Source organism: Nannobrachium achirus, assembly GCF_963921795.1.
Source record: "Nannobrachium achirus genome assembly, chromosome: 6".
NCBI classification, from domain to species: domain Eukaryota; kingdom Metazoa; phylum Chordata; class Actinopteri; order Myctophiformes; family Myctophidae; genus Nannobrachium; species Nannobrachium achirus.
The window spans coordinates 52,565,659-52,637,747 of NC_137815.1; the positions used below are offsets into that span (position 1 = coordinate 52,565,659).

General features: G+C 42.6%; 2 protein-coding genes across 3 annotated transcripts; both read left to right on the forward strand.

Moving 5' to 3' along the window:
- Positions 1-9,452: 9,452 nt before the first annotated feature.
- Positions 9,453-32,573, forward strand: iqsec1b (IQ motif and Sec7 domain ArfGEF 1b; the record flags this gene model as incomplete). The annotated part of the gene is made up of 15 exons (XM_080728283.1): positions 9,453-9,575; positions 12,122-12,637; positions 12,990-13,492; positions 13,823-14,206; positions 15,600-15,761; positions 17,350-17,472; positions 19,951-20,117; positions 20,478-20,617; positions 21,507-21,536; positions 23,518-23,643; positions 24,151-24,250; positions 24,578-24,739; positions 25,563-25,757; positions 29,042-29,091; positions 32,067-32,573. The coding sequence occupies exons 2-15, from the start codon at positions 12,128-12,130 to the stop codon at positions 32,571-32,573; spliced, it is 3,159 nt and encodes a 1,052-aa protein (XP_080584409.1). The 5' UTR covers positions 9,453-9,575; positions 12,122-12,127.
- A 9,320-nt stretch (positions 32,574-41,893) lies between these two features.
- acad9 (acyl-CoA dehydrogenase family, member 9) lies at positions 41,894-57,658 on the forward strand. Of its 2 annotated transcripts, none has more exons than XM_080727747.1 (18): positions 41,894-42,115; positions 43,554-43,647; positions 45,066-45,167; positions 46,118-46,224; positions 46,756-46,856; positions 47,282-47,360; positions 47,605-47,779; positions 49,276-49,349; positions 49,478-49,553; positions 49,660-49,730; positions 50,204-50,323; positions 51,631-51,759; positions 52,588-52,667; positions 53,038-53,167; positions 53,821-53,898; positions 54,339-54,467; positions 55,398-55,474; positions 57,296-57,658. In XM_080727747.1, exons 1-18 carry the CDS (start codon positions 41,954-41,956, stop codon positions 57,324-57,326), a joined length of 1,815 nt encoding a protein of 604 aa, XP_080583873.1. In that variant the 5' UTR covers positions 41,894-41,953; the 3' UTR covers positions 57,327-57,658. The 2 variants fall into 2 exon arrangements, with proteins under 2 accessions (XP_080583873.1, XP_080583872.1); XM_080727746.1 differs by having other exon boundaries at positions 55,398-55,470.
- The last annotated feature ends 14,431 nt before the right edge of the window (positions 57,659-72,089 follow it).

Genomic DNA, 72,089 nt, shown 5'->3' on the forward strand with positions numbered 1-72,089 from the left:
TTATCATGTGTCTTCTGCAGTACAAGCGCTGGGTGGGTGTTTCGCAGAAAACAGAAAACCGGAAGTGCCAATCAGCATCTGTCTGTCAATCACAGGGCCCTGAGCGCAGACGCTGATTGAAAGGATTGAGAAGCACTCTGAATTAGAGTGACGTGCTGTACTGTGTACAGATCTGCTCTCATCTTCCAGTGCATTCTGTGCATTAGATTTATTGTGTACAGCTGCTGTTCCTGCGCTCTGCAAACTAAAGTGCCGGCATGATTTTACGCGAATAGGCCTGTCCAAATACTATAATTTCATCAGTCATTGCGACAGCAAACACGCTCGCCATTCTGTGCTGACGTGAGACATATGAGAGAGAGACCATGTATGACAAGTGTGCTGTATCAGCAGATGATGTTTAGTTTTCTTGTGTTTTAGCTATATACTGTAGTGATGTGTTGTGTGTTTTAGCTGTATAGTGTTGTTACATGAGTTTTATGAGTCTTACTTCCTGTAGTCTCATTTAGCTCATTACACAATCTCTGAATGCTATAGAGCATGCTCACTTAATGCATTGTGTGTGTGTGTGTGTGTGTGTGTGTGTGTGTGTGTGTGTGTGTGTGTGTGTGTGTGTGTGTGTGTGTGTGTGTGTGTGTGTGTGTGTGTGTGTGTGTGTGTGTGTGTGTGTGTGTGTGTGTGTGTGTGTGTGTGTGTGTGTGTGTGTGTGTGTGTGTGTGTGTGTGTGAGATCAGATCCAGAGCAGATTAAAGTGGTTGTTGGATAGATTCCAAAGTACAGCCATTGAGACAAATGTACCCATGCAGGCTCTGCATGGACTTACTGATCCTAGATGTGTTTCTATACACACTGTACACTGACTGTCCACAGCCCTCCTCTCAGACACAGAGTGAGTAGACAGAAATTTGGCATGCATCTGAACATAAAACAGGCAGTATGATGCCATCAGGGCCTGCCCATATGCATTTAGTTGACTTTAGTCTTGATATTTTGTCAACTGTCATTTCATGACTAAAATGTGACAGTCACAATTAACACTGCTATATAGTGAGTTGTGAATAAGTGGATGGATGTACATGTGTATCAGTTTATTTAAAGCAGAGCTCAGCTGGTGATCTGCAGCTGTTTGTTTATTTACAGAATGCTCAGAGGTTAAAATTACACACTCTCCTATCTCTGTTGTTTCTTTATAGACTGCTCTACAGCAGGGGTCTTCAACAGGGAGTCCGGGATCCCAAGGGGGTCTTCCGGGTTACTACAGGGACCCCCCAAAAGAATCTTCATTAGTTATGCACGAAAAACATTCCTCTGGCTAAAAATGGACCCAGAAAACTATGGTTTAGTGATGAGTCATCACTTTTCTGGGGTCGGCTCAGTTTTGTGGGCTTTCTCCTGTAGGTATAGTAAGTAATCTTAAAAAAAAGGCATCATAAAAAACCTTGAACCATTACTATTGCAATTTCTTTAAGGGTCAAACCTCAGATTGACTGGCCTAAATATTTGTCAAAAATAGCCCGATCTACAAGCTCACGCCGCAACTCATTGTGAGCCTGTAGATCCCTGTTGTAGGTTCCTATGTAGTTGGAAAAAGCTCTTTACGAAGATCTTTCAGAATCATAAATGAGCTCTATATCTCCGTTGCCTCGCAGATGTCAGAGCATATCCAGAGTGAGAGATATGCTGCTGACATTGAGCTTTAGCTACTTCAAAACCCTAATTTGGAGTCCCTCAGGGTTTTCACTCTATAATTTAAATATCTTCGCAGAACAATAACCAGATCTACAGTAAGAACTGACAACGCACCCCTGAAATTCAAAAGGTTGAGAATCACTGTTTAACATGAACAATACACTTTTGCTTGAGTACCAACCCACGTCAGTGCAGTGCAGTGTCCAGGGGTTTCCCCAGCCGGTCACTATTAATACACGGTGGTCTTCCTGTTGTGAAGCCCCTCACTCGCATTCCTAAAACATCCTCAAGGCTGACCGCGTCCCTTCCCTGATGCTATCTCCAGTGACACACAGGAGGAAGTCGTCCCCCACCAGCTGTCCCACTATAGCCCCTTTTCGACTGCAGCTTTAGCACCACACCACACCACACCTCACTACACCACACCGCACCACATAAAAATATCTACATTTTCCATTACACAAAAGTACCCCTATCGGTAAGAAACATATAACAAATTATAATACAATATAAATTTGCATTACAACTATCCTATATTATAATACACTATACAGTATTAATGCATTACTATGATAATTATAATATATAATATAATAGATTATAATAGTATAGTGGTTATAACACAATAAAATCTATTATCATGTATTACAACTATATCCTGGTGGTCTAAATGAAAAGTCAGTGAGTGATCAGTCATTATGAAGTGTTTGGCCCTGTTTGGCCTATAGCTCAGAAGTACTTTAGATTGGATACTTTTTGAGCGGTGGTCACGCCGCTCCTATACGTGGCCGTGTGTGTAGACGTACGTGTATGTATGTATGTATGTATGTGGGTGGGTGCGTCCGTATGTAGCCTCAAGCCTGTGGTGTAGTACCTTTTTTGACCACACATGTTAAGGGAGGGGCGCTGTTTTCAGGCCAGGCCTGAAAACAGGGGGGGTTGGTGGGTAAACCACCGCTCAGTTCACACGGGTGTGATTTTTAGTACCACGTTTAGTACCACTTTCACACCACTCTACCCAGGTCCTTGTAGTGGAAAACCTGGCACAAGTGGGCAGTGTGGTGTGGAGTGGTGTGGTGTGGTGTTGGGCCAGTGGAAAAGGGGCTTTTGTAGTTGCTGTGGACAGGCTGGAAGGTGATGCGCACACACTGTAGGGCAGCCATGTTGGAGCCACCACATAGACGGAAGGTGACGATGGCTGTGATTTTGAGGTGAAACATGTGGCGTTTGCACTCTGGCACAAACCGGTCTGTACTATAAGAGCTGGAGGTCATACAGTAGCGTATACTGGTAAGGTGCATGTGAGTGTGAGTGCGTGGGTGTCCAACTATATGTATCTGTGAGAGTGTACAAATGTAACCAAATGGACTGTATTTGACTGTGTATTGTTGCATAGTGAGTATTTTACAGTGCAAGTTGACTGTCAGATTTCAGAAAAATAATCTGTGTAAAGTAGCTTGTAAATATTGCTAGTTGTGGTTTTGAGGGCTTGTTTCTAAAGTTGTAGTGCAGTTGCTTGTTTGAGCTTGTTTCCTAATGTTTGTATCAGTGGTTCTCGGGCATTTACATGTCAGAGACCTCCAAAATGTATTAGAATTTGTCCTATTTAAAAAGTATTCAAAATATTTCCTTTTTTGTTTTTTCAAGATTATTTGATCATTGAATATCTACAAGCTCACAATGCGTCACAAAAACATGACTCGTTGTGAGCTTGTAGATCGGCTATTTTCAAATAGTCAACGCATTATCAACTGATTCCGATGCTATTATTAACTCATTTTGCAGGGGAGTCAGCTGTGTGTGTGATCATAGTGAGTATCTCTGTCAAGGCCCAGGGGTCTTCAACAGGGCGTCCGGGACCCCTAGGGGAGCACTAAATATTAGATGGGATAGTTTATTTTTATATAATATTTCTTTACATTAATTAACTAATTGAACCCTAGAATTGCTATTATGAGGTGAACTTTAGCTGACAATAGCCAATCTACAAGTTTGTAAAATTAATCTGCAAGCTTACTAAGTAATGACAGTTAACGTGGTTAAATATCTGAAAATACACATTAACATGAATCCAAAGTACATTGGTGACAGTGCTGTCAAACAAGTCTATGAAGCTATCTATGAAAAAGTTTAATCATCAACACTCTTTTATACAATATGTAGTGGGGGTCGATGCTTGCTTCATCTACCTCTCAGCTAAGGGATCTTTGGTCTGAAAACCTGAAGAAGAACCCTGCCATAGTCACTTCTTTTGGGATTGTTTTTATAGAACCTGGATGCTTGTTTCTCTTGCGTAATCTGGCAACATTGATCAGTGGCGTCAGCTAATGTGTGTCAGTGCAGTTTAATTATATTGCTGTTGCTGTGTCTTCATTCACTCATAACTCAGACTCTTATGTAAGCAGCTCTGGCTCCTTGTAAAAGGCTCGGCAAGTTGTAAAACATCGGCCGTGAATACAGAACAAGCAAAACGACTGGAGGCTAGGCATGTGCGTGCGTGTATGTATGTGTGTGCCTGCAGTGATGGAAGAAGTGCTCAGGTTTTACTTAAGTAAAAGTATCAATACTGCAATGTAGAAAATCTGTTGACTGTTGGGGTGTGGTCACACCAAACTGACATTTAACCTATGAGGAGTGGTTTGTTGCCATTTTCTGTTCCGTTCCCATTGAAAAGCATTGGCAGAAAACCTCCCGCATAGGTAACATTAAAATGGATCTTAAATTCCAGTCATGTTACTGAATCCCATTTTAAGGGATAGCATGATCAAGGTAAATAATTTATAACTAGGACGGTGCCCAAGCCTCATTATGTGGCATGTTTTGTTTATTGTCCTCACGTATGCCGTTGAGTGTAGGGTTTGGTATCCTAGGACTTCATTGAGGAATGGGACAGTTGAGAGGGAATAAGCGTATTCCCTCTCAACTGTCCCATTAGTTCCAAATGGACCCTTACAGGTCTGTAACTCGGGTCCATTAGGTTCCATTTGTGCACTCTCTACCCCGGAGGTTAATTGGTGCAGTGGGCTGGAGCCATGTGAGGTCTAGCCAACCCCAACCCGAATCGCTGCCCTCCACACCCTCCTGTCTAGCATCAGGGTCTTGAGCCCTTGTTAGCTCCACTGTCATGCTGCAGTGTGTCTACGTACGTAGGTGGTGCACCTGTGTACCTTTAGCTGTGCCCTGGGTTGGGTTGACTCCCACTGAGTCCCACAGTGTCAGTTTGTTCAGTGCCTGACGCAGTGCCCTGCCAGCCTCATCATTCTCTCCCAGACCTTGTGTGTTTCTGATGTGGCTCCCATGTGACACCTAGGGTCCCTTTTCCACTGGGGTTGAGCTGGTTAGGTTTTCCTTGCCTAATTGTGATCCAGTATAGAGTGTTTCCACTGAAAATGAATTGGTTCAGAACCATAAAAGTTGGTTGGGAACTGGAACCAACAAATACCTGTTTTTTTTTCTTGCCCTGAACTGGGAACCAAAGTGGGCGTGTCACTATTCCACAGGTTGGAAGATGTAGATGTGATATAAACAATGGCAAAAGCAAGTGAAAAATCATCAAGAAAAGAAAAGGAAAACTGTAAATGCCATTGGCGAATTTCCCCATTAAATGGACACTTTGACTGGTCATATTCAACAAATATCTGGCCCGGCCTGGAATTGAACCTTGGGCAACTGACTCCTGCCGCTAATTACAATACACAACTGGTGGAAATGCAAGCTGGATTGCGGCTTGTTCCGTGAAAGCACCAAGGTTCCAAGGATCTAGAACGGAACCAGTTCTAGAAAAAAGTAATTTTGGGGTAAAAGGGGTCCTAGTGCAATTCGTTGGATTCTTATCCAGGGCCCTTTCCTTCTGAGCTGTGAGCACTGAGCAGGCACATGCATTAATCCGGGCCTAAAGTTCCCTTTCACTGGTGCACTGCAGTGTATTGTCCCTGAACCAGACACTTAACCTCCAAATGCTCCCCCCTGCGCTCACTGCTGCCTCAAATGCACAGAAATAATTTTACCCTTGAGGATCTCTACAAATGCCCTATTTTCTGCTGGCAGAATCTGCTTTGTTTGTGTTTGGATATGTGCTAAAAGATTGAATAGGCTAGGTTTCACTAAACAATGAGAGTTTACATGTGCTAATTAAAGATTGGATATGTTACATCAATGAGAGTGTATGTGTGCTAAAAGATTGGATATGTTTCAGTAAAATTAGACTTTACACACGTATGCTTAAAGATTGGATTGAAGTTTGATATGCATTTGCTCACGGAAGGTTCGTTTTGATACAACTTTAATCTCACAGACCCCAAATCAAACCTCTGAATGACATCATCATCGTAGTATGTAGCTGAACCTCTGAATGATATCATATTGTAGTCTGTAGCCATCTCAACTGAACAAATGTATGTTGTAGAGTAGTATACATTGCTGTTATACATTGTGGTAGTGTATATACAGTAAGTACATTGTTGTAGAGTAGTATCAAAGATTGTTAATTTAGGAAAATACATCCCAATTGGAGCCACTAGAGGCGACAAGGTACCAATGGTCTCCTAAGTGGGTGGCTAGGCGCTGTCTGACGGTAAATCTAGCGAAAGTCAAATGTTACTGGTGGTAGATCCCGCAAGAGTATGTTGCTAGGACAGAGAAAGGTCGATAATAAAGTTGAGTTTCTCCTGATTTGTCCCATTGGATGCCCACGAAAGCCATTTTAGTTTGAAAATCTTGGGAATAGTGTGTGGCTTGTGACAATCGGGTCCAATATTTAGCTCAGTGACAATGGGCCTAAAGAATGGTTCAGGATCTGTGTTCCCATTCATTCAATTGGAATTAATAGACCCCAACCTGCTTCCGGTCTCCGCAGATAGGGGAAGTAAACCGTAAACGGTGATGGCATGTCTTGCTATTTCCGTCTTGGGTAGTATGCATTGTTGTGGAGAGACTGTTCAGGCAGGGATGTCAGCATGCGTATGCTTCACTGCTCATGGCAGAGCATCTGCTGCGCTGCCCCCTGAAGGCAGGGAGGCCATCATTAATGGACATCTGATTACCTCTGTCTGTCTGTCTGTCTGTCTGTCTGTCTGTCTGTCTGTCTGTCTGTCTGTCTGTCTGTCTGTCTGTCTGTCTGTCTGTCTGTCTGTCTGTCTGTCTGTCTGTCTGCCAGCCTGCCTGCCTGCCTGCCTGCCTGCCTGCCTGCCTGCCTGCCTGCCTGCCTGCCTGCCTGCCTGCCTGCCTGGCTGTCTGCCTGCCTGCATCTGTCTGGCTTAACGGAGAGGACGGGCAGGGGGACAGGCTGTCTGTCTGCCTGCGTCCATGTGACTGCGCAGATGGGACAGGCAGGCATACAGGCTGTCACGACAGTGCGACCTTGGCCTGTGACAGCGTCTAGACTTGTGAGAAACAACTTCACAGAAACTTTCTTTGCATTCTGATTTGTCTCTGGGTTATCAAATCTTTTTGGCTCAGGGCACCCCTGTAAATAAAGTTTCATCCACAGCACCCCTGAATTATTAGCACCTTACATTTAGATTCATGTTATATTATGGTCCATGTAAATCTTTCCTCCTAAGATACAGTATTTCACAAGGAAAACATCAGAGAATATGCGTTTCCATTAGGACAGGATTTGAGCAGAAAGGAAGTTTGCCATTGCAACCTACGGTAGGTAGGTAGGTAGGTAGGTAGGTAGGTAGGTAGGTAGGTTGGTTGGTTGGTTGGTTGGTAGGGAGGTAGGTAGGTAGGTAGGTAGGGGTAGGTAGGTAGGTAGGTAGGTAGGTAGGTAGGTACGGTGGGTAGGTAGGTAGGTAGGTAGATAGGTAGGTAGGTACGTACGTACGTACGTACTTTATTCATCCCAGAGGGGAAATTAAGATGTTACTGCATCTCTCATAGAGACATCAATAAAAACATCTAAAATAGGCATCTAAGCACAGTCAACCTACAATATAAAAAAATCACAGACAAAACATTACTAAAAGAGTCCGATAGCTTGCAACCCACATCACTAAATCAGCATGGTCAAGTCAACCAGATGAGGAATTGTACAGCCTTATTGCTGCAGGCAGAAAAGATCTCCTATAGCGCTCCTTCTTGCAACTTGGATGTAACAGTCTGTTGCTAAGGGAGCTTTTCTTTCTTGTCACAGTGTCATGTAGGGGGTGATAGGGTTTGTCCATGATGGCCCGGTACCGGTTGACTGTAAATGGCCAGGTTTTCATCCTGCTATTAGCCACAGACTAGTTTGTTACAGAGATACAGCAGACATATTTACTGCTTTGAGGACCTCCAGAAGGAGCACTTAAACCTTATCTTCATTATAGCCTAATTGGTCCTCACTAATGCTCATTGGCACCGTTTCTGTCTACTCACTCTGTGTCTCAGAGGAGGGATGTGGACATTTCAGAACCATGCCTACCGGTGACATTAAATTAAGATTTCAAACTAACTTTATTTTTATTTTGTTTTTAATGCAAGAACAATGTATTCTATTTCAACATGCTAACTTTACAGGAAGTGAAAGGCTGTAGTTTCTGTTAGCTTGGAATCCCTGTTGATGATGTCATTGGTAGGCAGGATATTGTCCAATGTCCACAGCCCACCAATTAGATGCAGATTGTCCTTAAGCTTTAAACGTCTCCTTTAAGTGACATCTGTAGCCTGATTTAATACTTTGTTGCACGACCCGCAACCCACAAGTTGTCCAATGCGATGTGAGAGTGTGGTCTAGCCGACTCCTGAATCGCTGCCCTCCACATCCTCCTGTCTAGCATCAGGGTCTTGAGCTCTGCAGTGTTGTTAGCTCTGCTGTCGGGCCGCAGTGTGTCTACACACCTGGCTGTGCACTGGGTTGGCTCCCACAGTGTAAGTTTGCTTGTCACCAGTTCCGGGTGCCTGACACAGTGCCCTGCCAGCCTCATCCTTCTCTCTCTGACCTTGACTGTGACTCGTGGTCCAAATCTCAATGCAGCATTCATATCTGTAAATCAGGGCTGTCTGCAGAGATGGGGAAACCAGAGTTGCTGGTTGTTTGTTTACACACAGTATATCATCTCTGTCCGGTGGAAAACTATATCCCAACTGTTACTTTTCACAATTCTAGTCAATGGTTCTCAAAATTGGGGTCCCCAAATTATTTTGTGGGGTCTCCAGATGATTAGCTTAATGTAAAAAGAATGTCTCACTCAACGGTAAACAAACCTACATATAAGTGACAATTTAAGGACTTTCAAGACCGTTTTAATACCAAACTGGCCACACTGTCAAATATTATGTAAGCAAGAGGCGAACATTGTGAAAATAACCGATCTACATGCTCACTGCGAGGCGTTGTGAGCATGTACAGTAGATCTGCTATTTTCACAATATTTATCTGTGGAACCGAGTCACATAAAATGTAATACCTACTATTCCAAGTGCTTGTAAGGGTGGGGTTCCCCAGTTCAAATATGTTTATTTTGGGGGTCACGGCATAAGAAGGTTTGAGAACCCCTGGTGTAGACTAACCCCAGGCTCTGTATGGTCTTGCTATCTTCCTCAGTGTGGAAGGTGATGGTCCCGGCAGTGATGTGCACGGGGGCTCTTCGCTGGAGAGCAGCTACAGCAGCAGCCACAGGGGGGCTCCAGTGAGCCAGGCTCACGGTGGTGGCGCGGGGCGGGGCCCAGCAGACCACCCGGACCACAGCCAGCTGTACGGCCCTCACCACGCCGCGGCGCTGCCCGGCGGACCCCAGCAGCAGCAGCACAGAGAGCCCAGAGAGCCCAGAGAGCGGCCCCGCAGGCCCAAGCTGCAACACTCCCACTCCGCCCTCCGCAAGCAGTCCGAGGAGGAGGCTCTGAAGCGCTCCCGCTCGCTGTCTGAGAGCTATGAGCTGTCTGCCGACCTCCAGGACAAACAGGTACTGCTATATCTGTACTATACTATACTCCACTGGTTCCCAAACAGTGGGTCGGGACCCATTTGTGGGTCGCGGACACATTTTTATGTGTCCCTTATTTATTCTTTTATTATTATTTCAAATTATAGTATTATTATTTCAAAACATTTTCAAAAAACATTTTCCAAAAAGCTAAGATTTTCACAAATAAAAAAAATGATAATATTTTAAATTAAATAAAAATCTAAGAAATTCCTTAAATTAGAAAACAAATGTTTAAGAAGTAGTGAAAATAGCCAATCTGCAAGCTCACAACGCGGCGTGAAGCAACGTGTTGTGTGAGCCACCACTGGTTCCAAAAAACTCGCCTACCATTGAAATCATTAGAAGGCAGGTCTTGTAATTTTCATTAATGCAAGAACAACGGCTTCTATTTAGGCTATAGCATGTTAACTTTCCAGGAATAGAAAGCCTGCAGTTTATGTTAGCTCCTCATCAATTACGTCACTGGTAGGCAGTTTTTTGAACTGTCTACAGCCCTTCTCTGTGTGTGTGATGTCGGTGCCGGAGAATGCACTCGTTCCTTCTGCTGAGTTGACAAAAAAGAAAAAAACTAGACCAGGTCACCTGGTCGTGCCAGACCCGCAATGAAAACTAGTATGGCACTGAACTAACACATGAACACACAGGATTTTATAGTCTCAGCAACAAAGCGTAGTGAGCTTGTAGATCGGCTGTTTTCACTAGTATGGCACTGAACTAACACATGAACACACAGGATTGTATAGGCTGAGCAGCTGGAAATGTTTGTGAGCTTGTAGATGGGCTGAGGAATTTATAGTGTCAGCAGCTCGTCAGCCAACTCAACTCAGCTGGTCCTGTACAGGTGACGGCACTCAAGGCAATCAGCCCAGCAAGGGAAGGGAGGGGCAGATGAGCAGGCACACTGAGGAAAAGAGGGACAGGCACACTGAGGAAAAGAGGGACCGACAGACCGACCGACAGACCGACCGACAAAGCCTTATGTAGGCCGACCCCCTGGGTCTGGCAAAAATGGTACCATCATATGATGAGCATTATTAGTGAGGACCAATTATATGAAGATACTGTAGGTTGAAAATGAGTGATGTGCTCCTTTAACTACAGTATAACAATCCTGCTCCTGTATGTACAGTACTGTATGACAGTGTTTCGCTTTTGACATGTCACGCTTTCTGTCTCATCTAATGTGTGCACGCTGGAGTGATATCAAGCACACACACAGTTTCCCCTCAGTCGCTACAAACCCAGTTACCAATATTACTTCCTCCATTTGATTGTAGAGGCTTATTCATGCTGACACCACCGTGTCACTTAGTAAGACTCCCTAATCGGGAGATAAGCAACCGTCACGTCGCATACACAAACTTTAGAAGACAGTCATAGCCAATCAGGAGGGAATATGGGAAATGGGCCAGATCCATGCTGATGACATGACTTTAGAGATACTGTGTAACGCTTTGCGTGATTTTAGGGCAAAATCTGTAGGATCTGTGTCCAAAAAAGTGTTTTGCAAAAATCTGCCTGATGGTGGCACTAGAAGAGGGCCATGTGAGAAATCTGGAGGCTGGAGGTTGTGATTTGCCATTCAAGGAGCGTGTATGCAAAGTTTGGCATCGATAGGGCCAACGGTACCAGAGATAGAGTAGGGGAAAAAGTGTGACGTGACAGACGGACGGACAGACAGACACCCGGTGGAGCTCTTCATAGTAACTTGCGACATGACGGTCGCAATCACCTCCTAATGCAACTGTTATTGACTTATTGACTAGACCCTATTCTGTCCAGGATGCTGTATACATGCAAAGATAAGCAAAGATGCATTTTAATTCTTTGAATGGTTGTAAACGTCAAAGTGTAGATGCATGCCAGGACTGGCCACAACTTTTATTTCACTCGTAAAAAGAGGCAGATTTTTAGGCATTACAAAGTGGGCATTTTCTCTAGAAATGGGGAGCTTTAGAATAATGCTCTTTAAGACAGTCGAAGCATTATAAATTCGACATGACGTTTTGAAAAGATAAAGTACCTCTAATCTAAACCAGATGGCACCGGTTGACTGTAAAATGGTGATTGACTATAATGCGTTGCTTCATGTCTATGGATGGCTTATTACATTCTGGATTGATTGATTAACCTTAGAGGGTAAATTAATTTAAATAACAGCAATGATTCAGCAGTAAAGCAGCAGCGTGCATCTAAAACACAGTTTCCCAACCTTTTATTCCTCAGTTTTTTTCATATTTATCTGACAAGAGTTGACACTTGAGTTGACCTGTCTTAGTTGTACTTGATCTCCACTAGTCTCTCCCTGACATTTTAGCCTAGTTTTTATTTGCTGATGAAATTGTCATTATATTTAGTCATCATAGCTTAGTTATTATGTTGTTTTCATTTTGTTTTTATCAGTGAAAATAAGATTTTTTTCCCCAGTCTTAGTCGACAAAATTAACACTGATTCACACACGCATACCGCACACTTCCATTCATGTTAACGTTGACGTTAACATTGTCCCTCTATAACGCAGGTGGAGATGCTGGAACGCAAATACGGCGGGCGTTTCATAACCCGGCATGCGGCACGTACCATCCAGACGGCCTTCCGCCAGTACCAGATGAACAAGAACTTTGAGCGCCTGCGGAGCTCCATGTCGGAGAACCGCATGTCCCGACGCATCGTGCTGTCCAACATGAGGATGCAGTTCTCCTTCGAGGGGCCCGAGAAAGTCCACAGCTCCTACTTCGAGGGGAAGCAGGTGTCGCTGACCGATAACGGCGGCAAGCTGGGCGGGGCAGCGGACAACATGGCCGTGGTCCCTGCCGCCAAATCCCCCAGCAGCGGCGGCGCGGCTCAGGGCGACTTCACGGACGCCATCACGGAGCTGGAGGACGCCTTCTCCAGGCAGGTGAAGTCTCTGGCGGAGTCCATCGACGACGCCCTGAACTGTCGCAGCCTGCACGGCGAGGACGGCCAGCCCGAGCACACCGCCACCACCACCACCAGAAGGCGCCAGGACGCTGAAAGGGACATGGTCAGCTACCAAGTAGGGGCACACAATTTATATCTAAATATTGCTTATGACAGGGGCCTTCTACTTTTTTTCAGGCCAAGGATTTTATCTGCAAATCGATAAAAACCCTATCCTCATTCAAAACCACCCTCAAAGAGCAACAGGATGTACGGTAGATAAGTCTTCTAGCTTGCCCCCAGAGAGTCCCACCCCACCTACCCACCCATACTGTTTACCTTTTATTGCTCCTGGTATTGACGATGATTTGTAATGTATTGTATGTCTTGTATGTCCCGGTGATGAATTGAACACATAACACATTCTTTTGTGTGTGTTTGCGTAATTGTACTTGCTCAATTAATCAATCGACCCCTGCATCCACCAGGTCAAATCCCAGCATGACAAGATGGAGGAGATGAGGGCCTCCTACAGCGACGTCACCCTCTACATCGACGAGGAGGAGCTCTCTCCTCCCCTGCCGCTGTCCCACCAGTCCCTGGACCGGCCGTCCAGCACGCTCTCCCACCGCTCCCTGGACCGGCCGTCCAGCACCGAGTCTGACGTGCGGCCGCGCTCGCTCAACTCCCAGCACGACTACTGGTCGGCGGCGCACAGGGACGACAAGGGCGGCGGTGGCGAAACGGACACCAGCTGCCGCAGCACGCCCTCTCTGGAGCGCCAGCAGAAGCAGCGTCTGCGTGTGGAGCACCTCCCCCTGCTGACCATCGAGCCGCCCAGCGACAGCTCGGTGGAGCTGAGCGACCGCTCGGACCGCAGCTCTGCGTCCAAGAGACAGAGTGCCTCCTACGACAGGGGCCACGGCGGCCACCACCAGAGCAGCCCCAAGCACGTCAGCCACGCCCTGCCGCCCCGGGGTCCGACTTCCAGGTATAGGACCACCACATGATAGGGTTAAAACCATCATAACTCGTAATGCATGCATGTCTATTGAAGCGGGAGGTCTCTCCACTATTAAAACCATCCTAACTCATAATGCATGTACGTCTATTGAAGCGGAAGGTCTCTCCACTATTGAAATCATATCACGTCGCCTTGTTGTGATTGGCTATTTCAGCAATTTCATTTCACTGTAACTGTTCAACAGATTAATTAATATAAATGAACCGACGCGATGCCGACATATAATGCAAAACAAAACAATCGCGATTGCTCTCAACTTAACGCTATCGGGTGACGATGTAATATGGTTTGTTCCAGGCCTCCGTCCAGGGAAGAGGACCCCGGGGCCCCCGGCAGGGGGGGCCACAGCACCCACCAGCACCCCCACCCCCACCACCAGCGGCCACGGCAGCTGGAGGCCGGCGGCCACCTGGCGCTCAACGGCACGGCGGCGGCCAACCGGCAGAGCAAGTCGGAGTCGGACTTCTCGGACGGGGACAACGACAGCGTCAACAGCACGTCCAACTCCAACGACACCATCAACTGCAGCTCGGAGTCGTCGTCGCGTGACTCGCTGCGCGAGCACGCACTCAGCAAGCAGACCTACCACAAGGAGACGCGCAACAGCTGGGACTCGCCGGCCTTCAGCCACGACATCATCCGCAAGAGGCACTACCGCATCGGACTCAACCTCTTCAACAAGTACGCATAGTTGCATATACATATACGCTAGACCGCGGCTGTTCTCAAACCCCTGGGGGTCTTGCGGGACTCTCAGAGTTAAAACAGAGGAATAGGTTGGGCCTGGCAACTTCAGGGTGGGCACAGGGGGGGGTGGAATTTTTTTATTTTTATTATTAGGTTTTTGGGGGGTTAAAATGGGTGCGGGCGGCAGCAGCAATGAACAATAATTAATAGGCTAATACAATGCATTGAGTTCTCAGCTGCACATCCCAACAACACATTTCCAAATATAAACTAACACTTCCCCTCCAAACACACAGTAGCCTACTGTTGCTAGTGTAAAAGATGCATCATCATTATCAGTTATCATTACATTTTCCATTTTTACTAGTAAATCATTTTACCAAAAATAAAATGAAATACAATCAAGTATTGAAATGTTCCCAATCATCATTATAAGTTATCATTATTTTCCATTTTTTCTTTTTTGTTGCCAAAATCGATGGGTGGGCCAGCTTTCTACATGGCTGCGCCCCTGAAATTAACCCTAAGAATTTTACAGTGTAGGGGTTCCAGAGTTTTTAAATGATGGTCCGTGGTCTAGTCTAATGCCTATAAAAGTGAGGGTCCCTCCTCCTCCTATTCCACCATCTCTCTCTCCCTCCCTCCTTTACCCAAATCCTGACCCTCAGCTGAGCTGACCCACATTTGGCCAGCAGCCGAGGAGGTGCGGTGGGATTAACACAGATTTGCATCAAGTGTTTTGAGTCCTTACTCCATCACTCCCTCACTCCTTTTTAAATCAAATCAACAAAAATAACATATTAAGTACTCCCTTGTATTGAGATTTCTTAACCATTCTACCTCTTGTTTTTCTTTTTTTCCAATTGTCCTTTACATTTTTTTAATTTTAATTTTGCACTGTGCCTTGGGTCTTTTCACATAATATATTCTGATTCTTTTTAAACAGACCTAACTTTTTGAAAGAGCACTCGGTTGTCTTTCTGGTCGACTTTAAGCTCTGATGGGGCCCATCTGTCTTCTTTTGTTCACACTAGAGTTCATTTTGAGGGCTGGCACAGCGGGCCATCATTTTTTGCCGGGATCACTTGAAAATGTCAAAAACATTTGCGGCCCATCCATCTGACCACTTAGTGGTTAAGTGATCAATACACAGGTTAAGAGAACGGACTAGAAGTGAGCCGTGGTTTGAATACAATTCACTTTTTTTCGCGTCTTCTTCGCATAATACATGAACAATTGCTGAGTCGTGATCTGCGTTCTCTTCAGGGTCTGAAAGGCAGGGAAAATGTTTTGTGTAAAGTAGTAATTACTCTGTGTTGTTGAAATGTGCTATACAAATGTTCTCTCTCTCTCTCTCTCTCTCTCTCTCTCTTTCATATATATCCAGGAAACCAGAGAAAGGCGTCCAGTATCTGATCGAGCGGAACTTCGTTCCGGACACGCCTGTGGGCGTGGCTCACTTCCTGCTGCAGAGGAAGGGTCTGAGCAGGCAGATGATTGGAGAGTTCCTGGGCAACCGGCAGAAGCAGTTCAACAGAGACGTACTGGAGTGAGTTCATAATAATAATAACAATAATATCCTACTATATAATAAGTGAACCTCTATCTGTCAGTCAGTCAGTCAAATCTGTCTGTTCCGCATGGTTCACCTCACAGAGCAATTGATCTGAACTTGCACATGGGCATTGAACATTAGCATACGCACACAACCACAATGACTGTTTTTCACTTTCCCAAAATATAAGCTGGTTTCATTTGCGTTTCTGTGTGAACACCAGAGATTCAAAGTTCGGCCTATGGTATCTGTCACCATGGTTACAACCAGCAAGCTATGGGATGATCGTCTCGCTGCTGGCTACACACTGCCAGTCTGCCAGAGAGAACGCACAGGCTGCAAACTTATAAAGGACTTTAATTTAGGGCCCATCGCATAACTCTGTTTATAGACAAGTCACTACATCTTTGTAGCGACGGAAAGCGAATGAATGAATGTTACAAAGCAACACTTCATGAGATCCAGCAGGGATTGACCGTCTTGTTATGCGATCTAAACTGCAGCAAGCACCCTGCGCTGCCTTGCTGGAGCCATGCTGTGAGTCAGTGACTCCACTGGAAGCACACCTGGCTCTACCGTAGAGAGAGGAGAGGAGGGCTCCATGTGTGACTGACTGTGTAAAGAGCTTTATTATGTCTCCATGTGGTTTAAATCCCTGAACACGTGAGAGAGCTCATCTGCACTGCAGTAACCTCACACCAACTACACACAGCCTCTGTAAACCTATTGGTTGAGCTATAGCAAAACCTGCCTGGGATTGGTTGAGCCGTAAGCAAGCCTGTCTGGGATTGGTCGAGCCAAAACCAAGCCTGTCTGGGATTGTTTGAGCTAAAACCAAGCTAAAACCAAACCAAAGGCTGCTAACATGTGGCTTGGGCACATAATTGGGCCGGGTTCAGGGGAGGAAAAAACAGAGTGATTTGTCAGCAGGGAGTGTTGGGGCGGGAGGAGTAGAGCGAAGTCTTCACGTCCTCCCATTGGGGGCTCCTCACTGGAAGGTGAGCCAGTAGGAAGCAACAGCAGTGACAACACACAGGAATGTGTGTGTCGACTGGGGAGGTATCAATTGGCATAACAACTAAATTGGGGAGATTAAAGGACCACTTCACCTCTGGGACAACCAGATCTTATTTTATTGTTGTTTGGGACACACAATCCATTTTGCATCATATGATGCACCAGATGATGCAATATCATGCTACACAGCATCATATGATGCTCAGGATTGTGTTGATCGTGTCCCAAACAACAATAAAATAAGATCTGGTTGTCCCAGAGGTCCTTTAAAGGGTAAAAAGCAAAAAAGGGGGCTTGACTTTGACTATGAAAGTAGACTAATAGTGTGCGTGTGCGTGCCCGAAGCACCGAAACTGACTTTGTTTGTAACTGCCACAGTTAATGTAGATGATGCAAACAGTGCTTGGAAAGCTCTGTCTAATAATGTGTGTGTGTGTGTGTGTGTGTGTGTGTGTGTGTGTGTGTGTGTGTGTGTGTGTGTGTGTGTGTGTGTGTGTGTGTGTGTGTGTGTGTGTGTGTGTGTGTGTGTGTGTGTGTGTGTGTGTGTGTGTGTGTGTGTGTTCAGCTGTGTAGTAGATGAGATGGACTTCTCAGCCATGGAGCTGGACGAGGCTCTCAGGAAGTTCCAGGCTCACATCAGGGTGCAAGGAGAGGCTCAGAAGGTGGAGAGACTCATCGAGGCCTACAGGTGACCATCAATATACTGTACTGTAATGTATATAGATATAATATACTACAGGTGACCATCAATATACTGTAATGTTTTGTGCCAGGGACCTCCCACAAGAGAAGATTTGTGTTAAAAAATGTAAAAAAAAAATAGCAGATGTACAAGCTCACAGTGCGGCACAAAGTGATCCGGGGGTAAAGCGCATGTAGCACCTTATACACACGTACTACACAGGTTATTTATGATGTTATTAATACTTAGAGATAGGACCCATGCACACTGTACCAAAAAGACAAAAGCACTTCACATTGTGCAACGATGTGCAACTGTTACTGTATTAGCGCTAGATTCGTACAGTGTTTCTATTTTCTACTGAATCTTTTCAGTAGATTTCCTTTCATGGCTCCATAAATAAACCCTGGCTGTGTGCATGGAAAGGTTATTACCGTATTTTCCCTAAAGGTGTTTTATGTCCTTATAAACACCACCAGTCTCCAGTCTTTAGAGGTAAGATGAAGAGGCAAAGTCACGTCCTGATCCAAAACAAAAAAAGTACTGGAGAAATGATGTCCCCTTCAGGGCCTGGGACAGTGTTTGTGTCAGTTTTTAAATGTCTCCTCTCCACACCTAAAAGCACTTCAGTGCACTGGTGGTGGACAGTACATCTGCTTTGAGTACTGTTGGTACTTAAGTACATTTTTGGAGGAGGCCCCATTTGTTTGTTTTAGTTTATTGCAAGCTGATGACTTTAACTCACACTACATTTCAAATATATTATACTTTTGACTCCACTACTTTTCTAGGATATATAAAATATAATATTAACCAGTAAGACGCCTAAGGGCGAGGTCACTGGCATCACAGGGATTATATTGGCATTCACAGATACAGTATGGTCTTAATATTGATGACATCAGGGATCTCCATATATGGGCATAAAAGGGATTTGATTCCCCTGGCATCACAGGGATCTCCATATCTCCATTATATGGGCATAAAAGGGATTTGATTCCCCTGGCATCACAGGGATCTCCATATATGGCAATAAAAGGGATTTGGTTCCCATAACATCACAGTGGTGACAGAGCATGATGTCAGCTGGGACTGTATTTGTGTCCCTTATTTTTAATGAACCAAGAAAAAGCACTTCAGTGTATAGAAATGTACTTTGATGAGCATTAGTTGAACGTTCTAGCTTCATCAAAGAGATAACAACACCAGCCTGTAGACTCTTCTAACAACTTCGACCGGGGTCCCCCTGGGCTCTGTACTAGGACTGTGTTATTTTATTCACTCTTTATGTTGAAAGAGTTGGCCTCTCTGACTCTGTATAAATCCATGCCGTACGCTGCATTTCCAGTAAAGGCTTGATTATACTTAGTTGAGCATGGTGTGGCACACCAAAACGCGCTCTATGCACAGCAGCCATGTTGGAAAGAAATTGGGCCTCTTCCTGCTTCCTTCACAGGTGTGAATGATTCTAATGAAGGCTCTGTTTCATTTAGTGGTTGTAAGAGTGTAGATAGATACCTTTATTATCCCAAGGGGGAAAATCAGTTGCCCAGAGGCAGCACAGCAGTATAAGGTTATTTACAAAGTTACAGAGAAGTATGAAAAAGATACAAATAAAAAACAAGAACAGAGTACAGTAAGTATAGTAAGAGCAAGGTACATCAAGAAAGGGAACGAATAATATATATATAAATAAAGTGTCCTAAAGCACAACAATCAATATAATAAAGTGCCCAAATCAAAGTGACCATAACAGTCAATTCTAGTTAGTGCAACAAGTATCTCAACATCATGTCAAACACAAGCAGAAATACTAGAAAAACTACTAACACAACCTAGTAGTGAAGTATCCAAAGGTCAGAGCGATAAAAACAACTAGCAAAAGAAAAAAAAAACAAGAAAGGGTGACGCAGCAAGACGCACAAGAGCACCCTCCCTGGAAGGTCCTTAGAGGTCAGAGTCAGTGCAGATGGATGGACCCATAGTTACACACCCGTAAGGGTCCATTTGGAAACCTCTCAAGGAACCATGATGGCTCCTGGACCCCAATTTGTGACCCACTGGTGTTTCTTGTGATTCGGCCCTGGCATCTTGGCCCAGACCGGCCCACCGGCCCAAACGAACATCTATAAGTCCACAACACGTTGTGGGCTTGTATCAGCTGTTAAATGTTTGGGTGGGACTCATGGGCCACAGTAGCCTGTGATTGGGCTACTAGGCCAGTATTCAGATGATAGACAAGCCAGTGGGCCAATCATGTGATGTCTCTCTGCTCTGTGGGCCGGTGCTACTGAAGGATTGGACCTCTCCACTTAGAAATGTCTACCCCTGCCCCTCTAATATCCTCTGCACGTCCATGACCTACCCTCTGTGTCTCAAGTTATCTGAGGTTCTGAAACCAGCACCTGGCTCGAGAAGGTCTTGCTTAATAGTCTCCAATATGAACTGTTTGTGTGCGTATCTCCATTCTCCCCCTATGTGCAGCCAGCGGTACTGCATCTGCAACCCCGGGGTGGTGCGGCAGTTCAGGAACCCGGACACCATCTTCATCCTGGCGTTCGCCATCATCCTCCTCAACACGGACATGTACAGCCCCAACGTCAAGCTGGAGAGGAAGATGAAGCTGGACGACTTCGTCAAGAACCTGAGAGGTTCGTCTAGCTTCACCTGAGTGTGTTCTCGTCACTAAACCAATAGGCCTACCACACTTTTTGAGTGCTGTCCTTGTTATTAAATTAAACCAATACTTTGTCAAGAACCTGAGAGGTAGACAAGTGTTTTCCTTGCTACTGAACCAGTAGCATGTACTGTAGGCCCTCTGTCGGCAGGCAAAGAAAACAGTCCCTGAATACTTTACACATATCGTGATATATATTTTTTAAATTGATTTCTTAGTTTGTTAACCACTTGCACACTTAGCCGACTGGAGTCCCACAGGGCTATTTACAATAGAGCCACACAAAGCGAGTGCGAACATTATTGTAACAAGTCTGTCTCTGTCCTGTCCTCAGGTGTGGACGACGGGGAGGACATTCCCAGGGAGATGTTAACCGGAATATACGAGCGGATTCGGAGGCGGGAGCTGAAGACCAACGAGGACCACGTGTCCCAAGTGCAGAAAGTAGAGAAACTCATCGTGGGAAAGAAACCGGTGAGCTGACCTTTGACCCTTGTAGTGAAACAATGGTGGACGAAGGGGGGAAGGGCCATTTGACCTTTGGTGTTGTAAATCTTTTGAGGGCATAAATCCATACTGTATACTTTAAGGTTTTTTTTGTTTGTGTAAATTAATGCCCTACTTTATCATATACAGCGTCACACAAAACATAAAAATTAGCAGAGCTTGTCAAACTGCTACTTTTTTCGATGATCTTTATTTTGAATCCCGAAAAGTAACTGGGATACCCAACAGAGAGGGTATTTTTTGGAGAGGCAAACGTTGTGTAGAACCAGAGACAGTCCTTTAACATGACGGAGCGTCCTTGCAGCATGAGGCAAGTCAATCCATCATGAGCACAGTCCTTCATGCATTAACACTGTGACCTGGCTGACATGATGAGTCCTGATGATAAATGACTTGATCTGAGCAGCAACCTGGACAACATCATTACATGTTCTGTCAGACAGGGGGTCCCCAAACCTCTCCACGTCAAGTCCTTTTACAATAGGGACCACCTATTGCGAAATGACTTAAAGAGTTAATAAATGCATGCATTTGAATACAAATTTCCGTTGTGACATTGATTCCATTCATCTCACTAGCTCTACCTCAGAGCTATTCAGAGATGAGTCAGCACAGCGTCTAGTCTAGAGGAGATAAACTGTTTCATCCTCCACTAGATGAATGCAAATATTAGACTTTGCTGAGTGGATAAAAAAAACCTAACATTCTGCACGAAGGACACAACAGAGACCATCACACTCCAGTCTTATTTACTGTTTACTGCAGAGTGTGCAATTTTTGCTTCCTTTTGGTTTTTAAAACAAATGTGCTGTATTCTGTTCTGAAGTGACTCTAATGTTTTTCTCTTGTACCTTAGATCGGCTCTCTGCACCACGGCCTGGGATGTGTAAGTAGCATTAATGATTGCTTGATTAATTATATCCAGTCTAAATAACTACAGAGATCTATATTTCCAGTGTTAAATCCTAGAAGTAGGTTTGTGGTGGCTGGTGGGCATAGGGGTCACTTGGCCTTTGGTGTTGTTTGGTGTCACATGCCAGGTCAGAGGTCAGCAATGATTTGAAGTCACTGTGGCCGCATGAAGATCAAATCAAAATTAGCTGTCAACACTGCTTCACACCACTGCTATAGACCAGTGGTTCTCAACCTGTGGGTTATTTTGGGGGGTCTCCAGATGATGAACTTAATGTGCAACGTTGTTTTCTCACTCAACAGTAAACAAACCAACATAAAGTTTAAGTGTATAGAGGGTTTCTGCATGTTTCTAAAGTGTCAATTTAAGGACTTTTAACTCATACAGTGCCCCGGACCACAAGTGGCCGCTAGAGTGCCAGAAAAATCTCTATAGGCTTTCGCTCTAGCTTCCGTCGACACTGTCCGAAGTGCCTTGGGATTTCACTCCAGCCAATGCTATGGGTGACGAGAGGAGGAAGTTAGCTTACACTTAGCCATTCACTGCTAACCCCTTTAGAAGCCCGATCTAAAGCTATTTCAGTCGCAAAAAAACTTTCTCTTTGGAATGGGAACACAATTCAGAGAAAATCCTCTCTAAAGATGTGACTTATTATTGGAGTGGGCGGCGCGATGCGGCCGTTTGCGCGAATACGGCCCGTGGATGGCCGAGTGTCGGCCCCCGGCCATGGATGGAAATTTAGACCGGGGCTTTGTTGAGGCCTCCGATTAAATAATTAATTTTATTAAATATCCCGGACTAGATCGGGATAGGCACCCTGGAATACGTCGCGCCGCCGACAGTATAGATTGAGTTTTTTTTGGGGGGCTCTAAACTTTATTTTAAACCATTTTCAATGGAATAAATCGTTGGACCATCTAGCGTCCATCTAGCATCTACCACCCACGTTGCTCCAAGCAGCTCAGGGTAAGTAAAATAGCAAATAAAATATTGTATTGGATTGAAAATATCCCGAACTTGTTCGGGATAGGCACGATTAGGGTTAATACCTCTAAAATGATAAATATTGGACAAATTGTCAAATAGAAATTGTGAAAATAGAACCGTTTTATACAAAATGTAATGCCTCAACTCTTAGTGCTCGTCAGGGGGCACTAAGGGGGGTCCCCACTTAAAATATGATTATTTTGGGGGTTGTGGCCTGAAAAGGTTGAGAACCACTGCTATAGACCGACTGCACTCCTATTATAAGTATAGTGGTGGTGCTCAGACAAAGCACACTACTGTAGTTGCTACAGCATCCGCATGGAGCTCATATTGAATTTTTACTAAGGTTGCAGCTATTTCTGTACCCATGCCCTGAGAGCCTCCCTGTGCTCTCATGGTGACATCACTTGAATGTCAAACAGAGGAGCGTAGACAGTCTGCCAACCTTCACTGACACTGCAGTCCATAAAAGGACATTTTGCTTTTCTTTGTCTCCACCGTCCGAATATTGAATTGATTCATGTGGATGAAAATGACCAAGCACAATCTTTTCCCAGCTTATTACCTTTCTTTATTTGGATAATATTCAGCTGCAAGTGACTTGTTGTTATAATAATAACTTACTGTGTGAATCATCTAGGTCAGTGATGTTATGATACCTTACTGTATGAATCATCTAAGACAGTTATAATAACAAATGAATGAATGAAGTGGTTCTGAAACCTTTTAGCTTGAGAAAAACAACAGTGTCTCTCTCTTTTTTGTAAATGTATGATCTTTCTATCTACCTGTAATCTAAAAATGGAAAGAAATATGTAATAATTGGCCACTTAAAATTTTGAAAAATCAAGAATAAATGGCAAGGCTTTGTTTGAGATATTAAATTCAAGTGTGTACGTGCCTAAATACGTGCCTGCCTGTTTGCCTTCCTTCCTGCGTGTGTGTGTGTGCATGTGTTTGTGTGCAGGTATTATCGCTCCCCCACCGGAGGCTGGTGTGTTACTGCAGGCTGTTTGAAGTGCCAGACCCCAACAAGCCTCAGAAGCTGGGGGTCCACCAGAGAGAGATCTTCCTCTTCAACGACCTGCTGGTGGTATGTATAGTATACCCTGGCCTACTCCACCACAGTGTTTCTCCAAGTGGGTGCGACACAAGTCCAGGGGTGCTGCAGAACACTTTAATATTATTGGAGTTGACTTGAGCAATATGACTTTGAACCACTTTAGACCCTCACTTAGTAAAATGGCATTGTACTTGAGCCGTTCCTTTTCGATCTACTGTACACCAGCCGATCTACAAGTCTGTAGGACTGTACGTATGTACGTACTGTAATATGACATAAATGTAAGGTGCTATTATGTTTTTGATTGAATACTTTATTAACCATGTAATTCAGGGGTGCTGTGGATGAAGAAGTTACAAGCTCAGCATGCATCGAATTGCGAAGCATTTTGAGCTTGTAGATCGGCTATTTTCAAATAGCCCATATATATTATACAGTAGTGGTACAAATATTTACAAGCGGCTTCACAGGAAAACAAACCCAACGTCGCTCATAACAAGCAGACTTGGCAACACTGACAGCACGTCTCTCCCACAGGTCACCAAGATCTTCCAGAAGAAGAAGAATTCTGTGACGTACAGTTTCCGACAGTCCTTCTCGCTTTACGGCATGCAAGTTTTGCTCTTTGAAAACCAGTGTAAGTGTGTGTGTGTGTGTGTGTGCATCTATTTGACAAAATAAATAAATAAACAGGCGAGGTGCTAAGGAATGAGTTAGATTCCAAAAAGGTGAGTGCTAGGGGGTGAGGTGGCGTCTGAAGAGGTGAGATGATAGATAGATTAGATACCTTTTATTTACCGTATTCAATAGGGGGAAATCAGGCGTCAAAGACAGGAGTTTAAAGAGATGATTCTTCAGATTCGGCAGAAAGTACAGTTCCAGAACAATCCTAGTACCGGTAGGTTACTGTATGTCCATTCTGTGTGGGACAGCAGGTCATATACTTCATGCATTACCTCTTCAGATTATCCCAACGGAGTGCGTCTGATGTCGGCCGTGCCTGGAGCTGACGTCAAAGTGCTCATCAACTTCAACGCCCCCAACCCCCAAGACCGCAAGAAGTTCACAGACGACCTGCGAGAATCCATCGCAGAGATCCAGGAGATGGAGAAATACCGCATTGAGTGTAAGAGAAAAATGTGATTGATTGATTGATTGATTGATTGATTTAATTGTGTAAACCTATGAGGCTGTCTGTCTGGGGGAATTGGGAATTGGCAAAAACAACTAAACGGGAGAAAATGTTAAGATTCACAAAATGAAAATGCTGTATTCAACACAAATTGTGTATGTTGCATTTGACTCACCGACTCATCTACTTTGATATCCATCTCGTGGGAACCCCCACATCAAATATAAATGTGTATATCCTAGTCTAGTTGACCACTGCCAACCATGGCGACTAGTTATAACTAGTTATAACAAACGACTACTAGTCAACTATAGTCGACTAGTTGGTGAAATCATAGTCATAGTCTTTTGAATAATTTTAGTCATCTGAAATGTTTTACTTTTAGTCTAGTTTTAGTTGACTAAATATCATAAGATTTTAGTTGACTAAATCTACAGTTGATTTAGTCGACAAGAATGTCTTGGTGTGCCGTGATGGCGTCGTAATGCCTGATTTCTACTTAGCTAAGTGACGAAAATAGCAGATCTGCAAGCTCACAACGTGTCGCAGCTTATAGATCTGCTATTTTCGAAGCACGACACCAGTGCACAACCAAACATAAAAATTACTTGTCTTAGTTCTACTGGATCTCTTCTCCACTAGTCAAATGTTAGCCTAGCTTTTAGTTGTTGACAAAATTTGTATTAAGTCATAGTTTTAGTCATCATAGCTTAGTTCTTATTTAGTTTTCGTCTGTGAAAAAAGGTAGTCAACGAAATGTTTTCTTTATAGTTTTTTTTTACAAAATGAACATATGTGGTGTTGTCTTGTTGTGCAGCGGAGCTGGAGAAGCAGAAGGGCGTGGTGGGGAGAGGCAGCATCATGTCCCAGCATGGCTCTGGGCTGAAGAAGGACCCGACGGGCAACGGGCACCAGCTGAGCCGCGCCAGCCTGGACGACAGCTACGCCATCGGCGTAGAGGGTCTGAAGAGGAGCGCGCTGAGCAGCTCGCTGCGGGACCTCTCAGACGCAGGTATACGCTCAGAGACATGGTCGTAAGCAGATAGGTACCTTAGACCAGTGGTTCTCAACCTTTGGTGTCGGGACCCCAAGGGGGGGTCCCCACATGATTTTTAGGGGGGGGGAGATGACAGTGAAGATATAATTTAATGACTTTTAAGACCTTTTTAATACCTAAAAGATATATATAATAATACAATTTTAAAAGGAAAAGAGAAAGACCAATACTGCATCAAACATAATCAACTAAATATACTATTAAAATTGTCAAACATTTGAAGAAAGAGGCAACAATTTTGAAAATAGCCAATCTACAAGCTTTGAGCTTGTAGATCTCCTATTTTCACAACATTTATCTGTATAACCGAGTCAAACTAAATATAATGCCTCGACTCCTACATTTCCAAGTGCTTGTCAGGGTGGGAGGGTCCCCAGTTCAAATACGGATATTTTGGGGGTCACGGCCTGAAAAGGTTGAGAACCATTGCCTTAAACTAGAGACTCAAGTAAATATCCTCAGTGTTAAATGATTCCATTTATAACTCTGAAAGTGTACAGATGCAACCGAATGGACCGTTACGGGTTAATTCTGTTAGACTTTCAGAGTTACATTAAGGGGCTGTGTCCACATAGAATGCCTTTTGAGTTGACAGCACAAGTATTCCATGTATTTCTACGGCAAAGACTCGATGATGCACTCCTCTTCTTACCATCGCGCTTCGGCGCTCCGGATGCCAAGTGTTGTTTTCTTTTTGCGGGAGCACTGGTCATTTCAGTCTCCTGATTGTATGTGACAACCCGATAATTTATAACCCGACATTGAATCATTACTAGAACCATGAGAAGTCCATGTTTACATTTTTTCAACTAAGCTTCTCATGCTAATAACACAGGACATTTGAGCAGTGATCGAAATGGGTTGGGCATCACGCTGTGTGTGAGCATTTTGGACATGATATCCTCACTGTGTGTGTGAGCCCTATGGACATGACATCCACACTGTATGTGTAAGCACTATGGACATGACATCCACACTGTATGTGAGCACTATGGACATGACATCCAAAGCACTCCTCAGCTCAAAAGGCTTTCTCCGTGGACATGGCCCCTAACACTAACATTGTATAGTTTAGATGGTAGATGTGACCTGGATGCTGGCTGGATATGACATTTCTCATGAAGTAAGGAAGAGGGTTGCTCTCATAAAAGGATCAATTAAATTGTGTTCTGTAAAATGACCAGAAGATTAAATTATCTTTATTATAAAACGTTTACTAGGACAACTCAACACAGTGTGTGAGCGAGGCGGAATGCAAACAAATTGTTTGACGGCATATCTCATGGACATTTTTGATTTCATCATTCTAGCAGGTATGAAGCGAACATGTACAGTTCCTGTTGCACGGTTCGATTTGGGGTTGTAGCCACTGCAACTAAAGCCCCTCGCACACAATTTCTTACACAAAAAGGACATCAATACATTTAAAACAAAGACAAAGACTTCTCACAAACCTACATTATCATCGGACAAGTGGCTGCAACGATGTGTTGTTTTGTTATTTTGATTCCTGCATTTTTTTCGGATATGTGAAAGAGTGGTTAACTGCTGAAACATTGTATCGGCCTCTTTGTACAAAGGCCAGATGATAGGCTGGCCCTAAGACATCCTCAGTGTAATGTTTGATACAGTATTGAAGGAACCGAGATTCTTTTAAAACGTCTTTATTTATACATCGTAGCAGCTCTCTGTTGTGGAGTGGTCTCAATCTGCAGTGCTGACTCAATAACAGTGTAGTGTTCATGCAAAACCACAGGCTAGAAACATGAGGCCTCTGTTAGTGAGTTTTTGTTTTGATTAAAACATAAAAGTTTTGTTAAAAAGTTGAAGCTCTATATTGTGATAATAATCATTGCTATGGAGCATTTGTTCAGTAAGAGGGGTCTTCCTGTCTCTCTAGCTCTTTTATAATGAGCTAGAGACAGGAGAGAGAACAATTATTTAACACAAATCTCACTTACACAACCTTTAACTGTATAAAAGGGTGATTCAGAGCAAGCCCTGGCCTGCAGAGATTGAGGTGTTTACCAATGGCTCCAGGTCTAATTTACTCAAGGTTATTGCTTTATCAACACTGGAGCTCTGTAGGTCACTGCCATCGATTAGGGTTAGACGAGCGCTCCGTGGCGAAAGGAATTAAAGTTGTAATGTTGATTCTGGCAGAGACACTGAGCAATTCACTGCACTTCAGTCTACTTGAACAATGTGCACTTCAGGTAGCTGGTAGTCTCAAGGCCTCTACCAGTGAGAAGGTGTCATGCCAGCTGCACCTCACAACACATTGTAGACACAGTCAACAGTCCTCCTGCGATGTAGATTAGTGATTACTAGTAACAGCTCGAAAACCCATTCATTTTCCCCATGAAAATATATACTATATTTAATATAGTATATTTCTTGCGGTTTGCGACACAGAATCAAAGATTTTATGGCCATGATTCACCAGGAGCCTGGATGGCTTGGTTCCAGGCTTAAAATATTTTATATAAATATTTTTGGAAATCTCTATGGGAAAAATGTATGGGGTTTTCTATCTGTGGCACCACAACATGGCCACCACTGCCCTATTGTGGAGTTGGTGGTGTACTTGGTGGTAGATGCTTTTTTCTCCTTCTCTGCTTCCCATCCCCTAAAGGCTAATTAAAGGCTTTTTATGTAAATGAATAATACAACTAAACTAAATGAATAATAAGAAGAAATACTACATTCACAGAGCTTTTACAAATGTGTGGTGGAAGCATCGCTTCTCCACAAATATTTGTTATGATTGTGAAATAATCTGAAAGTCGTAAGCTGTTTTTGGATAATGGATGAGCTTTTTTTTACCCTAAATGTTGTTCTTTTTTTTAAAGACAGCCATCGTGTTTGTTGTTTGCGGACTACGTGATTGCTGTCTTATAGAGGTGACAGGGAAATAATGCACCTTATGTAGTGTAGGTGTACATTTATGTCACATGATGAATTTGTGTTATATTCATCATCATAAAGCCTTTAAGTGGGAGTGGCTCCAAATGCACTGTTGGACACGCAGTACAGTACTTAGTCGTGCACAAAACTAGTTGTGTAGATGGCTAACCGTAGATGTTAGACATGTTGTCTGATGTGTTTCATATGATGTAGATATTAGACATCATGTGCAATGTCTAATACAACGTAGATATTAGACATCATGTGCAATGTCTAACACAACGTAGATATTAGACAAAATGTCTGATGTGTTTAAACGTGTTCCGCCTCAGGAAAGCGTGGGCGACGCAGCAGTGCAGGATCATTAGACAGCAATATGGAAGTAAGTTCTGTCACCTCTGTGTCCATGGCATGCACACTCAAAAATGGTCAACACACTTTCAATCACACGAGGATCTTAAACGTATGAAGATCTGTGTGTGATTGAAACAGTGAATCATGCAATACACAGTGGAGCTTATTTTGCCAGTGTGCAGACATAATTTTATTTAATGTATTGTTGTTTTGTCCTGTGCCTGGGCAATTGGATGTGTGTGCACACTATCCTTTCTATGCACAGTAAAATCCTCAGTGTTCTTTTAAACATGGGAGTGTACAAATGCAACCAAATGGACCCGCAAAGGTTGAGAACACTTAAGAACTATTTTATTTGTTGTTGTACTACAGAGTCACACAAAAATATAATAGTGGTTGAAGGAACACTCAGGCTTTTACTTTTACTGTGTATGCATTATGAAAGTTCAAAGCTTTTTCTTCTGAACTTGCACACTGGTTTTGCTTTGTGGTTTGACTTACTTGGTTTTGCTTTGGGGGCGGGGGGGATTTGTGCTTGCATGTGGCTCATTTCTGCTCTGCTCGATGGGACCAATGACACTTAACACTTCCACCAGGACCCACGGCATTTTATACTTAACACCAATCCGGGCTCGCAACTCACCTCTGTATAACTATTTTTATTTTTTTCCAACAGCAATAACGTATCAATCCGACATGGGTCTTCTTGTGGTTAAAATTACATATAGCCGGGGATCCAGTCCCTCAAAATGGGAGAGGACCTGTGATGTTCTGCCGCACTTTTATTTCTGTTTTATCTATTAGTTTGTCATTAAGGTCCACAGAATGAGAGGCCTGCTCTGCCGGAAACATCGCGAAAAAAAAGTTATGGCCATTTGTATATTCACTGTCCCATTGACTCCACTACACAGGAATGGAAATATTATAAAAAAAAAGAAAAAATCTGCTTTAAGTAGCATGTGAGGGGTCAAACTGGAGGGTTTTCATGATCCATTGCAAGCATTTGTTTTGCACAAAAAACATTTCTTGGGCTAGAAAACGGACCAACAAAAGTGTGAAAAGTGATGAGTCATCACTTTTCACAGTCATCACAGTGAATATACAAATGGCCATTACTTTTTTTCGCGACGTTTCTGGCAGAGCAGGCCTCTCATTCTGTGGACCTTAATCCAAACTAATAGATAAAACAGAAATAAAAAGTGCGGCAGAACATCACAGGTTCAACCCTATTCCTTGAGCTTTTGGGCATGTGGATCCCCGACTAATAACATCTATTTATATGCACGCACCCACACACCCATGACACTTAACACTCATACCAAGACTCTTGGGATTCTTTGGTTTCAGCCCAGATGATACTCAACAGAATGTTGAGTAACTTTGCTAAGCTCAAAGGGATATGTCACTTTCACAAAAACTTGTAGTCATTGTATCGTCTAATCAGGCTTTTGGGAACACCCGGGACAGTTTTTAAGTTGCTTGCAGTATTTAGATATTTGGTATTGATTTTATCAGACATGCCCCGTTCCTTTACAAACCCATTGTATCCTCAAACTCCATTTTAACCATGATAGATTCATCGAAAATACGCATCATTTTTCTGGGGACTCATACTTCCCTCCGGATACGTGAGCTGACTTTTTCATTTATTTTTCTTTTTTTCTTTTTTTTGTGGAAAATAAATAATAAAAAAAAGAAATATGCAGTAAAATAATTATTAAAAATACATTAATGATATGTCTAAACACTAGTGTTGATATGCCTAACCACTTGGGTCGATAAGCCTAACTTGGTTGATATGCTTAACCACTTGGGTTGGCCCAAAACAGGATTTTGGAATTCTACGAAATAGTCTCCACTGACTTCAGCTGTTTGGGAGAAAGACACTATCAAGTTTTGTTGTCAGACTGGTGGATTGTATCTGTTTTCTGAGAAGACACTGGATTTTCATTTCTGAAACGTTGCATCTTGTGGATCTGCACAATATCAGCTATGAATAGTGGCTGCTCACATATTTGCATGTAGCGCATGGCTCTGAAATAGCTGCTTTTTTGCTTTAACACTCTGTTATGTTCTTTTTTTTTGTATTGTGTGATACAGTGCTTTTTTGTGTTTGTTTTGTTGTTGCTTTTTTGGTGGGGTGTAAAGTTTTTTATGACAACTATTTAGAGAGATAGTGAGAATTTAAAATGTATAGTGTTCCAGTTCCAATTTGTCTGCTTTTATTATCTTCATCACTTCCAATTTCACTTGTTTATCCTCTATCCTGTATGAGTTCTCTCTCCTGATTGGATACAGTTGATATTCCAAAATGAACGTTTATTTTCTGTTCATTAAAGAGCTGGAGAGACACAGAGAACCCTGTTACTGAACAAACACTATAGCAGTGTGAGGTCCAGCGATACTCTGTTCCTTGACAGGGTTTCAAATTGACCCTTACAGGTCTGTAACTCAGAGTTATGGGGGTCCTTGAAATTAGGTTTCAGGTTTGAGAACCACTGCTCTATAGCAATCATTAGTATCGGAATATAGAGCTATTTAAGACTAATTTTAACCCAGTAGTATCACTTAGATACGTGATGTAACCCAATGTAAACAATTTAAAGATTGTAAGATACAGTAAGTTAAAGATGAACTCATCTTAACTCAGAATTAAGATTTACATTTAAAGGTAGAGTACAGTAAGTGATATTTCTTTGCTAAAATAAGCGTTAAATAGCTCTATATTATGATACTCATTGCTAGAGTGTTTGCTTAGTACCAGTGTTGAGTAGTGCTATATTGTGATCATTGCTATAGAGTTTGTTCAGTTACTGAACCAGCTCTTTAGTAAACAGAAAATGCACTTTCAGGTCGGGATACCAATTTCATCCAATGATGACAGAACGCATAAAGATGAAACAAGTGAAAATGGATGTGATGACACTAATAAATGAGCAGACAAAATCTCACAAAGACTTTAATTATGCAGTGTGTACTAACGCCTGTCCTTGTCCCATGCAGGGCTCCATCATTAACAGCCCCCACATGCGGAGGAGAGCGCCCTCCAGCAGAGACCTCCCGCCGTCGCAGCGCCACAGCGGCCCGCCCCTACCCAGCTCCTCCTCCACTGGGCGGCTGGGCACGCTGTTCAGCGGCTCCAAGCGGGCCAAGTCCCCCATCAGCCCCACCTCGCCGCACCCCCACCCCACCCTCGTCTCCCACTCCGCCAACCTGCACCACACCGCCCGGGGCGGGACCCCCGAAACCGACCCCCACTACGTGGGCCAGAACCCCCCGCCCTATCACCACCATCACCACTACCACCCCCCGGCCCACCTCCAGCACCCGCTGCACCAGTACCACCCGCCTTCCTCCTCCTCCTCCCATGGGGGCCACGGGGGCCACGGCCCCCCTCACTCGCACTCCACGCACCACCACGGACCCCCGCAGGCGGCCCCCGTCTCCCCGACGCCCGCTGGCGGCAGCAGCGCCAAGCCCAAACACAGCGGCATCAGCACCGTGGTGTGAGTCTGTGAGCGCACACACACACCCACACACAGGACAGAACTGGATGATTCAGGGAAAAGGGGGGGGAGTATCGTGGTCGTTCCCGGGAGGAGGGGGGAAATTACTTTTCTGCATTAACCCTAAAGATGGCTTTTTCGTGAGCGCATCACGGTGTGAACAGCGGGGGACTGTCCACCGTTAAAGTGTCTTGCTCAGGGACACTTCGACTCGTAGACTTGGGACGGGCGACCCGAGGCGAGGGTCGAACTGGAGACTTTTACAATGACCAGTTTTCATGCTTTTCCCGCCACACCAGGGCTGTGGTGGTCGGTTGCCCTCCGCTCTGTGGTTCTGGAGGCCGATAATGACAGTTAGTACTTTGTCGCACACAGATACGGACTCTGCCTCCGGTGCATCGGCACACGTTGCAGCAGTTGCAGCACCCACGGAACAGAGGACTCAGCACTAACTGTTTTATTTGCTGATCAGTGCCTAATTTATGCTCTGTTGTGCGAAGGCGCCATGCGACGAAAGTAGCCGACGTACAAGCTCAGAGCACTGTAAAAGATTATGGACAAAGGGAGCCGTTTTGAAGCCACTTTTTCCAGCTAATTCAAATCCACCATCTTGGAATTTCCGGTCCCAGAATGGAAGCAGAAACGACTGCTATTGGCTGGAATGGCAGCGAGGGGCGGGTCTTCACTCAGTAGAAGCATATCCTTCTTTATATATATTGTTTTTAATTATTGGGGTCATCATTTACAAAAACCCATATCATGATAATTGAAAGAAGACTTTAAACTAGCAGCTGAAAGCATAAAGTATTTATGAAAATGTTTACTATGGTAATAAAATCAAGCGTAAGGTCAAATACCCATTCCGTTTAATGGCATGAAAGTTCTTCTGCAACCAGCAGGAGGGGGAAACAGTGACACCTTCTAGGCCATTATAGTAGGGTCTCAACCTGAGGTTCTGTGACCATCCTCTGGGAAGGATGGTTTGATGATTGATTTGACCTCTATGGACCCTTTATAAAAGATTTAGACCCCATGTCCCTCGCAAAAATGCCAGCAAAATGTTTGACAGCTAGGGTAATTTTCAGTCTCATTCACTTACTATACACTACACTATAAAGGCAAAAATGACTCCCAAAAAATCTGCTTTAAGTGGGATGTGAGGGGTAAAAATAGGGGTGTTTAATTATTCTGAATCCATTGGAAGCATTTGTTTTGCATGAAAAACATTCCTTGGACCAAGAACGGCCAACAAAACTATGGTTTAGTGATGAGTCATCAATTTTCACAGTCTTTTGGGGTCCATTCCTTGGGCTTTTGGGGCCCAAGGAATGTTTTTCATGCAAAACAAATGCTTCCAATGGATTCAGAATAATTTAACACCCCTATTTTGACCCCTCACATCACACTTAAAGCAGATTTTTTGGGAGTCATTTTTGCCTTTATAGTGTAGTGTATAGTAAGTGAATGAGACTGAAAATTACCCTAGATGTCAAACATTTTGCTAGCATTTCTGCGAGGGACATGGGGTCTAAATCTTTTATAAAGGGTCCATAGAGGTCAAATCAATCATCAAACCATCCTTCCCAGAGGATGGTCACAGATCCTCAGATTGAGACCCTACTATTAATGAGATCTGCAGCGTTTTCATTATTTCCGCTTTGGCTTCATATCCAGTGACGGATACTTGCCGCCTGGCTCAGAGCTTGTACACCGGCTACTTCCGGGCACATGGCGCTGTTGTGCGACTAAGCTCAAACGGGGGCTTCAGTTTGAGACGACGTAAAGAAGAGAGCCATGGACCGCAGAGCAAGAAGCATGCACAAAGAAGACCACAACTGTTTTCATGTTCCCCTTAAGAGAAGACTGGCCATCCTCGCGACAGACATGATCAAATTATCTCGCTTTACTATAGCGTATCGCAGACGTAAGCAGCGATTTTTTCGCTATAATGTCTACTACCATGTGTGAGTTTGTCTTTGTACAATGACGTGGCTGACAAACTCAGACGGACGTGTATTCTGTACAAGTATTTAATGGCATACTATGTTACTTTGCCCTGTGTTTACATGACAAAACAGTAAATACATTTTTGACGTTCTGTTTAGCCCCAAAACGTCCCCTTCAACCAAAACAAACAGTGAAACCAAAATGCAGTGAGAGGGCAGTGTGTGTCTGCAGGTAAACAACACCACCACACTACTTAACTACAGAGGGAAATGATGTGTTAAAAAAATCCATTTCTCGATTTTCTTTATGTAAACACACGACAAAGTTACACACATTGCCTTTAATGTAGCATAATTAGCTCACAGCACACTGTGATAATCTCGGTTAGAAGATCATAAATGTGCCAATTATTGAAGCATTTACCGATTTAGTCACCAACGTTTTGCTTTGTGTAAATTGCATATAGTATTTTGTAATATAATGATATCAACTGTTATTATTATTACGACAGGAGAAATAAATCAGCCTAAGGCACCAGTACAAAGTCTCAGTATTATACACTTACACATGCTAACGTTGTTTCACTGTTAAGAAACTGATCAAATGTTTTTTTTATCAGTCAACTGGAGTATACATGGTTGCCTTTGAATTAAGACAGATTTATAGTTCATTGTATGACAACGTCTCTCTCGCCCCAAAATAGCACCTTGTGGATCTGCTATTTTGGGGCGTGCGACGCGGTGGATACAGGAAGTGTGCGCACCTAGTAAGAGTGGGCACCTCGATGTTAAATTGGCAATTTGTTTTTGTATGTAAAAAATATTTTTGAAAATGATCTCAAGTGATATAAAATAGTGCACACGATTCGAACATGCACGGTACATCATTATCAGACATACAATTACCCTTCAACTTCTTATTTATGTCCAAAACTGAATGTTTATACAGGTTTTGTAGCAATTTTTAGTAATTGAAGGATATATCAGGCTTCAATTGTCAATTGTTCAAGGCTGTTGCTGTTAAGGGGATTGCACACGGTACGCGGTCACCGCCTGCTAGTAATTCATTTTCAATGAGAGGCGGGCGGCTATTTCGTCCGCGCAGCGAAGTTTAGAGGCGGCGAGGCGAGCGGGCGCAGTCCCGTGAAAATCCCCGCGAGCGTGCTCGTTTGTGCATGCGTACGCGGGCGGTGAGAGATGGATTGTGTTCATCTTTGTGAAATACCGCGCAGCGTTTACTCAAAGAGCGAGTGTGTTTGTGTATCACCGCGGCGTGTTCCTCGCAGATCCAAGCGGGAGCCCCGGCGGCAACCGCTGTCCGTCTGTAGAGCGCCTTATACTTTACATTACTTAACTTGTAGAAGCTGTACAAACTGCGAGCTTGTACTGTACATCTGCTATTTTTGAACATTTTTTGAAAAATCTTGAAAGTGTGAGAAGAACTACTGATTTAGAATAGCCTGGCACAGCCATCCCGAGCTACGTCATCACAAATCTGGCTGTTGCGAGGCTAGATTTAGAAGGCATTTGTAGAATCGGCCATTGTTCCCAATCTTCCTTGGTGCCAACTCCTTCCTGTTACCGCCATGGTCGTACGATGGACTATACGTTAAGCTGTGGGGGGTCCGTGTGCAGGTCCACTGGTGTAGACGGATGCTCTGGTGGCCCACCACATGTCTCAGTCTGTCTCCCCTGCACTTTGCTGCAGACTTGGCAATCAGTCAAGTTCCACAAATAAACAATTCATCTGAATGTCTGCGGGTCACTTCCGGCTGCTTGTCCACCGTCATTGTTTTTTTTAGCTAATTTATACATACAGTTAATGAGTAATCATTAAGGTTCATTGCAGCATATCGCACTGTCGGGCAGAAACCTTGTATCTCCAAGTTTCAAATTTGAATGTTTTTTCGTAAAGCAAATCCCTGCTTCATCACATAAGACTGTCGCAGAAAATTTGTGAAAATAGCAGATCTACAAGCTTGTAGATCGGCTATTTTCGGGTCTATGCATAGTGAGGATGAGGAGCAGCTGGTCCTGGGATGACGATGAGTGATATATACTGAAGTGGAACAGTCTTTATAGGCTATTTATTTTCATCAAAGAGGGTTAAATATTTTCCTCTTTTTTGCGGGGGACAATTTCCCTTTTTTCTTTTTTACAGCATACGTTTTCTTTACGCAAAAATACCAGAGCTACAAGCTCACAAACTCGCTTATTAGATACAAGCTCTTTTCACTGCTTTCTGGGGCTTAAATGACCACTTCAGCCATCTTCATATAATTGGTCCTCACTCACGGCCATTATAATATGGCACCATTTCTGTCTCCTAACTCTGTGTCTCAGGGCTGTGGACAGTTCAGAAACTTGCAGTGACATAGTCGATGAGAAATCCAAGCTAATAAAAACGGCAGGCTTTCTATTTCTGCATGCTATAATGGAAGAATTGTTGTTGCATGAATTAAAAAATCACACCCAATGTGTAAGTGAGGCGTGCTATTTTATGAGTTAATTTCATTAAGCGTCCCACGGAGCTTGGCCAATGTGGACGTAAAAAGAGACAAAATGGAGAGGGACATATGTACAAACAGACAAAGTCAGATGTAGGCGCAGTTAGCACCGCTCAAATAAATTAGAGGAAAAAAATCTAATCTTGTTTGAAATGAGCAAACCTGCCTACCGATGTCACTGGTAGGCAGGTTCCTAAACTGTCCACATTTTTCCTCTGAGACACAGACTGAGTAGACAAAAATGGTACCATATTATAATGAGCATTAGTGGTGATAACTTATATGGATATGAAATGGTCCTTTAAGAGATTTGTAAGAAGAGAAAAATGTGGGGTCCTAGGATAGCACCCTGGGGAACTCTTTTCAATGAAGTATAGTGATTACTGTAAGTGGTTAAGTTGTTAAAGACTATTACCCATGGATTTGTTTGTTTTATTTTGTTTTGTTTTTTTACTTGTGTGCAATACGTATGTAATATTTTATCAATGAACAGTTGTTTTCCTCATAGATTTTTAGTTGTTTGTAATTGTTTTGTCCTCGGTGTCTCAGTGAAGTGCATCTCTCCACATGGGGTCCGCACCGCGACAGAAAAGGAATGTCACAGAAAAAAAAAAGAAAAAAAAACATTTGCATGGGACATTGTATTCTGACTCTAAGGCTATTCTCTCCCAGACTTATTGTATATTCCCAATACTATTATTATCATTGTTCTAGTGGACAGCTGTGGAATAATGAATGGTAGCATATTAGCACTGACTTAATCAAATACAAATCAACTGAAGTTAAGTTTTGTATTTATCGCCACACCAGAGGATGAAACCAAATCTGTGTTTGGTCATGATGCACTTATTAAACTGGTCTGCAGGCTTGTGGGCCTGAAACTCATTTGGCTCTTTTCGATTTAAGCCCAATCAATACATAGTACAGTCAGCAGAACAGGCAACATTTCTTCGGTTTGGCTGGGTCCAAACTGCACTCTGACGTAAATTATTACTTGCGCCAGCAGAGGGCGCAGGTACTGCATTCAATGTTTCTGTTTCCGGCGGTATCTGTGCGTACGCCGTAGCCAATCAGGGAGCAGCGTTCTTGGTGACGTCACCACCAACAAGTGCGACCTGATATAAATACAACCCACATACATACATACATACATACATACAGACAGCACCGCACAGCACCGATCGCAGTACTTGTGAGCTCTGCTGGCACACAAGTAGGCCATACATGGCCACGAGTGCACAAGGCGCAGGTTGGCACCTCGACAGAGTGCAGTGTAGTTCATATGCTGCAATTATGACTCAACGTGTGCGGGTTGCATTGAAGTTGCATCGCTCCAAGGTTCATATCTTCAAGGTTCATAATCTGCTTCCCTCTGCCTGAAACAGTGCTGAGTCATCAGCATATATCGGATCCAGAGATCAGTTGTGACTAACTATGTCCAGGGGACACTCCTCTCACAGGGGCCACACATAGGCTACAGTGTGTACACAGTATGTGCCGTTGCTTAATACATACTGCCACTGTGTGGAGGCTGCCGTAGAGCCCACAGCCTAGTTGCAGACTCAAAAGATTTGATAACATATCAATTTACAATGTAGGGATTTTTTATTTAACTTTACCTCGTCCAATTTGAGACATTTTTGTAGATTAGTGCATGGCCAAGTTGCACAGTAGGAAAATGCATTTTTACCCAGATCTGTCCAAACCAAGGGTAGGCCTACATTAAAAATATCAGTAACACTTTCTCATAACCTCCAAAAAAACCTCCTGCATAGCTGGAAAAATGACCCCTCCAACGGAGCTTCTCACGGGGGATTCCCGGGGACCACCGCTCCGAGGACCCCCAGGACGGACACAAAGTGGTTGTGCTGCCACTGCAGCCCGCTAAAAAGGCCGTAACTCAGCCCCTGATACTGGTTGGTCCAACTGTTACTTAATAGTTAGTTACTATCTGTCTGTCTGTCCATCACATGTCACGTCACACTTTTGCCCTACTCATATCTCAGCCACCGTTGCCCCGATCCATGCCAAACTTTGCACACACACACCTTGGCTGCCAAACCACAACCTCCCCTCATTTATCACATGGCCCTCTTCTAGCGCCACCATAAGGCCGATTCTTGCCCTAAAATCACGCAACGTGGTACACAGTACCTCTAAAGTCATGTCATCAACATGGATCTGTCCCATTTCCCATATTCCCTCCTGATTGGCTACCATTGCCTTCTAAATAAAGTTTGTGTATGCGATCTCCCGATTAAGGACTACCTTTCTTCACTGACGAAAATGAAATAAAAACAAAATAAAAACTAAGCTGACTAAAAATAAGACTAAATACATTGACAATTTCGTCAACAAATAAAACTAGAATTAAAAGAAAGGTTATGGTTTTCAGCATGCAACCAAGTGTAAAGTCAGGCATTGCAACGCCATCAAGGCCTGCCAAAATACAATGCATTTTAGTCGACAAAATCAACTGTAGATTTAGTCGACTAAAATCGTATACTACTTAGTCTTGGGACTGCTTGACATGACAAGGTTTGAGAACCTGTGTATAAAGTGCAAGTAGGGGCTGTTAAGTCTGACATCATTTTGTAGGCAGAGGAGAACTTTTGGGGCCAAAAGTCCCAGCGCCCGTGAATCTTTTTTTCTTTTTTTTTAAGATTTTTTTTTTTGGGCTTTTATGCCTTTATTGGATAGTACAGTAGACTGACAGGAAAGGGGGGGAGAGATGGGGAGAGACATGCGGCAAAGGTCGTCCGGATCAGGAATCGAACCGGCGACGCTGCCAGGCATCAATGCCTATATGGTATGCGCTTAGACCAGTAGGCCACCAGGCGCCCCCCGTGAATCTTTTTACTATTTTTACTATTTACTAATTTTTCTTCTCTTTCTTGTTGACAGGAAAGTGTTAGAATTATACTTTAGTCGTTATTTTTGTCTCGGATCTGTTGAAATAGCGAGGGACAGATATTGACAATAAATCTGCTTGGAGGTCTGACTACAAAATGATGTCACGGCTTAAAAGCCCCTATATGCACAGCAGCCATATTGGAAAGAAACTGTGCTCTTCTTTACTTCTCTCACATGTGTTACCAATGATAACTAATGAAGGCTCTGTTCTATTCTGGTCAAACTGAGTCAGGGTGTTGATATATTGTGCATGTCAGCTCACTGGAAACACATTGCTACACCAGTGGGTCTCAAAGTGTGGTCCAGGGAGCCTTGTGGTACCTTGAGGTGGTTCCAAAAGTTCAAAAGGTTACAAAAAGTGTAACTCTGAGAGTGGAACCAAATGGACACATTTGGTTCTGCTTTCAGTTACACTTTTTGTATTAACTCAGGGTTATTGGGATCCTTGAAATTAAAAAGGTTTTAGAACCATAATGCTACACTAAATGGAACAGAGCCTCCTTCATTAGTATAGTTGCGACCATAGGTCGCTACTTACGAAAACCTCCAGCTCATCTCTGTCTGTCTGTTTGTCTGTCTGTCCCTCTGTCAGTCACTCTTCTGACCTCACAATGACACCTCATCCCAGCTCAGCAGAAGGTTATAGCTGACCCGTTCTGACATCACAATGATGAAATTAATTCCCTCCTTGTCCCTTTTATGCCCATATATGGAGATCCCTGATGTCATCAATACCATCCCAGCTCAGCAGAAGGATATAGCTGACCTGAACTGACATCACAATGATGTTACAAATGAATAATGTCATCAATATTAAGTCCATATATATAGGCCTATATGGACATATCGTGTCAGTCTCATGTAGTCTGTCTATGACATCAAACATCTATGATGCCAGACGTCAGTCATCTCCATATTTGGGAAAATATGGCTACATTTTGTCCAACTTAAACAACCAACCAGGTCTGTGGACTTTTTTGGTCAAAGTTTATCCCATTAATAGTTTTTAAAAGACAAAGAAGCGGCTGCACACACTTGAGTCAAAGTGCCAATATTTAGTTTAGGACGCAGATGGAAAGTTGATCCCATGCCAAAGCACCAGTGCTCGCCCAGCAGTCTGCTGTCACCCAGGCGGATGCCTGCATGTGCATATAGAGCCTACACTGAAAAACAATAGCTTGTAATTAAAAGAAGACAAAAAGGAAAAAGAATGCAAAAACTAAAAGGAAACAAAGGGAACTGATTCATTTTTTTGGACAGTGAACTCAATAAAAATGAATGAACAAAATTATGATGTGTGAACTATATGAACCTAAACTATCTTATTTAATCTGTCAGTGGTATAAAGTAAATAAGTAGATTTATTTAAGTATGTACTTAAGTACAATTTTTAGGTATTTGTACTATTGAGTATTTTAAATGTACAATACTTTTACTCCACTACATCTCGGATCCAAATAGTGTACTTTTACCTCACTACATTTATTTGAAAACTAGTTAGGCCTACTTTGTAGATTTTATGCATAGCCCACTACCAGCCATTTGAAAATAGCCGATCTACAAGCTCACAATGTGCTGCAAAGCCTGCAATGCTTGTAGATCTGCTATATTCAAAAGATGTTTATAGGCTACATTTGAAAACTTGAAATGGGAAATTCTGCATAATGAGTAGCCTATTTTTTTACTTTTGGTACTTTAAGTGGGCTGCATTTTGATGCCACAACTTTTGTACTTTTCCTGAAGTAAACAATGTGAGTACTTTTTCCACCACTGTATAATATAATCTCATTGTGTGAATTTGAAATACAGTAGGCCTATTAAATAACAGCTCTTGTGAACATGGATTCTTTCCATTACTCAACTTCGCCACTGGGCTACGCTGTTTCCCAGCGTCTGTGGGTTACTTAACGTGTGTATAATTATCTGATGTCATCATCATGAGACAGATGTAGGCGAAAGGTCCCGCTACAGACGGTGGAGTTGATATCAGGTCAGAATATCAATAACAATACATAAAAATGAATATAAACAGGTTTGGGTTTGTGTGTAAACGACTACAGACATTCAGTTGTCATGTGAAACACACCGCCGTTCATGCACAGCTGCACAGGAGGACTTTTAAATCCACAAGCAGACATTTAGCCTATGCTAAAGAGCTGTTCCTGGGTCAAATCAACAAGGTAAGCTCTATTTTAATGATGTATTATTATGATAATAATGATCATTACTGTATGCAATGCATATTGATAAATTAGCTATATCTATTAACATGTATTGCTGTTGATGGAAACTGCAATAATTGATTGATGGAATTGAATCAATTCAATTTTCAATTCAATTAAATTCACACACACACACACACACACACACACACACACACACACACACACACACACACACTCTCTCTTCTGGATAAAGACAGAAGCATATTTAGATCCTAGGACACTTTTTGTGGACATTTTAAGCCCATTTTTGGCTGACATAATGTAACAACTTGCGTTATGATAGAAACAAGAGCTGCTACACACACACACACACACACACACACACACACACACACACACACACACACACACACACACACACACACACAGAGAGAGAGAGAGAGTAAATTATGAGGTCAGCTAAATTTAGAAACGTACTTGAGGAGATGCTTCATGCTGTGTCACGAGATTAACACATTGTTGATGGGTACACAACACAGCTGAAGGTAATAATAACATTAATTGTGGATGATATTTGTAATTACACACTCCTATGGACTGGGGTGGCACCTGTCAGCAGGGAGTGTTGGGCGGGTGGAACAGGACAAGGAAGGCTCTACGTCCTCCTGGTATTGGTGGGGGCTCCTCACTTATGACTATATCACTGCATGGATGCCAAGGGCTTTTAGGGGTACGATGTGACCGGCAGTGACAACACACAAATGTGTGTGGGGAGGAATCAATTGGCATAGTGACTGACTATATTGGGGAAGAAATGGGGGTAAAAAGAAGGAAACAAATAACCATACAATAAAATAGACTACTAGTAGACATCGCAGTAAATTCCTCACATACAGTACGTACTGTATCCTGCTGCACAGGTTTTGCCATGACTGTGTGCTGACACAAAGGCAAACCACACCCCACTACGTGTACATGTTACTTTGACCTTTGACAAAGTGAATGCATTAAATTGACTCCCAACTAAACTCCCAATAAAAAACTGAGACAGAGAGACAGTCAGTCAGTCAGTCAGTCAGTCAGTAGGTCAGTAGGTCAGTCAGTCAGTCAGTTGTGATAGTCAGCCAGACAGTCATAAAACCAAGGTGCAGAGGTCCTGTCTAGAGATCTTCAACCCTGTGTTGTGACTATGATGATTGTTTATATATGTATGTGTATTTAAAAGATATGCCAGTTTGGAAGTGGTCAATGCAGGGTTGGAGAGTACTAGAGTATTATGGTTTATAATAGCCATTCTGTGCAGAACAGCTACTGTCACTTCCAACAAGTACTATAATTGTGACAGACAGACACGTTTCACAACAACACGCCTTGTGTTGTGAGTGTGTTTTTGACAATCACATTGATTAACATTTGATTGATTTGTTTGTTAATCAATGTGATTGTCTTCCAGGCAGAGGTGTTTCCCTACCCAGAAATATCCAGTGAGGAGTTGGAGGAGATCAACCAGTTTGTGGCACCGGTGGAAAGGTTCTTCAACGAGGAGGGTGAGAGAGAAGCCCTCCATTGATCCATCCGTATAGTTCATTTCAAGCCCCTTTTCTCCGCACTACACCTTTTAAAAATGTTCTTAAATTTGATGGAATAATAAGGCTTATTAGCCAGGGACCCCTTTAATTTGATGGAATAATAAGGCTTATTAGCCAGGGACCCCTTTAATTTTATGGATTAATAAGGCTTATTAGCCAGGGACCCCTTTAATTTGATGGAATAATAAGGCTTATTAGCCAGAGATCCTAATATCTAAGAGCCCTAAGATCCCTAATTGCCCTCTGTAACTAAAATGTAAAATGTATAACACCTTGAATATTTCATTTATTTTAGAAACAGTTCATCTGTTACTCAAGAGGGACAATGCCTGTTGCAAGTTCATATTCATCATTCATGCTCATCATATTTTGTCATTTTGTCCATGTGTGGTCTATGGAATGTATGGAATGCATGTGCAAATACAAAGTATTTAATACTTAGAATTTGATATTGATTTGACGCTCATAACCTTTGGTAGTATTACATTGATTTTAATTTCCACATGCATTCAATAAATTCCAGAGGGCTGGACCACACATGGACAAATGACATGGTCAACTTGCGACCAGCATCTTCCCGCTTGAGTAAAAGATGAACTATTTCTAACATAAATAAAATGTTTAAGTTGTATTTAATTTTTGATTTTAGTTGTAGAGTGCAATTATAACAGATTAAGGCTAGGGGTGGGCGATATGGAAAAATACAATATCACAATATTTTCCCAAGCTGTATCACGATACACGATTTTATCACGATTATTTTTCACATTGGTTTTATGGTTAATTTTCAAGTTACTTGACGAAAACTAGACTCTGGGTTCCTTTTGGGAGGTCTAAATTGAAATTTACAAGTATGTAACTGACAGTATACAAATGAAACCTTACGGGTCCATTTGGTTTCATTTGTATACTGTCGGAGTTAAGTGGAGACCTTGACATTTTAAAGTTTGAGAACTACTGATTTAGACCAAAATGCAGGTTTAAATTGAATTCGGCAATGCATCTCTGTATTAATGATTAAACAGGATTTTTTACATGGCTCCCCCAATTGTATCACTATATATACGATACCTCTGAAAAGGCATATCGTGGAGACCTTGTATCGTCTCAACGATAATTATCAACATATCGCCCACCCCTAATTAAGGCATGCAGTATAAGGCTTATTAGCCAGGTATCCCTTTAAGGTACTATTTAAACATATTTTTGATGCATATAGCAAAGGTGCAAACAATAATACTGTATATTGTTTTTTTTTTTTTTTTTTTTTTAACATTCTCCTATGGACCAGTTGTAATTACCGGTATTATGGCCCAGTAGTAGTGGTCCTAGTCTAGACTAGTAGTTGACGTGACAGTCATGTTGTTTGCTTCCAGTGGACTCTGCGAAGATCGACCGGGATGCTAAGATCCCTGAAGAGACCCTGAACGGCTTGAAGGAGCTGGGGTTGTTCGGCATCCAGGTCCCTGAGGAGTATGGTAAGACCTTTAACCACTTAAACCCATTTAGACCAGAGGTCTAGGTTTTCTGAAAAAGTTTTTTTCCCCAAAAACATGAAAATAAAATGTTTCTATTACCATTGTTTTTGCTCAAGGCACTCCTGTAAATATATTTTTCATCCACAGCACTCGTGAATTACATTGTTACTTTACCTTAAATTTATGTTGAGTATGTAAATCCTTCCCTCTAAGATACAGTATGTGACGAGGAAAATCTGTTTCCATTTGGACAGTTCAAAAATAAATTGAAATCTTGGCGTTTGGTGCACCTACAAGTTTACAACATGACACGTGAGTTTGTAGATCTGCTATTTTACCTGGTGTAGCGTACTGTAGGCTGAAAAAGATCGCACCAAGTACAGTGCAATTCACGTCTGTTTTCCTAAGTGGTTAAATAAGTTGATAAATAAGTTGATAAATTCCAAATATTAGTATATTCTGAGGCACCCTGGACTTGCGTCACGGCACATCAGCACCCACTTAAAGAAACCCTGCTATATATTGCCTCTGTCGGGTGGAAACCTCTTATGTCCAAAACTGTTACTTTTCACGATTCAGATCTGCTACTTTTGATGCTTTTGTGTGACGCAGTAGTATGATCAAGTAGGACGTTGATTTACGAAAAAGACGAAAGGTTAGACTATGGAAATAAGTGGTTTCTGCCCATAGGCAACGGTATCTAAAATGACACTTATGCTTTCCTGGATTGAAAGGTATAACTATATGGTTGACGGGAGTCCCTCAGGGCGTGTGTCTTTTCTGTTTTCGCTCTATTAATTATCATTGTCGAAAATAGCCGATCTACAAGCTGGTGTGAGCTTGTAGATCGGCGACGGCGCGTGCAACGAAGTATAAATCAGGCTATATACTCCCATGTATTTATTTAGAAGCTTACATCAAGGATAACAGATTGTTTGTTTTGTTTGCAGGTGGTCTTGGTCTGTCCAACACTATGTATGCCCGGTTAGGAGAGATCACGTCTTTGGATGGATCTATCGCTGTCACACTGGCTGCTCACCAAGCCATCGGTCTGAAGGTAAACCTGCTTTCCTTTAGTGCAGGGCTTCTCAAAGTTATGTGCGGGGACCCTCAGGGTTCCATGGGAGGTTACTGGTGGTCCCCCAGAAAAATCTATTAATATAGGGTCACTATCATTTTAGCCACTTTAAAACTTTCGTTTTAAACCACCATATTCTATTCTATACTTTGGCTTTTAAAATAATAGCAGATGTGAACAGTTCACATCTTAAAAATTCAGGAAAAGAATTGCAATGTTGAATCATTTATACATTTCTTTCAACACAAATCCTCTCTTCTGGGGTTCTCTGGCACAAAATGTTTTCATTGGGGCGTCCACGGCCAAATAAATAGATTCATTTTGGGGTCCTTGTCACAAATAATGTTTGAGAACCACTGGTTTAGTGATTTCAATGTGTCTGCCCATGTTGCCATGCACAGGACTCATGGCTAGAGGGAACCATAGTTCTTGTTAGCATGTATGCTGCTATGTGAGTTTGAAGTGAGGTTGGGAGTAATATACTGTAATGTCAAATGTTGTGTTTTCCAGGGTATTTTGATAGCTGGGAGTGAAGAACAGAAGCAGAAGTATCTGCCCAAACTGGCCTCAGGAGAACACATAGCAGCCTTCTGCTTGACTGAACCGGGGAGGTAAGACAAATCTAGAAGAGGGGTCTTCAACAGGGGGTCCTCCGAGACCCCTAGGTGTCCTCGGAGTTACTACAGGGCCAAATGTCAAATGTTTGTGTGATAGGACTTTTATTTTATTTTTTTATGAACCACTAGCAACCCTAGCATCCCTATTGTGAGGGGAACATTAGCCGGAAATAGCAGATCTACAAGCTTATTTTCAGGCAAAGAGGTTTGGTGTAGAGGGGGAAATCTTTTAATCTGCAACAAACGTTTATACAATATGTATTTCAACCCTAGATCTCCGCTAAGGGTTCCTTGGCCTGAACAACTTTGAAGACACTTGTAGAACCTGGTGCTGGAACGTTTGTCTGCATTTCTTGTATGACACACAGACACAATGAGTATTATTTCTCATTATTATTTCTCACTGGTGATCATTTCAGTGGAAGTGATGCGGCCTCTATCCAGACCCGTGCCACTCTGTCTGAAGACGGGACTCACTACCTGCTCAACGGTTCCAAGGTGAGACACTGCTTCACTGGCGTCTGCTTTGGGACAATCAGGGTTTCCCCCAGCTCTCTCTCTCTCTCTCTCTCCCCCCAATACAGTTAGTAAGTTATTATCTAATCATTCACATGTAGTTTTGGTTAATTTGCTTTGGGCCTCATCACATACAGTACATGGAAATGATTTGGATATTGCTTGCCTTGAACTCTGCAAGGTGTTGATTCCGCGTTGTCGTTTTGTGTTTGTGCTTCTTGGTCAGATCTGGATCTCCAACGGCGGCATGGCAGACATCATGACGGTGTTTGCCAGGACGGAGGTGGTCGACAAGGACGGCGTGAAAAAGGACAAGATCTCTGCCTTCATCGTGGAGCGAGCGTACGGCGGTATCATCAGTGGCAAGCCTGAGGACAAGCTGGGGATCCGAGGATCCAACAGTAAGATAACTACGCACCATAAAATCCTCAGTTTACCTTGAATTTGTTCAAGATTGCTTTATTTGTTCTCCTATCTCCTAGAGACAGCAAAAATGCATAAAAGAATAAAATAGTGCAAAAAAACAAAAAGAAAATCGATATCAATACAAACAAACAAATCCTGGAACTAGAAGAATCAATGTCATAAACAAAAATAAGCATAACAGGATACAAAACTGTATAAAAACGAATTTCAACTGCTCTTAAAGCATGGAGTTAATGTAGATGTGTTGCTCATTCCACAAATGCACGATCCTTACAAGGTGCTTTCACAATAATATATAATAACAATTGACCGATCGCTATGCCCCTCCTAAAGCCGTGCTTGCCCAATGCCACGTTTAGCGACAGGTTACTAAGGCGGGTGCCTTGGCAAGCTGCCATGGCGGCGTGCAGCAATAGCACCCAGCTGCAGACTAACCTGCCACAAACAAACGCACGTCCAGGAAGAAAACAATAGCCTATACTAAAGTCAGATTAACATACAGTACACAAGTGTTACCAGTTATATTTTCTCATGAAGTGCTCCTAAATTATTCCCGTGGGTTTGTGTAGGTCAGTGCAATCCGTTCTGTTTTTGTTTCAGTGTTTGTGACACGGAAGCGAGTGGGTGGGACGTTCGCGAACGAATCGAGTCTGTTGAACGACTCTTTGAAATGAACGGTATGATTCGGTTCACAGTAGGGAGCCGTTCCTTTCTAATGAACAGTGGTGGGAAAAGTACTACATGTCTTTACTTAGGTAAACATATCAATACTGCAATCAAGTTTGGAATGTTATTAATGTACTAGAGTAAAAGTAAAATAGTATTGGTTTCAAAATGTACTTAAAGTACCAATATTAGAACGTACTCATTATGCAGAATGTCCTGTTTCACAGGTTTTCCAATGAGTAAAATGTAGAAAAATCATTTGCAAATAGCCGATCTACAAGCTCACAATGCATCGCAACGTGACACATTGTGAGCTTGTAGATCACCTATTTTCAAATGCCAGAAATGTATTGGCCAAAATGTATAGGCCTATGGGTGGAAGTGATTTACAATCATAATCAAAATCTACAAAGTAACCAGTAACTAAAATGAGCCAGTCTTTTGAACGGCTCTTTGAAAGGAACGGATCTCAGAGATCCGGTTCACTTCAAAGAACCATAAATCCCACCTCTATCTAGCAGCCAGACACCGATGCGCGCCGCCATGGCAGCTTGCCAAGTCAGCTGCGTTAGTAACCTGTTGCTAACTTGGCATTGGACAAGGACGGCTTTAGGAGGGGCATAGCGATCGGTCAATTGGTGTTAATGAAGGGAAGAAATGATCACGCAAAATAACGTTACCGAACATATTTTTAGAAGTTTAGTACTTGGTGTGAATGGCCCTTCCTGAGTAAAATGTATTCTCAGTGTTTGGTGTTATCTGTGTTATGCTTAATAACATTGTATTTTTTTATTTTGATCACCAGCCTGTGAAGTAACGTATGACAATGTGCCAGTACCGGTGGAGAATGTCATTGGAGAAGTTGGTGGTGGATTCAAGGTATCTTATTATAATAATAATAATATAATAACAACAACAACGATAATAATAAATATGAACACCAACACATACAGTATGAAACTGTGAGATTTGGACAATGTTAATGAGCTCCTATTTGTTGTTGCCAGGTTGCTATGAACATCCTGAACTCGGGAAGGTTCAGTATGGGCAGTGCTGGGGCAGGAATGATAAAGAAACTCATAGGTAAACACCATGTATCCATTTCATAAATCATTAATTAATGAACAATGTAATAATTAGGTTTTTAGATGTTGTTGTATTTTTTTCTCCTGATCTGTCTCTTTTGTAGAGCTGACAGCTGAATATGCCGGAACTAGAAAGCAGTTTAACAAGAAACTGACTGAATTCGGCATGATTCAGGTAAGGCAAGTTCATAATGTTTAATGTTTGTTTCAACCACACAGGAATAAAAAAGGCATTTAACCACTTAACACCCTGTATTGACAGTACGTAGTCCCCATGTACTAGACTTTTTCCTCTGCACACCAAATCTCTTTGCAGAAAATAACCTATACTACAAGCTCACAATGAGCTTGTTGATCTACTCTTTTCAGGATTTTTGCCCCAGAATAGGAACGTTAGGGTTAAGTGGTTAAAAAAAGAATGTGGGAAATCTAGTAGCATAACATTTCTACTCATCGTAGGAGGAGTTTGCAATGATTTGGTGTGTGTGTGTGTGTGTGTGTGTGTGTGTGTGTGTGTGTGTGTGTGTGTGTGTGTGTGTGTGTGTGTGTGTGTGTGTGTGTGTGTGTGTGTGTGTGTGTGTGTGTGTGTGTGTGTGTGTGTGTGTGTGTGTGTGTGTGTGTGTGTGTGTGTGTGTGTGTGTGTTGCAGGAGAAGTTTGCGGTGATGGCCCAGAATGCATTTGTGATGGAGAGCATGGCGTACCTGACAGCAGGCATGATGGACAGGCCAGGTGTTCCTGACTGCTCTCTGGAAGCTGCCATGGTCAAGGTCAGAACCCCTGGCTCAACACCTTGCTCACGGAATCATGACATCAACTCTTTTGAACGCCGGTGACAAGTTCGTTTGTCATTTTACGCAAGGCTCATGCTGCCACGGCGAGTGCTCGTCAGATCCTTATTTAGGCATGGAAGCATAGAGGGTGCTTGTCCACAGTCTGTGAATGATCCCATCAGCACCAAAAGTCACGTGATCTGAACGAAACTAAGATGGTTTACTTTCGTAAAAAAAAAAGGAAATCGGAGTGGCGGGCGAGGCGTGAACGCGTGCCTGCGCGCGTCTCACACCGCCGGTTTGGGTACGTTCATTGAAAATAATGGGGGCGGCTGTTTTTACGCGCACCGTCTGCAGCCGGTGTGTGTCCCCCTTAACACAATTAGTGCCTCTTAATCTGAAGGTTGCTTGGTGCCTCGGTGCCACGCCGTTTCCTCCATAGGCCGCCGCTATTATTTTGAAGGGCTGGAAGCACAGATATAAAAAGCTAGATACCTCCTCCGCCGCTGCAGTTCATTAGCACGACTGGTCAAACACCTCTGGCGGAAGTGCATAACTGTGAAACTGCGGAAGGCACTCTGCCCCCTCCAATGGGAAAGAGGGAGTCCTGCCAGTCCTGCATCTGATTGGACTACCGAGCTTCCCATTCTGTGACGCACAAGGAAGCATCCTTCAGAATTCCCAATAGCCCCGCCTCAGAATTCTGGAGGCTTGCGTAGAGTTATTGGGAGGCTTGCCAGGAGTCTTGGACCAGCACCCCCCAGCCGGAAGAGGCGTCTACCTTTCTATGTCTGTGGCTGGAAGGGGGTTGTTTTTGTTTTTTTGGATTATCACTTGACGGCAACGATTACGTCATCTAGTCACATGACAGTGTGGGTCCAGAAGGGAAACATGGCTGCGCGCATCCCGTGTCTAGAGTGTGCAGAGTGGAGCCCCCTTTTTGTATACAAATGTCTTTTATGAGTTATTGAAGTTTCTTTATGGGCCTCTCAATGGATTTACTATGGAGGAGCTTCACTTCGCGTGCACGCCCGACGTGCGTTGTAAACAAATCGCGGACATTGCCGATGCGGGCGGGACCGGAGCGACGTACAGTAAGTGATAATATCTTTACTGTATATACAGTAAGATTCACAGTCCTCACCGTCAACGGCGCCATGGTATTAACCCTTTCAATGACGGTGAGGACTGTCAACGGCAGCAGAACAGTTAAGACATGTGTGTGTTCAGGTGTTTAGATCACATTTGTGTCCCATGTTTCTACAGGTGTTTAGATCACATTAATCTGTCCTATGTTTCTACAGGTGTTCAGCTCAGAAGGAGGATGGATCTGTTGCAGTGAGGCTCTGCAGGTCCTTGGGGGTTTGGGTTACACAAAGAACTATCCATACGAGCGCTACCTGAGAGACTGTCGCATCCTGCTCATCTTTGAGGTACCATTGCTCAGCACAACACAGTTATGACATTAAAACCCATTTAGGCCTAATCTATAGTTAGGCCTAAATCAGAAATTAGCCTACAAAAACAAATATGTTGCTACATACTGTACATGTACTGTAAGCCCCTCCCATACACTAAAATGTGTTCCCGGCCTGAATGGGTTAGGACCTACTGACCTACTGTCAGCAGCATGTTGAGCTCATTGACTGACATTACTGACTGACAGTCCCCCTTTCACATAATGTAAGCTCCATTCAGCTTCAAACTCCATGTTTACTAGAGATTTGATGACATTTATTGATGACATTGTTTTCTTACAGATTCCGATACTCATACCGTATCTTGCGTATCAGTCGATACAGATTAGTACATACTGTATAATGCACTTTCACTACAAACCAAAATATAAGGCGGGTTTAAGGTGTTGAAAGCCTAATCTCCGTGGTGGAAATACTCCCAGCCCCCCCGGAGTTCCTGGCACAGATCATATTTAAACTTTATGATTTTGGGGGGTCCCCAGATGTGGGTGACAATTTAAGGAATTGTAAGACTTTTTAATACCTAAAAAGTAAAGAAAAAGGCCATTACTGAATCAAAAGTAATCAACAAATGATACTATAAACAACAACAACAACACAAAACAATTGTCTAATAATATAAGAATGAGGCAAAGATTTTGAATTGTAAAAAAAAAAAATGTTTTTTAGTCAAACTAAAAGTAATGCATCAACTCCTCTCCAGTTCAAATATGATTACTTTTGGGGGACCAGCCTGAAAAGGTTGAGAACCACTAATGTAATGTGCATTGATTGTTTCTACAGGGGACCAATGAAATCCTCAGGATGTACATCGCTCTGACTGGAATGCAGTACGCTGGCAAGATCCTGACGGGGAAAATAAAGTAAGGATGTGCTAATTGTTAACTAAACTAAACTAAACAGAGTCTTTGTCTGAGTTAAAAGTAGGTAGAAGCCCCCTCACGCTTTTACAAAAGTTATTTTTTTCTTAATGCAGAAAACTGACCATCATCTTTGACAGTCGGTTGGACTGAAACATTGTTCTGTTTAAAAAATAAAATAAAATCTGTGTAAGTGAAGAATTCTACCTCTTCTTGTTTTTTTCCTACGCACCTGTCATTGTAAGTAGGTGTGCAAATTCAGGACTCTTTCTATTCACATTCATTTTGTACATTGCCAGATTTGAATGATGCCAGGATGTTCCATTGTAGCTAGTAGCTACAGATTTTTATTGTACATGTTGTGTTCCTTTAGGGAGATGAAGAAGGGGAATATCGGTGTTGCTCTGGGCATGCTGGGGAAGAAGCTCAAGGACTCTATGGGAGCAGGCAGCGTGGATCAGGGTCTGACGGGGAAGGATGGAGTGGTGCATCCCAGCATGGCGGTAAGACATCCATCCCTGATATGTCTGTCTGGGTGGTGAAGAGCAGTGGGTCCCCAACCTTTTGAACCCATTTAGTTTCAAATGTTTTTTATTTGAGCAAATTACGTTAAGTCATAAATATACAAAAGTATACATAAAAGTATGTATACCTGCAACAATGCATGCTCTTTTTTCACACAATCAAAAACAAAAGTTATACATATGAAAAACACAATAAAACTATTAACAGAAATAAATAATAATATATACAATACAAACAATACAAAACATACAAGTCATGATCCTAAGAAGTATCACAGTAATGCAATATGAAGTGAATTTCTGTTAATTCTATAAATGTCTCTGAAAGTCCCATCCCCTTCTCACCGTCCCTACTCCACCGTCATTGACACTTTCGGGCAGCAACCTCTTATATCCATATTCTAACGTTTTGTGTTTTTTCGTACATGAATGCCCTACTTGATCATACTACAGCGGCACACAAAATAAAACATCAACAGTAGAAGGTGTGAAGCGACACGTCTTGAGCTTTTAGATCTGCTAATTTAGCTGTTTTTGAATTTGAATCCTGAAAAGTAACAGTTTTGGACATATGAGGTTTCACCGACATAAATGATTATGCTTTTGCTACATGTCTTTGTCTTTGTTTACAGGACAGTGCAAAGAAGTTGGAACAGAATGTTGCCTTTTTTGGTACAACCACAGAGAGCCTGCTCTATCGATATGGAAAGGTAGGGGTTTTGTTTTGTTTTGTTTTACTTCTCACAATGTATTATGATGGAAGAGGAAAAGGCCACATAACTTTTAGTTCCTGTTCAATCAAAGCTTTCGCTCCGTACATGAAAAGATGTTCAGTTTCATTTCACAATCTGTCAGGTGTGCAGTAGGTGCATGTTCTTCTCCTCAGTGGGTTGACCAGCTGATCTGAACTTGCACAAATTTGCATTGATCATTGGCATTGGCAGGGAGAAAGGAAGCTGATTTTGTTATTTGTCCTAATTTAAGCCTATTATTAACATTTTAGCCACAGCCTGCTAGGAGATCTGTGGTTGCATACCCCGCAGGCTATGGGATCTTTTAGTCCTCATCCCTGTCTATAGGCTATGGGATCTGTGGATCTTGGACTTGATCCTGGTGTGTTTATTAATTCCCTCATCTTTTGTGTTGTCAGACCATCGTAGATGAGCAGCTGGTGCTGAAGAGAGTAGCAGATGTTCTCATCAACCTGTACGCCATGACCGCTGTTCTGTCCAGAGCTTCAAGATCTATTAGCATAGGACTGAGAGACCATGACCATGAGGTGCACACACACACACACACACACACACACACACACACACACACACACACACACACACACACACACACACACACACATGCACACGCACACTAAAAATAACTACTCTTGTGATGTGATAAACTGGTCTCACAGCAGACTAGACCTAGAGAACCAGTTTTCTCCAGAAAAGCACTCAATGTGTTAACAAGAGCACAGGGACTGATGAAAAGATACTCAAAAATATTCTGTAACTACGGTAGGAAAGATGTGTTGCTTGTGCTTTAATAATGTTTTGCTCATCTATTGATTGCCTAGATCTGAATCTGTGAATTATTTAAACTTCAATGCATCTGATCTCTATTGTGGAAGCCAAGCTGCTTCATAGAGATTATGGCCCATGTCAAACCGAGATCCAACTTACACTTTTGCACTGTAGGTATTTGGCGGACATTCTTATCCAAAGCAGCTCGATACGCAGTGCAGACTGCTAGGATTCAGCAATAGATGTGTTTTATTGTTTTGTTTTTGTTACAGACAAAAAGAAATATCAGAAAAACACATCTGTCAGTTTTCTCCATTACGTATATTTTCCTCTACCAACTACCTCACCCCATTTCCTTGTGATGGTTTTCTTACCTGCCGCTAATACAAATTTGACCAAATAGCTATCCTCCCATAGCCTGACACTCAGCCTGAATTGACATTTCGTTTCACTTAATCGCCAAAACAAAAAAAGTAAAGGGGCGTGGCTAGCGATTCAGGGTCTGGAACTAGGCTAATCCTCCCATTTTCTTCCAATAAATTACACACATACGTTACCCTACAGTCCTCCTTTGGAACCTCATATGCCAGTATCTTTTGAATTTTCTTGTGTGTCATTTTTCTAAATGCCTCTATTTTATGGCATTTCCAGTTTTTTTGAGTTAACTTGCTTTTTCTCCCATCGTCCAGGTGCTGCTTGCAAATACATTTTGCACTGAGGCGTTCTTCAAGAACAACTATCTGATGACACAGTTGCAGAAGCGTGAGTACAACAGGCGTTCCAATGTAGATTCCGATTTAGGCCACCGATTACCCATGTTTTTACCATTATTTTGTGAAAAGAAATGATTAAAGTTTCTATTTGAGAAATGTAACTTGTGGGCAAACAAATAAATAATCTCAAATTACTACAAATAAATGCAACCTAACTGAATTTTATTTAACCTTAAGTTCCATCCTTAACTTTTCAATTAGCAGTTCTACAAGCTTGCAATATAATGACATGCCAAAAATAGGGACGTCAGGTTGACAGTGGTTAAAAGTCAGGACACATCAGTTGCACAATTGCAGATACTAACTAATATTGGCCGTTCTAGTCCATTTTATGGTGTGGTTTTGTACAAGCCTGTCACGATTATTACAAAATCGTCTAATCACAATTATTTGAGATAATCACAATTATTTTTGCATAATCGTCATAATCGTTTCCATCTTATTGCCTCTATGTATTCTGTATTGTTATTGTCTCCACCAGCCGAAGGCTGAGGGAGAGTATGTTTTCCCCTCCGTCCGTCCGTGCGTCCGTCCGTGTGTCCGTGTGTCCGTGTGTCCGTGTGTCCTCGCAGTTTGTGTGCAGCTAATCTCAGTCACCGTTGGCCCGATCGCTGCCAAACTGAGCACACACACTCCCTGGATGCCAATCTAGAACCTCTGCCCCACATTTTTCAAATCAGCCTCATGGTGGCGCTATAACAGGCCGATTTGTGTGGCCTGGTTGTTACCAGCTAATCTCCGGCGCCGTTGGCCCGATCGCTGCCAAACTGAGCACACACACTCCCTGGATGCTAATTCAGAACCTCTGCCCCACATTTTTTAAATCAGCCTCATGGTGGCGCTATAACAGGCCGATTTGTGTGGCCTGGTGGAGACCTGTGCTCGGAAGAGCACTGCTTCTAGTTGTTTTCTGTATTGACTGAGATAAATAAACGAACAAACTAACTAAATGTTAAATTGTTCATAGATTTTCAAATATTTTAAAACATGTGCGTGTAGATCAGATAAGGATCAGCTAACGATTTTTTAAAAACACATTTTTGGACACGGCTCCTACAGATTTTGCCCTAAAATCACACAAAGCCGTACACAGTCTCTACAGTACATGTCATCAAAATGCATTTGTCCCATCTAGCGCCACCATCTGGCCGATTTTTTTAAAACACATTTTTGGACACTGCTCCTACATATTTCGCCCTAAAATCAGATTTCGCCCTAAAATCACGTAAAGTGGCACACGGTATCTCTAAAGTCATGTCATCAACATGGATCTGTCCCATTTCCCCATATTCCCTCCTGATTGGCTACCATTGCCTTCTAAAGTTTGTGTATGCGACCTGACGGTTGCTTATCTCCCAATTTAGAGAGTCTTACTGGTTTTAAGTATACATTTATTCAATATGTCAGTCATTTCTTTATATATTAAGGTTAATTGTCATAGGTGCCCTGTGCAACTTCAACGCCAAACAGAAATGTAACTTTTATTCATATATTCCATTGTTCAGCTGCAAAAACACAAATAGTTAATCGCGGTTATTTGTGTAACAACAATTAATCGTCTTGTAAAATGTCATAAACGTGACAGCCCTAGTACTGTCTTCTAGAAAAATGGGTCTGTGGTCTGTGTTATACATTAGGTCTACATCCACATTACTAAACCCACCTTGTTTTTCAACAGCATTACAGTTAAAAAATACAGTCTCTTGTTCGACTGTTCAACTGTGTTGAAACAGACTTTGCAGTAAGGACAGTGAAATGTATTTCTGTGTGTAAGGTTTGGCATACGTTGTAACATGGTGTCCCGTTGGTTCCAGATTCACCAGAGAACAACGATGCCAACATTAAGAAGATCGCCCAGCAGGTGCTGGACAAGAGAGCCTATATCTGCTCCCATCCACTAGAGAGGACATTCTGAACTGTCTCTCGTCCTCTGGAGAGGACATTCTGAACTGTCCAACTGGAGTGTTAATTAAACTCTATGTACAAGTGTCCCTTTTACAGAGAAGGTTCAACCTAGGCTAGCACTCCATGTTTTCCTGTGCATTTTGAAATACCATGGTTGGTCTTGACTCTGACTGTTCTAAAGAATAACTGTAACTATGTTCATGCAGATTTATAAGTTAACGTCAAAGATGTACTTTGATAATGCCTTTAATAGCCCTGATATAAATAATAAATGTTGTATAATACTGGGAGTTATGTTCTTTTAATTTACATGATGTGTGAAGTGCTTCTTATCTTTATACAGCAAAGTGAGGAAAAAGGACTCAAACACCCCAGAGTTAAAAGTACTGTAACACTCGGGTCATTACAGTGTACCGCCACAGTGTGGCAGTACAGGCACAGATCTGAACAAGATGCAAGGAAAACATATCTCCCTCAATAGAGTGATCTTCATATGTAGCCTATGTTATGTTGTTTATGTACACTTATACATTATTAAATGTATATATGTTAATTCACATTTTACAGAATATTAATACCGGTTACTAGCTCATACAACATTCAAATCCCAGGTGGTCCAAGTGTGGTGTAAGGCTTGGCATGGACACAGAATCTCCCTGTACATTAAACTGTTTAGTTTCTTCTTCTTTTTTTTTTACAAAAAAGAAATAAAGATAATCTGTCCTCTGTTTCTAACTTTCGTGATAAGTGAATTTCCCTCATGGGTTCAATAAAGGCCTGTCTGTCTACTAGCATACCTGCCAACCTCAGCCCGTCAGAAGACAGGAGATTTCTTGAGGGGGGGTGGGGGGTCATGACTGCAAAAAGTAGGCACACAGAAATTGATTTGATGACTTAAGCAATGTAAGATCTTTAATAATAATGCAGTCATGACCTAAATGAATATCTGTGTATGATGGCATGCAATGGCCCCACCCTTTAAGGGGGGGTCTGGGGGTCCTCCACCAGAAAATAATTAACATAGATGTAATTTCCAGTGTTCTGGTGAATTTTGGGAGTTTGACACCTCCAGGAGAAATTCCCACAATTTGTTGTTCGTCTAATAAGACAAAAAAAGACAATTTTGTTTCAAGCAGCAAGTAGCTTAATGAGTTAGGATACTGAGCTAATGATGCAAAGACTGTGGGTTCAAGCCCCACTGACCACTGAAGATTGACTTTAAAGACTGATTTCCAGCAGAATAACTTATGGTTCGTGGTTCCAGTTCAGAAAGCATTGTGAGATGACCTCGCCGTGCTCTATGAAGTAGAATACCTTTAATAGGTTTGTTCAAATCTGGCCATGGTCGAGGCGGAGTCTGCTTGGGGTGTGTGGGCAATGCATGCAAGATCATACAGAAGTCAAGATGTCTTACTTTGCATCAAATTTGTACACCATTTGTCATTTTAAGGCTGAAATTGTACCCACGCTAAAGCAAGCCTGATAAAAGTAAAAAAATGTAACAGAACACAGGGAAATATTATATTTCTGTTAAGACGTTTTGCGGGGAACCCCAGACCCTCGTTGTGGAGGTCCGTGCACCCCCACCGACCCAAAAAATTATGTCCCAAAATCAGGCAAAAAAACTGGAAAAAAGTGATTCCCATCAAGGCGAAACACCTGGAGAAAAGTGAGTCACAAAATCAGGGCGAAAAAAGTGAGTCCCATCAAGCGAAACACCCGGAGAAAAGTGAGTCCCAAAATCAAGGCGAAACACCTGAGAAAAGGTGAGTCCCATCAAGACGAAAACACCCATAGAAAAGTGAGTCCCATCAAGACGAAAACACCCATAGAAAAGTGAGTCCCATCAAGGTGAAACACCTGGAGAAAAGTGAGTCCCAAAATCCCCCCAAAAAGTGAGTCCCAAAATCAAGGCGAAACACCTGGAAAAAAGTGAGTCCCATCAAGGCGAAACACCCGGAGAAAAGTGATTCCCAAAATCAAGGCGAAACACCTGGAAAAAGTTGAGTCCGATCAAGACGGAACACCCGGAGAAAAGTGAGTCCCATCAAGGCGAAAAACCCGGAGAAAAGTGAGTCCCAAAATACCAAAACATCCCCAAAAAGTGAGTCCCAAAATCAAGGCGGAACACCTGGAAAAAAGTGAGTCCCATCAAGGCGAAACACCCCGAGAAAAGTGAGTCCCAAAATACCAAAAAAATCCCCCAAAAAGTGAGTCCCAAAATCAAGGCAAAACACCTGGAAAAAGGTGAGTCCCATCAAGACGAAACACCCGGAGAAAAGTGAGTCCCATCAAGACGAAACACCTGGAGAAAAGTGAGTCCCATCAAGGCGAAACACCCGAAGAACAGTGAGTCCCATCAAGGCGAAACACCCGGAGGAAAAAAAAACTCATGCAAATGAGGTCCAAGTCAGACCTCTGGAAGGCTAATCTGTCTGTAATCGAGAGATTCTAGGCTGAATCAACATTTATATTTTTATATTTAAAACTTGAAAAAATGTTGCTCATTTTTTTAATTGATTTAGTTTTGTACAACAAATGGATATTTTTCCACGTAGACCTCCTATTAGGCTAACCTAACCTAATTCAAAGTGAAAGTGAACTATCTAAATAAAAATAAATAAAGAAACAATAAAAGAGTAAATGTAACCAAATGTACCCATACATACCTCTAATTATAACTCTCAATTAACTCAGAGGGTCCCTAGACCCCACTTTGAGAACCACTGGTTTATATCTTGTACCATAATGCATAAAGAAGAAGTTGAAGGGTGAATTTAGGTCTAATAACGACATAGGCCTACTGCAGTCTGCTCATTTTCAAACCACACGATTATTTTCCACCATTCCTCCAAGAGGCATACATTTATTCTTTTGTTTTTAGGAGAAAAAAACAAAACAAAAAAAACACAACAATGTAACAGTGTTACAAATGAGTGACTCCAATCTCCATGTGTATAATAGTAGCCTACATAGTGCATATTAGTGGTCACCAGGGATCATCGCCCTGCTGGCTCTTGGTTGACATTTCTGTAAAAATTCTATTTTTGCCATGGACAGAAATAAGTGGAAAATAATATTAAAAGAAACACACAAAGAGCTATAGCCTTAAATTACCGTCTCATAGCCTTCATATTCTGAGGAAAATCTTGAGACTGACATTCAGTAATAATTGGATCTTATGATAAAAATAAGAACATTATAATGTTATGTATAAAAAACAAAACAAAACAAAAAAATGCCATGGACAAGGACAAGTCTTATGTGTACTGACACATTGATGACCCCTGGTGGTCACAGTCTCATTTAACCGAATTGACAAAGAATAACCTATTTTCTGCATATTTCTTTTATGTATTTTTATTTGTATTGTTTTTTGTAAGTACCTAATATCATTTCAGTTAGTTTTAGTATTTTTTGTTAATTTTAGTCTATTTTTAACCAAAACAAAGTTTTGTTTCAGTCCTGACCTGCTCCTCATCCTCTATCAACAGGTTAAACCTCCTGCCTCTTCGCATCCTTTTCATAGAGCTCCTCACTGGACTGGATGGAGCTCCTGTTCTAGGTCATTACTTGCGCCAGCAGAGAGCGCAATACTGCGTGTGTGTGTGTGTGTGTGTGTGTGTGTGTGTGTGTGTGTGTGTGTGTGTGTGTGTGTGTGTTTAAGCCCGTAGCCCAATCAGGGACCAGCATTTCTGGCAACGTCATCATTAACAGCCAATGAGGGACCAGCATTCCTGGTGATGCGAGTGGTGCCAGCATTCCTGGTGATCTCGTCATGGCTGGACTAATTATGCCTTGGCCACTATCCTCTTGACTTTGCTCCACTTTGCTATCGTCACTCATGTGTTCTAAAATGCAGGTGCTATTCCCCTCTAAGAACCAGATGTGTGGTCCTGATCTTTAATTACGCTGAACTTCCTTGGTAAAATCTTCAGAGGTAGAGTAAAATTATTATTGAAGTATGGAAAGAGTGGGTCAGTGAAAGTATGTGTGAAGGTGTGTATGTGTGTGTTGGTATCGGGCTCGGAGAAGGACAGCTTTCCTCTGCTCCAGTCCAGTTGGACTCTGATCCTGCACAGCTTCTGCTTCACTGAGAGATCAGTGGTTGGCCCTGGAGAGGAGCATGCTGTGTATTCACCATCGTACAACATTATAGCCCAGAATTGCCCCCTTTTGTCTCCCTTCCTCTGGAAAGAGTCTGTTAACACACCTACCGACCAGTACCTATTTTCTCCAACTTCAACATCCCAGCTTTGAGTCCCTGAGTTAAAGCCCTCAGAACCCAGCACGCGGCAGTAGCAGTCAAACCTCTCTGGGTTGTCGGGAAGATGTTGTTCCTCTCCACGTCTCACACTGGTCAGATCATCAGACATGACGAGATCTGGATAGGCAGTGTTGGGGTCCAGAACGACAGGCGTGTAGGAGACAAAGTCCTTCATCTTCTCCCAGACTCTGCAGGTCAGGTTGCCGAGGTGTTTGGCCTCGTCTATCAGTGCTCCTGAGTCCAGCTGTGGGTCCTGCAGTGTGAGCTTGACTCTTTCCACTGTGGTCTTGTAGTTCAGCAAGAATGCGATGTGTTCAGTCCTCAGCTCCTCCTCTATGGCTCTGATTGTGTTTGAAAGCGTTGATATCTCTCTGTTCAGACCCTCAATCTTCTCCTTTATCGCCCGACTCTTCTTCAGCTCTTCCTTTCTCAGTGCAGCAATCCTAGCCTCCTCTTCCTCCTGTAGAAACTGGTGAAGCTTCTTAAACTGGTCCATAATCTTCCTCTCTGTTTTGAAGGTCTGGAACTTAATGTGTTCTGCTGCTTGGTCACAGTTTGTTTTGACATGATTAAAGACCTTCAGTTTCTTCTGCAAAGTTTTCAGTGATTTCTGTACTTTCTCCTTGTGATCCAGGGCGACTTCATTGATGGGTCTGAAAGTGTGGTTGGAGTGCTTTTTGGAATCGCGACACAAGACGCACACCAGTTGTTGATCCTCCAGACAGAAGAGTTTGAACCTCTCATTCTCTGCATGCAGACTGCAGAAATCCTCAGACCCATTCGGAGCTCTCTGACGCTTCTCCTGCAAGAACGTCTCACACAGGTTCTTCAGAGCCAGGTTACCGGGTGGATCGTTGACTGAAGATAATTTCTTACAAACCGGACATTGCTTCGTTGAACTCCGCCTCCACCATTCCTGCAGACAGGCTTTGCACAAGCTGTGGCTACAGGGCAGGACAACAGGTTGTTTAAATATGTCATGACACACGGGACAGGAAAAATCATCTTCTGAAAAAGATGACTGGGAAGCCATTTAATTTAAGTGAAGCTACAGATTAAGTGCAATATACGTAAAAAAGTATTATTATTATTACATTTATAATCTGCTCACAACATCAGTCAGTCTTGGTAACAGACTAGAATGAATATTGGAGTTTACTTTCTCTGGGAATCCTGTTTCTTGTTAAAGTCCGAGACACAGATGACTGGAGGCTCAGGTTGGGCAAGTATTATCTTGTATAGCTGTGGAAAGATTGTGCTGCTCCCTGGTTTGTATCCTTTAGAACAAGACCAGTTGGGAGTCAACGTCACGGTGACGTCACTGCTGTTGTAGCCTGCATCTATACCTCCATGGTGGCCGACTCTGGAACTCTTGCTAGGGCCCACTACATGAACGAGCGAAACGGGTTTCCACCCATGGGCTCGACAATATGTGTATGGAGGTAGTTTGTGAAGTAGACAGAAAAGGACTCTAGTTGTGGCATTAGTCAGAAGGACACTTTTAAATCTGCTCTGAGGAAGGCTGAGGCCGAAATGCGTAAGCGCTCCCAATACATTGAGAATATGTATCCGAGCCAGTCTTGCATCCTTTATTTTGCCACTTTGTCCACCTAGGTGGTTTTTGGTCCAAGTTAAATTTATAGCTAACTGCCTAAACAAAAAAGGAATTCAGAGGAAGTGCACCTGCTTTTTTTCAGTCAGACGGCCCTTTGTTTTCTGAAGTATCATTTGTCCGAATGTGCACATTTAACCTCTAATCGTAACCTTACAAATAACTATGCAACCAGGCGGCAAGCATCCATTTTTGGAGTGGTAAAACCGGTCTGTGGCTATGTAGGTGGACATGTCTGTGGCCTGGCAATACCTCTGCTGACCACACACACACACACACACACACACACACACACACACACACACACACACACACACACACAGGTTTGCAATTACTACTTTGTGGGGAGATTACACATAGTCTACTATATTTGTGGGGACATTCCATTCATTTTTAACCCTAACCCTAACCCTAACCCTAACCCTTAACCTAACCCCTAAACACCTTGTGGGGACCTATTAATTTTTCCCCACAAGGTTTTTTCCTCGGAGTGAGGTGAGCGAACGCTCGCGGGGTGGCGCCACTCTGCTTTTCACTTCCCTGAAATATATCGTTTCTAAAGAAAACCGTGCTTGCACGTAGGCCTACCACCGACCCCCAGCCTACCCGTGGGTCGGGTTGGTTTGGAAGCTCGCCACTACTGTAAGATTATGCAGTTGTGTTAATGGTGCTGTTTTTCTGGCATTCCCTATACTTCATTTTACAACAAATTGTGAAAATAGCATAATCAAGTTCACAATGCACTGTGAACCATTGTGAGCTTGTAGATCTACTATTTTACTATTTTGCACCCCTGCTATTCCCCAAAGGAAAGAATTATAACTGTATAATAAATCATTGAAAATGTAAGGCTTCCCCTTAATCTCCAAGGCCTCTCCATCCATTAAAAGGACACATTGGTAACCAGAACCAAGGACATGTGTTTTCAATTAGTCTAACATGGAGTTAAACTGAATGGGCTTATTTGAGGAGGGAGCATGTCTGATATAAATGAATATCAAATAGGCCTATTGAAATATTATATCTAAATATTAAATCAAGCAACTTAAAAACTGTCTGGGGTGCCCACAAAAGGTTTATGTTAAAGTGATACCAGAAGTATTTTAAAGTGAAATTCCTATTCAAAAAAGATAAAAATAAAACAAAATACATATAAATACAGTACAGTAAAACTTCAAAGCATATTATTGCTGAGATGTATTGTCATATCATTGTAAGGACATGTTCAGACCACTAGGTGGTGACAGTCTCTTGTCTGAATTCCTCTTGGCTTTTCCCACACAAAAGGACTCTTCCTGTGTAATGCACTTGATTGGTCAGTGAATGTGATAGTCTTTCCAGCATTCATTTGGATTGGTTTGGTTTCTCTGCATCCGGTGTTCATGCTTTTCTTCCCCATCCATGGAATTGACCTCAGTGCCTTCTGGGCTCGATGCCCATGGCAGCATCATCGCAGCATCCATTACAGAGATGTACCCTTCAGCACTACCATTTCTCCAGATTCTTGAATGTCTGAATGCCCCCTTGCTCCACACATTTGTGAGATATGTCGCACTGCCCATGCACTCACTGTCATAATAAGTTCCAGTGTAGAGACATTTTAGTTTAAATGAAAACAGATCTGTGTATTATTGCGTAGTAGAATAAAGCACCTGCTGGTGCTGTCAAAACCTGAAGCTTGGGGCTGTATGATCCACAGATGGAACAAAGTACTTGTTCGCTGATTTCAGTGCCTACTGAGATCCATAACTAACCAGTCTGATAACGCTTTTAGAAGAAACTCTTGTATTCTAATATTAATGTCCCTGCATTAGACAATGCTAGATCAGAAATTAGATAATTTCACGATTGTAAAACTGATGGACCCAAATGCAGACACAACACAAGGGTGTTTAAACAAAGTAGGAATGGGGAGGTAGGGGGTGTCAGTTAGGAGCAGGTCTGAGGCCGATGGCAGGTATAGGCAGGAAACAAGGCAGGTGAGCCAAGCTGGAAGCTGGAACCATGCCTACAGTACACCCACACACACACAGACAGCCACTCACAAGACACCGACTCACATAGACAAACACAAGGACATTGACAGAGACTGTGACAGATAAGTAGCCTATATATCCAACTCTCATCTGTGCTTGGGATAAACCTTAAAAAAAAGGTTGCTTCTAAAGATTTTGACAGCCTATTGGTCACTGTCCTTTAAAATCACAGAGAAAAGATTCATCATCTGACCTGGCATGCCATGATCAGAGGCTCTCAGCTTTCAGGAAGTAACCAACAATACACAGGGAAGGCAAATTTGCACATTATAACCCCACCCGTGGTCTATTAGAGTAATGTTAACTTCATAGACACATACAAAACAGAAAAAGTACAAAACTATGGCACCACTTCTTTAATAAAGCCTTCCTTTGGTACGCTGAGCCTCCTTCTGTGCAAGCGTTCAGTGGCTGGTGTGGCCCAGTTCCTCTGTTCCTGGATTTTCTTTGACCCTGGACAAACCTCTTACACCTTTTGTAAAGTAGTTTGTACATGTACAAACACATACATGACAATACACACACACACACACACATCTAAGTGGACAGGTTATGTTGGCATCCTGTGTATTCATCGATCAGGGAAAGAGGACACCTCTGGTTCCACTATAAATACACCCACCCACGCACGCACACACACACACAAAGTTATCCGTGTCCTTGTGACTTGCTCTGTCCTCCACCTCCTCCTCCTATCCATCCTTCCCTCCTTCCTTTCTCTAAGCAAGCTATTTCTGTCTGTGGATCTATACAACTCTGGCCACTCGGGCAGGTGTTGGGTTGCTGGACACAAAAATACAGACAGACAGCAGCCCAAACAAGCACACTTTCCACAGTACTCTCTTGAAATGTAGCTGTACTAGTGATAGTAATATGATAACCAGTTTTGGAAAGGTTCCTATAAATGTGTAACTAACTGGTTTATAGTAGACTACTAGTTACTGCTCTCAGAAAGTGACTTTGTTACTATACAAACATAATTAGTTACTAGTTACTTTTTCAGTGCGTTTAAACAGGTTTTGTTTAGTTTTTCAATCCATTGATACATGTTTCCAGACAGTCAGAACTGCAGACATCTAGGATACCGGTACTGCCTTTACAATATTATTTAGGAGTTAATCGTCCCCTCAGCTGGAGCTGAATGACAACACAGTGATGGGGCCGAGTCCCATAGTTGCAGTTAACAGAGGGAGAGCATACGGATGGGCTAGTTTTGTTAGAACAGAAGGTGTCTAACTATGTCCACATAATAAAGTAACGAGTAATAAGCCCATTTAAACTTCAGTAATTTTAACAACGTTACTGAGTCGGACTCAGAAAGAGTAACTGATTACACTAGTTTTGTCCTAAGTATTGAAGTATTGTCCTAACAATGGTTATGACGTTGAAAGAGTGTTGAGAAGGCTTCACTTGGCTGTCAGGGAAGGAGTTGGTTTGATAGGCTACCATTTCAACTGCACTGAAATGCCTCATATACCGTTAAGAGTATAATGTGCCTGCATTAATATTATTAATTTGGTTAAATGGCATTCTTTGACAAATAAACTCCCACAAAGCACATTTAAGAATTCAAATGATGGAAAAGTGACAGGCCGAGACGTGGACGCTCACAGTCCAGCAGGAAAACACACAATGGCGTCTACACAAGTATGCTAGACAGGCACTTGATGTCACATGGGGGAGGACCACAATAGTCATAAATATTACCTTGTAAATGACCTCTGCAAGGGCTTCCCGCGGGTCACAGACAAGGTCAGGCAGAGAAGGATGAGGTTGGCTGGGCAGTGTCAGGCCGCTCGGAACTGATGGCGACCAAACTGACCCTGTGGGACTCTGGGAGCCAGCAAGGAGGGGAGGGAGGCACAGACACATTGCAGCATGACCGCGGAGAGCTGGCAAACCTGCAGAGCTCCAGACGCCTGATGATGGATAGGAGGGAGTGGAGATGGGCGATCCTGGAGGCCCAAGTTGGTGTTGGTCATAGTCTATACATGGGGATTTAAATGTATTGTTAAATGTGAAAAAATAAAATAAAATAAAAAGGAAAAAATAAAAATAAATCCTGCAGCCTTAGCATGGTGTCAGGATTCAAACCATACTGTGAGTGTTTTCCCCTCAGGACAAAAGGCATTTCTTTTTTTTTTTACCCCTGCTTGTTTCCCAATTTTCTCAGGGAAAAAAATGCCCCTTGTCTTCCAGTTTAATTGTTATGCCAATTAACCCCCCCCCCCCCCGCACATTTCTGTGTTGCCAACTCTATTGTACAAACCTGGTGGACATGAACTTTACTCCTGCACCACCTAAGTGCCCAAAGCAGTAACAGTTAAAGAACCAGTTTGTTACAGTATGTGTGGAACAGGAGCTGACAGAGAATATCTTTTACAAGCCTGACAAACTCGCTGTTTTATCACAGAAAAGTCCTTGTCAATGGTAAATGATGCATTTATATGGCGCCTTACTCCACAGCACTTTACATGCATTACATTTATCCATTAGGGTTTCAGTGTCTTGCTAGGACACGCCTGATTTATGCTTCATCGTACGAAGGTGTTGTGCGGCAAACATAGCCCATCTGCAAGTCTGCACCGCGATGTGGGCTTGTAGATCTTCTATGGTCAGTGCTCAAAACAGTAGATTTACGGGATTTAGACGTACAGCCAAGAGGTACCAGGGATTAAACCAGGAACCTTCGCTCTCCCTCCTGAGCCACTGCTTGTCAAATATACCCCATATTAATGAGCACGATTGGATACAGTTCCGGCAGAGTAAGCTGTAACTGATACATATGCAAAGATGCCAGTCTGACAGACATCATCCTCCAGTGATTATGGGCTATTCAAAACCACTTAAACCCTGTATACTTTGTTGACCCTCCACCACAGCATGATTATTTTTACTCCCAAATCTTACCTCTTGCTTTTATTGCATTTATCATTAAATGCTTTCTTTTCAACAATCTGCACAGGAAAATGTGATGTACTGGGATGCCGCCAACACCTGCTGCTGTACTACGTATTGCAAGTAGGGATGCCACACATGGACAACAAATGTTTGGCAGGAATTATCTGCGCATCAGCCGATGTGTGTGAGTCAAGTCTTCATCTGCTATTTCTGAGCACAGCAGAACCGTGAGTGATTTGGTCTCACACCAGCATAGTCATCTCTACTTAAAGGACAAGGGGAGAGAGTTGTTGTCTCTCAACCTTTCGAATTTCAAGGAGCCTCAGTGTGATAAGCCTTGAAGGTCACAGACCTCAATCTCTTTCAGTGTGTCCTACTGTATATGTCCTTTAACTTTGTCTAAGGCTATTGGCTACTGATCAAAGTAAACCTTCCCTGCTTTGCTTCTGCGGGCTCGTGCTTGCTTTAGCTCAACTTGTGATTGGTGCTTCAGCATTTGACATTTCTTGTTCGGTTAGCTACAAGTTCGATCGATACGTGCCACTTGAAAATAACCTGTTTTACAATTGCTTTTCAAAGACAAAGGTGAACAAAAGGCCAATCATCTTTCTTTTTTGACATCTAAATGTAACCATGGCAGAAATACAACAGATGAGCAACTTCGACTATGTGACCTTGGGAATCCAAGGAATCGATTAAAGTGTTAAAGTAACCACTGAATTGCAACACAGGTTTGTTTTAAATGAAAGGGAGCGTGCTTCTCAAGATAATCAAAGTATATTTATTTTAAACCCCAGACAGTATCAAAACATTGGGCTTAGTTAAAGTCACAGCTCAAATAGGAATAACTTTTAAATCTTCTGTTTATTTATCACAAGTCAAATGGTTAAAAGGGCCGGGGTAAAGCCCAACTGCTAAGAATAGTTAAGTCAGACTGTAGGGGGGAGGAGAAAGAGAGGGGACAAAATAATTCACTAATACATTTATATAAATTAAACTATATGACATATCCCTTAGTAAAATGGAAGCACATGATTCCCCATGAAGTCGTTCGATTTGACATATGGTGCCAAAACTCTTGGAGGAGTAGCGTGCCAAGCTTTATGGTTACGTGACAATAAAGTCACACAAGTACACTGTCGGGGCAAATTAATTCACTAATACATTTATATAAATTAAACTATATGACTATATGAGGAGACTAATAGACTGATCGAGGAGGACATCAGCTTTTGGTTGCAACTTGCACGTGTTTAATTATTTGATTTGCTAACTTTGTTTGTGTTGCATTTGTGCAGGACGTCATGTTCGCATTTATCTGCCTGTAATGCTGTCTAACCTAGAATTGTTCTTCTTTGAGAATGTAGAATTTGTATCTGCAATACCTGATAATTTGTGCATTGATTATAGTTGCATATTGTAGCCTATCTTATCAACATGTCTTGAACCCGTTGACAATCCTGGCAATGGGCAAACCGGTGACCAGACGGCTTCTCTATTCACTAAGCTGCGGCCACCCAAGGTCATGCAAACAAACTGACCTAAACAATACAGCTGCAGGTAACAAGATTACAGACGTGACAGTCAAAACTATTGTCAATGCTTGAACATTGGCACTTCTAATAATTAAAACACCCATTTCTCTGCCAAGCTCTGCCAAGCCAGGGATTATCTTTTTGCCTCTGAGTCTGTCTGTCTCACTGAGAGCAGATAACCTCGGTCACTGTTGGACCGATTGGCAGGAAACTGCACGCACACTCCCAGTAGACCAAGGAAGAACCTCATGGTGGCACTATAACAGACCTCTTCATGTTTTCGCCTATAACTCTTGAACTGTAAGCCATACAATCAATTACTTGGTTTATTGGCTCATGATACAACTCCCCATATAGGCCATGGCCATTTTCACCTGACACAATTTTCCACCATTTTGCATTTTCTTCAAAACACCAACACACTTTTTGTTACTACTAGTACTCCTACAGATTTTGTCCAAATCTCACACAAACTGGTAAACATTATTTCTGGAGTCATGTGATTAAGTTGTACAGTATGCAGTGATGCTACTAGCCCTGCATCCTGTGTCCCTGACGCATATTTTTTTTGAAGGATGCATTAAACTAAGCATCACTGCATCCCGGTGATGCATACAACTCCTTTCTGCTATCAGTCATTTCACTGCACCAGCTGAGCTGCGTGTGGTGGGGTCTCCACAGCTGTGCGTTCTGGCATTATTGATGAGATGATTGAGAACATCTTGTAAATCCATGCTTAAGTTCTGACCTTTATTAACTACATACAAGTAGCTATTTGCCACGATTTGTTTAAATCAAAGTCTTTTGTGATGTTTTCACCGTTGATACATAATGCGTGTGTCGTCGCTGGACCCATAAAATAATTCTGGGACCCATTTGAATGACCACCTGTGGGTCCCGGGACCCATTACATTGAAAACCCAGCAACATCACTGAGTATGTACAGTATCAGATATTTCATACTCCATTCCAATTGGCTACAATTGGCAACAAGGTTTGTAGTTTGTAGCCTACTGACGGCCGCACGTACCCCTTGACTGACACAGCCCAGGATAGGCAACCCGGCCTGGCGGAGATCTGTGCTCTGAGGAGAGAACTACAGCAGCTCAGTGTGACCTACTGACCTCAGCCTCACCTGTTTGAACCCTTTTGTAGGTTTAACTTTTAGAGAACAAATCTCACATTTTTGAGCGGTGCAACGCTCCTACACTTGAGAGTGTCCGCGTGTTACTATGTTACTATCTATGTTACTATGTAGCCTGAATTGCAATACCGCTGGGTGGCCTGGGTGACCAAGTGGCGCTGTTGGCTCACACTGATCTGTAATGAATGTCCGAGCCCAGCAACAACAGCTGCAGCCACCGAGTGGTGCTGTTGAGCAGCCTTGAAATGTACACATGCATGTGCACGCACGCACGCATGCCCACACACACACAGCCTTGAAATTAATGGACAGCACCACTCAGTTCACATTGGTGTGATTTTTTTTGTGCTTTTTGGGTTCTCATTCTTCCTCTGTCACTGTTTTCTTGCCCTCTCCTTCCACCCCCATCTCTTGACTCTAATCCTCAAATTAACACACACAGGACAGACCTTTGGCTTAGGGTAAATAATTTAATGCAGTTACATCATTGATATATGTGCACTCTCACTCACAAAGGAGAAATAGAAAGCAATACACCACACTCCACCCCCCCCCCCCCCTCCCCAAACCACTCCAGACCATAAACACTACGACATAAAAAAGAATCAACAGTCTTTAATAATGCTTTGCGCAGCCTAAAAGATCCTTTGACCAGCGCTTAGACATAAGAGTTCTGTAAACCCCACCAAAAACAACAACCCACCCCCAAAAACAAACAAACAAACAAACAAACAAACAAACAAACAAACAGTAGGCCTATGTTATGTAAGTACCACCATCAGTTAAATTCTCCCAAACACAAGTGTGCACGCACACGCACACACAGTCAGACAGACAGACAGACAGACAGACAGACAGACACACAAATAAGATTGAAAACATGACCACAAATTCAACAGCGTGTCCTACTGTCAACTCATACAGCCCTTAAAATCCTACTGTATTCATCTTTGAATATCCATTACAACTCTTCTCCCCATGCAGTACAAACTGCCAGAGGAGTCATTTCATTAAAATAAAATAAAAGAACCTAGAGGGTGGCAAAAAGGTGACCGCTTAAGCCCGATTTCAAAAATAGCAGATCTACAAGATCACAACGCATCAATGCGTTGTGAGCTTATAGATTTACTACGAGAAAAAAGGTGTCTAGAAGTGACAATCTAAAATCATTCAGAAGTAGAGGAAATATATAATTTCTAGGTTAAATG

Excerpts from the sequence above, each read along its gene's own strand:
- acad9 (XM_080727746.1), top strand. The coding sequence starts at position 41,954 with ATGAATATAAACAGGTTTGGGTTTGTGTGTAAACGACTACAGACATTC. Across the intron at positions 49,350-49,477 it reads AAGTTGGTGGTGGATTCAAG|GTTGCTATGAACATCCTGAA; the intron begins GTATCTTATTAT and ends TGTTGTTGCCAG. Across the intron at positions 54,468-55,397 it reads TGAGAGACCATGACCATGAG|GTGCTGCTTGCAAATACATT; the intron begins GTGCACACACAC and ends CCCATCGTCCAG.